Raw genomic sequence first — 72,089 nt, 5'->3', positions numbered from 1 at the left:
CTGCCCAATATATGAGATGGGCCGCCGAAGGGAAGATGTACAATACAAAAAAGATGCAACATCCATGGGATGGTGAAGCATGGAAGAAATTTGTTGAAATTCATAAGAAAACAGATGACTGGAAGAGTGTAGCTGTTCGGACAACAACCGACGGGTTCAATCCATATGGTTTGATGGCTGCTATATACAGTTGTTGGCCAGTATATGTTATCCCCCTGAATCTGCCCCCTGGCGTTTGCATGCAACGACATCACATGTTCCCGACGTTGATAATTCCAGGTCCTAACTATCCCGGGAAGCATATGAGTGTGTACATGGAGCCATTGGTGGACGACTTACTTGTTGCTTGGAACAATGGGGTCCGGACATACGATGCCGTTTCAAAGAAGCACTTAAATATGCATATCTGGTACCACACATCGCTACATGACCTACCGGCACGTGTGATATTTTGTGGTTGGTGTGTAAAGGGGAAGTGGCCTTGCCCAGTGTGTCGACAGCGTGTGACTTTCATTTGGCTGGCTAAGGGTCACAAGTATGTATGCTTTGACCAACATCGGCACTTCCTTCGTCTTGATCACCCATACAGACAAGACATTGTGCACTTCAAAAAGGTGTTATTGTTGATGACCCGCCACCACCTATTATCACCGGTGCCCAGCTTAAGGATGAGTTAGATGCTCTCGAGGAAAAGCTCAATGGGAAAGGTTTTGTGGGATATGGAGAGACACACAAGTGGACTCACATTCCAACCTTATGGAGGCTCCCTTACTTTAAAGATCTTCTACTTCCATAGAACATTGATGTAATGCACACTGAAAAAATATTGCGGAGGCCTTACTCGGCACGCTCCTCGACACCGAGAAGTCAAAGGATAACATTCAGGCTAGGATCGATCAAGCCCAGCTATGCAACAGGCCAAAATTAAATTTGGTGCCTCATGCAAAAGGTAATTCTTGGAAGAAGCCACAAGCCCCTTTCACCCCTTCAATGCCCCAAAGGAAGGAAATTCTCCAATGGATTGTGAACAACTTGTACTTCCCTAATGGATATGAAGCTAATGTCATGATGGGAGTGAATATGGCTACAAAGCGAATAGGAGGCCTCAAGAGACATGACTACCATGTATGGCTTGAGCGGATAATGCCTGTGATGATTCGAGGGTATGTCAGAGAGGATATTTGGCGAGTGCTAACGGAGTTGAGCTACTTCGTCCGTCAGCTTTGTGCCAAAGAACTAGATTATGAAGTGGTTGCAAAGTTGGAGGAACAAGCACCTGAGTTGCTATGCAAGTTAGAGAGGATATTTCCGCCAAGTTTCTTTAATCCGATGCAACATATGATCTTACATCTCGCGTATGAGGCTAGAATGGGAGGACCTGTGCAGTTCTGATGGCAGTATGCACCTGAACGGGAGTTCAAGCATCTTCATGGCAAATGTAAGAATAAAGCCCGCATTGAAGCCTCCATAGCCGAGGCATACCTGAACGAGGAGGTGGCCACGACCACGATAAAGTACTATCATGACATCAGACTAGGTTAAATCTAGCTCCTCGTTACAATGAAGAACCCACTAGTAATGTTTCCGACCTTAACCTCTTCGAAGGCCAAGGTGGCAAAGCAAGTGGATCAAAGCGCAATAACTTTTCACCTACTGAGTGGTCGACTATTACGATCTATGTCTTGACCAACATGGAAGAAGTGCAACCGTACATAAAGTAAGTGTAGAACACCTTTATTGACAACTACTCACTAGTCTTGAGTTCTAACTCGAATTCTTCCCATCGCTAGGGAATTCCAGAACGATTTCTGGAAGCTACCACGGCCCCCTAGCGATGAAGAATCAGCAAACCTTCTTGAAGATACCAATGCTGATGGCGGTTTCATTTCTTGGTTCTGAAGAAAAGTAAATTTTCTAACTTTATGTTACTTCAAGTTGATCTTACTTGCCGGTAATGCTTCCACTAATGAACCAGACAATCTCCTATTAATCTTGTAGGCATATCAGGAGGTTGATATGGACGCCAAAGTGAGAGAAGTAGCCAAAGGTTTTGAATACGAGGCCAGGTCATTTAAGGCTTACGACATGAATGGGTATCGCTTCCACACTGATAAACACACGCGTGAGAGGCCCAACCGAAGGTCAATAAATAATGCGGTCTATTTTCTAGGGACAGATGGACGTCACTACTATGGAACCATTGAAGAATTTATGAGCTGCAGTATTGTGGTTTACAAGGAGTGAAGCCCATCGTATTCAGATGCAGCTGGCTCAATCCTGAGAAAGTGAGATGAACCCCTAGTATTGGCTTGGTCGAAGTTGAACGAGCATCAAAATATGCAGGAAATGATGTCTATATTATGGCTCAACAGGCTACACAAGTGTTTTTTCTCCCATACGCGTGCACATCTACGGAATATATCGATCTCTTGAAGTGGGATGTCGTGTACAAGGTACCCCCGCTTATCAAGATACCTACCCCAAACAAGGACGATTACCATATAAACCCTAACACATACGAGGGAGAGTTCTTTCAAGAAGCAGACACTCACGAAGACGAAGATGATGCAGAGGAAGATGATGGCGTGCATCACGAAGATGATGCTATGGAACATGAGGCCATGGATGACATGGAAGTAGATAATGCAGAGGACGAATACGAGGATGTTTCTGACCCTCGAGATTTGGCATTACTTATGCGATGGCACATGGGGCTAGATGAGGATGAGGGCCCCCCTGAAGACTTCGAGGATGAATGTATGAACGGGCGTGATAGCGATGATGAAAGCCCTGATCCAAATGTTGCACCTAATATTGACCCTTATTTCTAACAACTCCATGTAATCGTGTGAGAACTCTATGTATGTGTGTCACAACTCTATGTATTCGTGTGTGTAACAACTCTATGTATTCGTGTGTGCAACAACTCTATGTATTCATGTGTGCAACAACTCTATGTATTTGTGTGTGTAACAACTATATGTATTATTGTGACAATTCCATTTATTCTTCATATGTGATATATTTATTGTATTTATATCAAGTTGTATCATCTGTACTAATTGGTTTGTTCTTCTTTGTATCAGGTGATTGAAACATGACAGGTAGCAACAAGAATCCAAAGGAAAGTTTGAAAAAAGTGACAGCTCTGTACAATGATCAACTTGCTCGACCGTTAAAATGGTGGCCGCTCCTTCATCGGTTGCCACAACCGCCAAGAAGGCCAAAGGATTGGCGGGTCTAGACACCCGTCCAAAAAAACGTGCGAAACAAGGTCGAGTACCACGCAGGGGAGGAGTAGGAGACGGACGAGGTGGAGGCGGACAAGGAGGGGGAGTAGGTGAGGCAGGAGGAGGAGGCGGACGAGGAGGGGGAGGAGGAGGGGGTAGGTGAGGAAGGAGGAGGAGGCGGACGAGGAGGGGGAGTAGGTGAGGCAGGAGGAGGAGGCGGACGAGGAGGGGGAGTAGGTGAGGCAGGAGGAGGAGGCGGACGAGGAGGGGGACGAGGAGGGGGAGTAGGAGGGGGAGTAGGGGGACGAGGAGGGGGAGTAGGTGAGGCAGGAGGAGGAGGCGGACGAGGAGTACGTAAAGCAGCCCGGAGTAGAGCACCTCTTTCTTCTCCTGGACCCTCTGATGCAGTGCTTCGCCGTTCTCAGGAGGAGGAAACAGAGGATGGGGATGAGGCGAGTGAGGAGGAGGACGAGGAGGATTTTGCGAAGGAGGTGGTGGAGGATGAGGAGGAGGAGGTGGTGGTGGACAACGCCGCTGAGAGGAGGCTGGTTGTTCGTCGGGTTTCTGAGGGTGGGGATGGACCCTCACGGGTGACAGAGCACCACGAGGTGAGCGGCTCGCAACCGAGCGGTTCGACTATCAGCACTACTTCCAGAGGGAAAGTGTGGCTGCGTGGTCCTTCAAAGCTTCCAAGACGTCCATATGTGCATAGAGATGTGTTGATTAAACCAATGGGAGAGAAGTAAGTGGTTATCTCGACTCATCCCATATAAATTGTACCTTTTGTCATTTCCTCACATATAATATGACTTCACTCTTCGTAATGCAGAAGCTTAGTAAAAGGTGGTGAGAGGCGTCTGCCACGGTCGCTGAGTGGCATCATTGGGGGTCTTTGTAGGTTAAATTATCCTGGACTGGTCACTTTGTGCCGAACGGTATCATTGAGCCAGCTTGGTCATGGGATCACTACAAACTCGCACCGGATTTCCTGGATATGCGTCAGAGGGTTTATGATAATAGAGCCTTGCGAGTGGTCAACGATTTCTGGGTAAGTCCTTTCAAACACCTAAATGTCAATACCAAAAGGTTTAAATTTGCCATAGTCATGATTTTACCCTTCTCACATGTATGCATGTTTGTAGGATTTCTATACATGCGTTGAGGGTCAGAAGGATCATGCAAATGTGGTGGTTGAGAATATTGCCAAGAACTTAGTCCACGACATGCACTATGAGGAGCGCGTCCGGTTAGTGGTCAAGTATCACGCGGACTATCTCAACCAGAAGATTTCCAAACAGGAGGCTCGAGGGAAGCATCTTTCATGGGACAAATACTTCAAGGCAAGTGATGATGGATGCTTGCTATTCCCTGCATTACCGCAAAATTAGAATCCTTACTAAGATGTATTTGTTTAATTTACAGGTGATTCCTCGGTGGTGTGCTGACAAACGTCCGTGCTGGGAGAAGATCGTCGAATGGTGGACAGATCCAGGGTGGCAGGATGAACACAAAGCAATATCTGAACGTAAGTTGATGGGTTGTCCAGGACACCATCAAGGCAACCTCACCATCCCAGGTGTCGTCTCAAAACATGTAGGCAACCACATCCTTTCTTTTCATCATGTTCTCTTTCATTTGTGAGCATTCCCTTGATTGTTTGGATCGCTTTATTTTGCAGAAAGAAGACACTGGCAAGGATATCACTTACTTCGAGGCATGGACCATCAAACATACCAAAGACGACAAGGACAGGGACCCTCTCCGTCCGGAGAGGGACTAGATCAGCTCTAAAGCCCAGTCAGATGGAGAGAACTACACCAAAAAATTAAAGGAGATGTATGGGCAAGACGCTGATCCTCACGTGCTACCGTTTGACCCTCTTGTGGCCATTGCGCGGCAGGCGGTAGACCGAATGGCCGGATGGCGGTTCACCTTGATTCTGTCATAACCTCCTCCCTTCCGAGAGTCAACATGCTCCGTGCTATGAGTACTGGCTCTACTCCTACTGTAGAGCGTCACGTACCACATTCCGTGAGCATTATTGAGGATATCCAGGTCAGTGCTTCTTCATTGATCCTTCATGGTCCTGCATATTTGCATTTCAACATGAATGACATTTGCATTGCCATATTGTAGACTCGACTGATTGACACCGAGAAAGAACGAGATGAAAACCGGGCCAAGCTGAAGGCACAAGATGATCTAGTGAAGTCTTTACAACATATGGTGGCCAATCTTTATTCCATGCAAGGCCAACCAGTGCCAGAGATGCCACCGACGCCAGAGTGGAACATTGTGAGTTTCGTTCAAACTATTTCTATCACCATTTTCGGCATTACCATATGCATTCATCTCACTATTGGGTCAGTCCATCACAGCTCAACCCATCACAAGGGTCGAACAATGTTCCGGTAGTTCCACCTCAAGTTGGTGGAGTTGGGGCAGCAAACGGAATGACGCCTTCTAATGTTGATGTTATCACTCCGATCTCCAAAATCGCATGAACTTCATGTTATGTTCTGTTTGAAACTGTTCCTTGTATGTGCTTGAGAACTCTTGCATCTTGAGACTTGTAAACTTGTGATAGTCGAGTGTCTTGACTACTATTTCACCTTTTATGCACTATTGCTTTTATGTGGAATGTTTTTCAGAATCATTGCTTTTTTGTGTCAATGATGCCTATATGTGACATGTTCTATGTGTGATGAACTATATGCTGCTGTTGTATATGTTTCGCTGCAGGAAAGAAACAAAAATGAAAAAGGCTGCTGGGCACACCATTACCGACAGTGCCTCTCGGTAAAGACCATGAAACTGGACTAGCATGCACCCTTTACCGAGAGGAATCTCGGTAAAAGTGTACCAACCAGTAGAACCTGGCACTTTTACCGAGAGGCCTCTCGGTAAAGGATAATAACCTGTAGTGCTCCTGACAACTTTACCGAGAAGCCTCTTGGTAAAGGTAAAAGGATTGCCGACGGTGGCCCTCGGCAAAGTATGGGCACGGCTTTTAGGACAAGTGACGTGGCCCTCCCCTATTGGCTCAGTTTGCCGAGAGGAGCACTCGGCACAGATGGGGTTTGCCGACGGTGGCTCTCGGCAAAGTTGGCCCTCGGCCTGTTCTCGTGGTCCCACATGTTAGGAGATGACACGTGTCAGCCTCCTATTGGTTCCCTTTGCCGAGAGCAACTCTCGGCAAAGTTGGCACTCGGCCTGTTCTCATGGTCCCACATGTCAGGGGATGACACCTGTCAGCCTCCTAAAGGTTCTCTTTGCCGAGAGCCACTCTCGGCAAAGTTGGCCCTCGGCCTGTTCTCGTGGACCCACATGTTGGGGGATGACACGTGTCAACCTCCTACTGGTTCTCTTTGCCGAGAGCCACTCTCGGCAAAGTTGGCCCTCGGCCTGTTCTCGTGGTCCTACATGTCAGGTGATGACACGTGTCAGTCTCCTATTTGGTCTGTTTGCCGAGAGCCCCTCTCGGCAAAGTTGGCCCTCGGCCTATTCTCCTGGGCCCACATGTCGGGAGCTGACACGCGTCAACCTGCTAATGGCTCTCTTTGCCGAGAGGGGCTCTCGGCAAAGTTGGCCCTCGGCCTGTTCTCGTGGTCCCACATGTCAGGAGCTGACACGTGTTAGCCTCCTATTGGTTCCCTTTGCCGAGAGCACTCTCGGCAAAGTTGGCACGCGGCCTGTCCTCATGGTCCCACATGTCAGGGGATGACAAGTGTCAGCCTCCTACTGGTTCTCTTTGCCGAGAGCCACTCTCGGCAAAGTTGGCCCTCGGCCTATTCTCGTGGACCCACATGTCGGGGAATGACATGTGTCAGCCTCCTACTGGTTCTCTTTGCCGAGAGCCACTCTCGGCAAAGTTGGCCCTCAGCCTGTTCTCATGGTCCCACATGTCAGGAGATGACACGTGTCATCCTCCTATTCGGTCTGTTTGACGAGAGCCCCTCTCGGCAAAGTTGGCTCTCGGCCTGTTCTCCTGGGCCCACATGTCGGGAGCTGACACGCGTCGACCTGCTAATGGCTCTCTTTGCCGAGAGGGGCTCTCTGCAAAGTTGGCCCTCGGCCTGTTCTCCTGGTCCCACATGTCAGGAGCTGACAGGTGTCGACCTGCTACTGGCTCTCTTTGCCGAGTGGAGCTCTCGGCAAAGTTGACCAACGTGGTAACCGCCGTCCCCGTCTGTTATCTGTTAGCTACTTTATTTTGCCGAGCTGTACTGTTTAGCTCTCGGCAAAGACATTGCCGAGTGCCCGTGTTCTGGCTCTCGGCAAATTTCTGTTTGCTGGAGAGGTGTACGTCGGGTGGCTTTTGCCGAGGGGGACACTCGGCAAAGGCTTTGCCGACGGTTTTCGGCCCTTTGCCGAGTGTCCGTGGCACCCGGCGTACAACAGAATTCCAGTAGTGGATGTGTGTCCTGATGGAACGGTCCTTTTTTTGTTCTTTTGGTTAACCTGGCCGGTGCTCGCTACTCACTGTCCACTACGATGAGTTTGCACAGTAAAGTCAATGTTGCAAAAACTGCAGCAAGACCTTTGTTGCAGAAAAAATAAATTTGCAATGAGACCTCTATTGCAAAAAACACTAAATTGTAACAAGACCTCTGTTGTAAAAAAAACTGAAACAAGACCTCTATTGCAAAAGAAATATCTTGCACTGCAACATGACCCACGTTACAGAAATTTCCCGTAGCATGACATGTGTTGCAATTATAAAAGACGACGCTCGGTCGCTCAATTCATCATATCCGACGAAAGATCCGCCGGTCGACGCGTAGCAGCTCCCAAACCCAAAACCCAAGCCCGAACCCGGAGGTACCCATCTTGTTACAGATTGCCCGTACGCGGAATGATCGAAACGGATTTGGGCACATGGAGAAGTTACCGGCAGTAAGCAGCGGCGATTCGTTGGTGATGTTGTGTGCGCGAGTGGCTCTAGCCTCCAGGAGCGCCGGCGATAGATCCAAGCGCCTCTGCCATGGTACGAGGTGGCCATTGCGCGCACGGAAGCGGAGGCAAGGCCGGTGGTCAGAGTCGAGCGGAGGAGCCGGCAAGGCCGGTGGCCAGAACCGAACCAATACGGCGGGGGATCGGGCTAGGGTGAGGAGAGAGCGAAACAGAGGAGATTGGAGTTTTGCTACATCCACGAAAAGTTACGTGAGAGGTTCTGAGGCATACGGAGTGAGATGGCATTGTTTAATTGGGCTTAGTGGGGCGCGGGCCCTGCCCGAAAAATCAGGGGGGAGGTTTCATTATTGGATTGGAAAGTTAGTAAGATTACGTAGAAGGCCTTCGTAGGTGTATTGCCAACGGTAGTAACTGTTTGTGGAGCAGTGCTACACGCATGCGATGCTTTTATGTAAAAACTGATATGGAGGTGATTAACTGGGCCAGGATTAGCGGATGGGGCCCATCCCTTATGAGAATCAGAGGGGCCGAGAGGATTTGTTTGGAAGGTTACCTAGGTCTTCGTAGCTTATTCATAGATGTAGAATTGTTTTGTCTCCAAAAAAAGATGTCGAATTGTCATTGTTTGTGAGGGAATGTATCTGATACATCCAGACTAAAAAAATGTATACAATGCATCCATACTTAAAGGAGGACAACCCATGGACATAGATATTCGTGCTGTAGGGTAACGCAGCAGAAATCAAAAAAATTCTGACCTACGCACCAGCCCAGTACCACTATGGAGACTGCATACATGGTTTGATCTTTTTCGTTACCGACTCGTAGCGCAGCGGAAGTGGAGTCGATAACGAACGGCGGTGCAGATCCCCGCAGCTAGGATTTACAACCTCCCAACCACGAGGATGTATACCCTCATCCACCCCACGGACAGCCCTCCGGGAGGCGGTCGCACAGTCCCTCGGATGGTGTCGCGGACAGCCCTTCGGGAGGACCCTCAAAACTCAGACGGTCACTCGGACAGCCCTTCGGGAGGATTCACAGAACTCGGACCGTCACTTGGACAGCCCTTTGGGAGGCACTCTCAAAGCAGCCCCTCGGGCAAAAGGATCGAAACTACGACCTTTCTACGGGGTTGCACACATACGGTGTCATCTATCCGGCAGGGCTTCGCCGTCCAGAACTAGTTCCTGCCGGAACCCAGACAGCCTTTCGGCTCTACAAAACTATTTCGCTGGGAGGGAGAGAGAAGCCAGATCATGCATGGCACTTGTATGTGAGAAAGAGTGAGTGTGCAGGGCTGCCCCTCCACCTCTATTTATAGGAAATCCCAAGGGGTAGGGTAGTTTAACACAAAAACCCAAAATGCACATGAATGAAGTCCTTCCTCAAGGGCATAAGAGTGAAACCAAGGAACAAGTGTGGCCGGCCACACCCCTTGGGGGCCCCCATGAGGGCCTCCCAATCCATCCATGTCATCCCTAGATCTTTTGAGTAAAGCCTCAAAAGGTGGCTTTCCATAAAATATCCCAAAAAGCACTTTCACTATTCACGACGACATTTTTCAGCGTCCGTTCGAACTGAAAATATTTATGTGGGCTTAGAACATTTCCAATACCCACCATAATAATTTTCAACGCGTTCTGGAACAATTCCAGTTTAGTGATTTTCATCTGCGAAAAGCATCTGAACTGGTTCCTGCAGCTCCGGAACATTTCCGGTTTTTATTTCTAAAAATTCCAAAAAGTTTCCAGAATGATTCTGGCACCCTCCAAGAATTATCAGGCATGTGCCAAAACCATTTTGACTTAATGGCATACCCCGAAACAACTTTTTCGGTTTCACCGAAACTCATCCGGTGACCTCTCTCTGCGGAACTTTTCCGCTGTCCGAAACTTTTCGGTGATTTTCTCTCAGACTCCCTGTCTAGTATTCAGCAGATAGATGACCCTTAAGCGTGTGACCCTATTGTTGGAAATATGCCCTAGAGGCAATAATAAATTGGTTATTATATATTTCCTTATTCATGATAATCGTTTATTATCCATGCTAGAATTGTATTGATAGGAAACTCAGATACATGTGTGGATACATAGACAACACCATGTCCCTAGTAAGCCTCTAGTTGACTAGCTCGTTGATCAATAGATGGTTACGGTTTCCTGACCATGGACATTGGATGTCGTTGATAACGGGATCACATCATTAGGAGAATGATGTGATGGACAAGACCCAATCCTAAGCATAGCATAAAAGATCGTGTAGTTTCGTTTGCTAGAGCTTTTCCAATGTCAAGTATCTTTTCCTTAGACCATGAGATCGTGCAACTCCCGGATACCGTAGGAGTGCTTTGGGTGTGCCAAACGTCACAACGTAACTGGGTGACTATAAAGGTGCATTACGGGTATCTCCGAAAGTGTCTGTTGGGTTGGCACGGATCAAGACTGGGATTTGTCACTCCGTGTGACGGAGAGGTATCTCTGGGCCCACTCGGTAATGCATCATCATAATGAGCTCAATATGACTAAGGCGTTAGTCACGGGATCATGCATTGCGGTACGAGTAAAGAGACTTGCCGGTAACGAGATTGAACAAGGTATTGGGATACCGACGATCGAATCTCGGGCAAGTAACATACCGTTTGACAAAGGGAATTGCATACGGATTGATTGAATCCTCGACACCGTGGTTCATCCGATGAGATCATCGTGGAACATGTGGGAGCCAACATGGGTATCCAGATCCCGCTGTTGGTTATTGACCGGAGAGGCATCTCGGTCATGTCTGCATGTCTCCCGAACCCGTAGGGTCTACACACTTAAGGTCCGGTGACGCTAGGGTTGTAGAGATATATGTATGCGGAAACCTGAAAGTTGTTCGGAGTCCCGGATGAGATCCCGGACGTCATGAGAGGTTCCGGAATGGTCCGGAGGTGAAGAATTATATATAGGAAGTCAAGTTTCGGCCACCGGGAAAGTTTCGGGGGTTACCGGTATTGTACCGGGACCACCGGAAGGGTCCCGGGGGTCCACCGGGTGGGGCCACTTATCCCGGAGGGCCCCGTGGGCTGAAAGTGGAAGGGAACCAGCCCTTAGTGGGCTGGGGCACCCCCCTTGGGCCTCCCCCATGCGCCTAGGGTTGGGAACCCTAGGGGGAGCTTCCCCCTTGCCTTGGGGGGCAAGGCACCCCTTCCCCCCCACTTGGCCGCCGCCCCCCTTGGAGATCTGATCTCCCAAGGGCTGGCGCCCCCCCCCCCCAGGGGTCCTATAAATAGTGGGGGGAGGGAGGGCAGCAAACTACAGCCTTGGGCGCCTCCCTCCTCCCCTGCAACACATCTCTCTCTCTCGCAGAAGCTTGGCGAAGCCCTGCTGGAGACCCGCTACATCCACCACCACGCCGTCGTGCTGCTGGATCTCCATCAACCTCTCCTTCCCCCTTGCTGGATCAAGAAGGAGGAGACGTCGCTGCACCGTACGTGTGTTGAACGCGGAGGTGCCGTCCGTTCGGCACTCGGTCATCGGTGATTTGGATCACGGCGAGTACGACTCCGTCATCCACGTTCATTGGAACGCTTCCGCTCGCGATCTACAAGGGTATGTAGATGCACTCCTTTCCCCTCGTTGCTAGTAGACTCCATAGATGCATCTTGGTGAGCGTAGGAAAATTTTAAATTATGCTACGATTCCCAACAGTGGTATCAGAGCCAGGTCTATGCGTAGTTACTATGCACGAGTAGAACACAAAGCAGTTGTGGGCGTTGAGTTTGCCAATTCTTCTTGCCGCTACTAGTCTTTTCTTGTTTCGGCGGCATTGTAGGATGAAGCGGCCCGGACCGACCTTACACGTACACTTACGTGAGACAGGTTCCACCGACCAACATGCACAAGTTGCATAAGGTGGCTAGCGGGTGTCTGTCTCTCCTACTTTAGTCGGAACGGATTCGATGAAAAGGGTCCTTATGAAGGGTAAATAGAAATTGGCAAATCACGTTGTGGTCATACGTAGGTAAGAAACGTTCTTGCTAGAAACCTACAAACCACGTAAGAACTTGCAACAACAATTAGAGGACGTCTAACTTGTTTTTGCAGCAAGTGCTATGTGATGTGATATGGCCAGAAGATGTGATGAATGATATATGTGATGTATGAGATTGATCATATTCTTGTAATAGGAATCACGACTTGCATGTCGATGAGTATGACAACCGGCAGGAGCCATAGGAGTTGTCTTTATTATTTTGCATGACCTGCGTGTCATTGAATAACGCCATGTAAATTACTTTACTTTGTTGCTAAACGCGTTAGCCATAGAAGTAGAAGTAATCGTTGGCGTGACGACTTCATGAAGACACAATGATGGAGATCATGATGATGGAGATCATGGTGTCATGCCGGTGACGAAGATGATCATGGTGCCCCGAAGATGGAGATCAAAGGAGCATGATGATATTGGCCATATCATGTCACTATTTGATTGCATGTGATGTTTATCATGTTTTTGCATCTTATTTGCATAGAACAACGGTAGTAAGTAAGATGATCCCTTATAATAATTTCAAGAAAGTGTTCACCCTAACTGTGCACCGTTGCGAAGGTTCGTTGTTTCGAAGCACCACGTGATGATCGGGTGTGATAGATTCTAACGTTCGAATACAACGGGTGTTGACGAGCCTAGCATGTACAGACATGGCCTCAGAACACACGCAATACACTTAGGTTGACTTGACGAGCCTAGCATGTACAGACATGGCCTCGGAACACGGAGGACCGAAAGGTCGAGCATGAGTCGTATAGAAGATACGATCAACATGGAGATGTTCGCCGATCTTGACTAGTCCGTCTCACGTGATGATCGGACACGGCCTAGTTAAACTCGGATCATGTTTCACTTAGATGACTAAAGGGATGTCTATCTGAGTGGGAGTTCATAATCAGATGAACTTCATTATCATGAACATAGTCAAATAGGTATTTGCAAATTATGTCATAGCTTGCGCTTTAGTTCTACTGGTTAAGATATGTTCCTAGAGAAAATTTAGTTGAAAGTTGGTAGTAGCAATTATGCGGACTGGGTCCGTAAACTGAGGATTGTCCTCATTGCTGCACAGAAGGCTTATGTCCTTAATGCACCGCTCGGTGTGCTGAACCTCAGCGTCGTCTGTAGATGTTACGAAACATCTGACATACACGTTTTGATGACTACGTGATAGTTCAGTGCGGTTTAGAATTGAGGCACCAAAGACGTTTTTTGAAACGCCGCAGAACATGTGAGATGTTCCGAAGACTGAAATTGGGATTTCAGACCAGTGCCCACGTCAAGAGGTATGAGACCTCTGACAAGTTTCTTAAGCCTGCAAACTAAGGGAGGAAAGCTCAATCGTTGAGCGTGTGCTCAGATTGTCTGAGTGCCACAATCGCTTGAATCGAGTGGGAGTTAATCTCCCAGATGAGATAGTGATAGTTCTCCATAGTCACTGCCACCAAGCTAGTAGAGCTTCGTGATGAACTATAACATATCAAGGATAGTTATGATGATCCTTGAGCTATTCGCGATGTTTGACACCGCGAGAGTAGAAATCAAGAAGGAGCATCAATTGTTGATGGTTAGTAAAACCACTAGTTTAAGAAGGGCAAGGGCAAAAGGGATACTTCATGAAACAACAAGTCGTTTGCTGCTCTAGTGAAGAATCCCAAAGTTGAACCCAAACCCGAGACTAAGTGCTTCTGTAATGAGAGGAATGGTTACTGAAGCAGTACTACCCTAGATACTTGGTAGATGAGAAGGCAGGCAAGGTCGACAGAAGTATATTGGATATACGTTATATGAATGTGTACTTTACTAGTACTCCTAGCAGCACCAGGGTATTAGATACCGGTTCGGTTGCTAAGTGTTAGTAACTCGAAATAAAAGCTGCGGAATAAATGGAGACTAGCTAAAGGTGAGATGACGATATGTGTTGGAAGTGTTTCCAAGGTTGATGTGATCAAGCATCGCATGCTCCCTCTACCATCGAGATTTGGTGTTTGCGTTGAACATGATTGGATTATGTTTACCGCAAAACGGTTATTCATTTAAGGAGAATAATGGTTACTCTGTTTATTTGAATAATACCTTCAATGGTCTTGCACCTAAAATGAATCTCGATCGTAGTGATACACATGTTCATGCCAAAAGATATAAGATAGTAATGATAGTACCACATACTTGTGGCACTGCCACTTGAGTCATATTGGTGTAGAACGCATGAAGAAGCTCCATGTAGGTGGATCTTTGGACTCACTCGTTTTTGAAAAGATTGAGACATGCGAACCATGTCTATTGGTATATATGCATGAAGAAACTCCATACAGATGGATCGTTTGGACTCACTTGATTATGAATCACTTGAGACATGCAAATCATACCACATGGGCAAAATGACTGAAAGTCCTCGTTTTCAGTGAGATGGAACAAGAGAGCAACTTATTGGAAGTAATACATTTTGATGTACGCAGTCCAATGAGTGCTGAGGCATGCAGTGGATATCGTTATGTTCTTACTTCACAGATGATTTGAGTAGATGCTGAGTGTATTTACTTGATGAAACACTAGTCTGAATTATTGAAAGGTTCAAGTAATTTCAGAGTGAAGTTGAAGATTGTCGTGACAAGAGGATAAAATGTCTGTGATATGATCATAGAGATGAGTATCTGAGATACGAGTTTGGCACACAATTGAGACATTGTGGAAAGTGTTTCACAATTAATACCGCCTGGAACACCATAGTGTGATGGTGTGTCCGAACATCATAACTGCACCCTATTGGATATGGTGCATACCATGATGTTTCTTATCAAATTACCACTATCGTTTATGGGTTAGGCATTAGAGACAACCGCATTCACTTTAAAAGGGGCACCACGCAATTCCGTTGAGACGACACCGTTTATAGAAACCTAAGTTGTCGTTTCTTAAAAGTTTGGGGCTGCGATGCTTATGTGAAAAAGTTTCAGGCTGATAAGCTCGAACCCAAAGTGGATAAATGCATCTTCATAGAATACCCAAAACAGTTGGGTATACCTCCTATTTCAGATCTGGAAGCAAAAGTAATTGCTTCTAGAAACGAGTCCTTTCTCGAGGAAAAGTTTCTCTCGAAAGAATTGAGTGGGAGGATGGTGGAGACTTGATAAGGTTATTGAACCGTCGCTTCAACTAGTGTGTAGCAGGGCACAGGAAGTTGTTCCTGTGGCACCTACACCAATTGAAGTGGAAGCTTATGATAGTGATCATGAAACTTCGGATCAAGTCACTACCAAACCTCGTAGGACGACGAGGATGCGCACTACTTCAGAGTAATGCGTGATCCTATCTTGGAAGTCATGTTGCTAGACAACAATGAACCTACGAGCTATGGAGAAGCGATGGTAGCCCATATTCCGACGAATGGCTCGAGGCCATGAAATCCGAGATAGAATCCATGTATCAGAACAAAGCATGGACTTTGGTGAACTTGCCCGATGATCGGCAAGCCATTGAGATAAATGGATCTTTAAGAAGAAGACGGACATGGACGGTAATGTTACCGTCTATGAAGCTCGACTTGTGGCAAAGAGTATTTTCACAAGTTCAAGGAGTTGACTACGATGAGTTTTTCTCATCCGTAGCGATGCTTAGGTCCGTCGGAATCATGTTAGCATTAGCTACATTTATGAAATCTGGCAGATGGATGTCAAAACAAGTTTCCTTACCAGTTTTCGTAAGGAAAGGTTGTATGTGATACAATCAGAAAGGTTTTGTCGATCCTAAGGATGCTAAAAGGTATGCTAGCTCCAGCGATCCTTCCATGGATTAGAGCAAGCATCTCGGAGTCAGAATATACGCTTTGATGGAGGGATCAAAGTTTTTGGGTTTATACAAAGTTTGTTAGAAACTTGTATTTACAATAAAGTGAGTGGGAGCGCTACAACATTTCTGATAAGTATATGTGAATGACATATTGTTGATCCGAAATGATGTAAAATTTCTGGAAAGCATAAAGGGTTGTTTGAAAGGAGTTTTTCAAAGGAAGACCTGGATAAAGCTACTTACATATTGGGCATCAAGATCCATAGAGATAGATCAAGACGCCTGATGATACTTTCAAAAGACAGCACACCTTGACATGATTTTGAAAGAGTTCAAAATAGATCAGCAAAGAAGGAGTTCTTGGCTGTGTTACAAGGTGTGAGTATTGAGTGAGACTCAAGACCTGACCACAGCAGAAGATAGAGAAAGGACGAAGGTCGTCCCCTATGCTTTAGACGTAGGCTCTATAGTATGCTATGTTGTGTACCGCACATGTAGTGTGCCTTGCCATGAGTTGGTCAAGAGGGTACAATGGTGATCCGGGAAAGGATCTCATGACAGCGGTCGAACTTATCCTTAGTACCTAGTGGATTAAGGAATTTTCTCGATTATGGAGGTGGAAAGGAGTTCGTCGTAAAGGGTTACGTCGATACGAACTTTGACACTAATCCGGATGACTCTGAGTAGTAAACCGGATTCGTATAGTAGAGCAATTATTTGAAATGGCTCCAAATAGCGCGTGGTAGCATCCACAAAGATGACATAGATATTCGTAAAGCACACGGTTCTGAAAGGTTCAGACCCGTTGACTAATAACCTCTCTCACAAGCATAACATGACCAAACCAGAACACATTGAGTGATAATCACATAGTGATGTGAACTAGATTGTTGACTCTAGTAAACTCTTTAGATGTTGGTCACATGGTGATGTGACCAGTGAGTGTTAATCACATGGTGATGTGAACTAGATTATTGACTCTAGTGCAAGTGGGAGACTGTTGGAAATATGCCCTAGAGGCAATAATAAATTGGTTATTATTATATTTCCTTATTCATGATAATCATTTATTATCCATGCTAGAATTGTATTGATAGGAAACTCGGATACATGTGTGGATACATAGACAACACCATGTCCCTAGTAAGCCTCTAGTTGACTAGCTCATTGATCAATAGATGGTTACGGTTTCCTGACCATGGACATTGGATGTCGTTGATAACGGGATCACATCATTAGGAGAATGATGTGATGGACAAGACCCAATCCTAAGCATAGCATAAAAGATCGTGTAGTTTCGTTTGCTAGAGCTTTTCCAATGTCAAGTATCTTTTCCTTAGACCATGAGATCGTGCAACTCCCGGATACCGTAGGAGTGCTTTGGGTGTCCCAAACGTCACAACGTAACTGGGTGACTATAAAGGTGCATTACGGGTATCTCCGAAAGTGTCTGTTGGGTTGGCACGGATCAAGACTGGGATTTGTCACTCCGTGTGACGGAGAGGTATCTCTGGGCCCACTCGGTAATGCATCATCATAATGAGCTCAATAAGACTAAGGAGTTAGTCACGGGATCATGCATTGCGGTACGAGTAAAGAGACTTGCCGGTAACGAGATTGAACAAGGTATTGGGATACCGACGATCGAATCTCGGGCAAGTAACATACCGTTTGACAAAGGGAATTGCATACGGATTGATTGAATCCTCGACACCGTGGTTCATCCGATGAGATCATCGTGGAACATGTGGGAGCCAACATGGGTATCCAGATCCCGCTGTTGGTTATTGACCGGAGAGGCATCTCGGTCATGTCTGCATGTCTCCCGAACCCGTAGGGTCTACACACTTAAGGTCCGGTGACGCTAGGGTTGTAGAGATATATGTATGCGGAAACCTGAAAGTTGTTCGGAGTCCCGGATGAGATCCCGGACGTCACGAGAGGTTCCGGAATGGTCCGGAGGTGAAGAATTATATATAGGAAGTCAAGTTTCGGCCACCGGGAATGTTTCGGGGGTTACCGGTATTGTACCGGGACCACCGGAAGGGTCTCGGGGGTCCACCGGGTGGGGCCACCTATCCCGGAGGGCCCCGTGAGCTGAAAGTGGAAGGGAACCAGCCCTTAGTGGGCTGGGGCGCCCCCCTTGGGCCTCCCCCATGCGCCTAGGGTTGGGAACCCTAGGGGGAGCTTCCCCCTTGCCTTGGGGGGCAAGGCACCCCTTCCCCCCCACTTGGCCGCCGCCCCCCTTGGAGATCTGATCTCCCAAGGGCTGGCGCCCCCCCAGGGGTCCTATAAATAGTGGGGGGGAGGGAGGGCAGCAAACTACAGCCTTGGGCGCCTCCCTCCTCCCCTGCAACACCTCTCTCTCTCTCTCTCTCTCAGAAGCTTGGCGAAGCCCTGCCGGAGACCCGCTACATCCACCACCACGCCGTCGTGCTGCTGGATCTCCATCAACCTCTCCTTCCCCCTTGCTGGATCAAGAAGGAGGAGACGTCGCTGCACCGTACGTGTGTTGAACACGGAGGTGCCGTCCGTTCGGCACTCGGTCATCGGTGATTTGGATCACGGCGAGTACGACTCCGTCATCCACGTTCATTGGAACGCTTCCGCTCGCGATCTACAAGGGTATGTAGATGCACTCCTTTCCCCTCGTTGCTAGTAGACTCCATAGATGCATCTTGGTGAGCGTAGGAAAATTTTAAATTATGCCACGATTCCCAACACCTATAGGTTCGGTGAAGTATAGACATGACCCGGAACCCCTTCCGATCAATGATCAACATCAGAGCCGTGGACACCCATATTGACCCCTATACCCACACGAATAAATATTCGAGTGAACCTCCAGTTGCAGTGAGCTATTCATGTTGCTTCGCGATATGTCACAAACACCCGAGGTGAGATTTATTGCATCCCCATGGACGAACAATTTGTCCATCATGCAAGTTACCTCGTTATCGGTTTTGTTCTCTTTTCTCGTTTTCGTGTTCCGGCATCCCAGTGATCAAATCACAAGGTGTCTGGCCAGACGATTATGGATACCGTAACACCGAGAGGGCCCGAGAATATCTCTCCATCGTTGGAGGAGCAAATCCCAATCTTGAGCTATCAAGTTACTTGACATACCTTTCCATGAACCCGTAAGCCGCCGTAATAGCCACCCATTTACGGATGACGCTTAACAAACCCCAAAGTTCATGAAGCAAGCATGAAGAAACTCGATACTCTCACGGTCTAAGGAATCATGCAAACGTTAACCATCTCTGTGTTATGTACCATTAACTTGTGACGAATGAATCTCATAGCATAACATCAATCCGGGTCGATTCAACACAAATGTTCTCTTAACATTGTGCCCTCAAAGTTGCTGGCATTGACATGCCCATGATCAGGAAAACAGAACCATCATGCAACACTTGAGCTAGTCTTAGAGGCCAGACTAAGAATACTTATTACCGTTTATTATTCCACACGTGCATATGAGTCTTCCTCTGAGCCTCGTGTTATTGCAGACTCGAGAACCATAGCAGTTATAGCATGGAACATAAACATAATTATGAACTTGGAGATAAATAATATCATTTATTATTGCCTCTAGGGCATATCTCCTACAGACTCCCACTTGCACTAGAGTCAATAATCTAGTTAATGCTAATGCACTTCACACCTGTGGCACACCGGTGTAAATATGCTTCGCTTATGGCATAGCCTGATATCCAACGAATCTGACGACTTCAGCTCCATGTGTATCTTTGCATATCCTCACGTTTTTACGCTTTCACAAAATTCATATTTTGTGTGGACTTGGCTTGGTATGTATGCGAATCACAGGTCGAACCTGGATTCCTCAGACTGAGTTACGGAGCAACTACTTGCAGTAGTGTCCCATTGACAAAAGCCATTTTGGAACCACACTAAGTTCATGAATGAACTATATGATTCAACATCTTCTTTGTCTCTTTAAAAGCGGCAACATACTTTGCCTTTGTTATAGAATTCGCCACAGTAACTTGTTTGAACAAATTCCAACTAACTGTGCCACCATATTGTGTGTTACACAAAACCCTTAACTTAAATCGAAAATCGCATGGAGAAAAGATGAAGACTGTATCGATGTAACATTTTACAACGAACTCTTCATGATCTCCGCTTGCGAGAAAACATATAATCGGTACTTACTCTAGTACTCAATGACATCTTTCACTGTTGTCCATCGATCAGTACTTTGATCACTTTAGTATCCATACTCGCAACACCTTGGGAGTATCGGACATATCTGGTTGTTTTACATACCATGGAATACATGATTAATCCAAACACAAAAGTGTGTGGAATCTGCATCATGTATTTTGCTCATCAGTGTTTTGGGACACCGAGTCTTGCAAAAAACTCTTCCATGTGACTCTGGCAAGAATCACTCCTTGGTGGTTTTAAATGCTAAAAGGTTTTAGCACCTTGTCAATATGTATTCATTGCTTAGCCCTATTAGGTAAATCTATCTCCATAGATCATTATGCCTAATATTGAGGCTATTTAGCCTAAGCACTTCATCAAAAAACTATTTTCAAATGAAGTCCTAATTCGTGTCAAGAATTTATTTCCAATTAACAATGTGTCAAGCACACAAGGTTTTTAGAAATATTATTACGCTCCCACTTACTTTCTTGAATTACAAGCATCTTTGTTACCCATTGATGAAGTCAAACCCCTTTGACCATTTCATCAAAGCACGAAGATTCCAACTCCATTTTGCTCTCTTCTGTCCATCGCTGGAACTCTGAAGTTTGCACCCTTACTAGCATCCTCTGGATAGACAAAATGCCTTGGACTGTAACACATGTAAGTCCTTGGTTTCATTTCCATCAGATGGAAATCCTATTGTCATCCATGTTTCATATCTCATGATTGAAATATGTATTAATTGCTAGTTCAACCCGAACCGACTTTAAGCATCGCTACGATGAAAACAACCTCATCGTAGTCAACTCTTGAACTTGTCATTTCAACAAGTCGAGCTTTATGGATAAAACATTTTTATCCGTATCAGTTTTAAGTTCCATAAATATTCGTTAGACTCTAAGTCTTCCGAAAGGTGTATCAAGGTTTTAATCTTGAATCACTTATATGGAAACTAACTCGGGTTGTATTGGCATTTAGCCAATTCCGGAGTCAGGGCCCATCAACGCTTCCTTGTGTATCGTAGGTATAATGTTGTCTAACAACAATATCTCGTTTGCGCACCTGAGAGGTTTGCACGAGCCTTGCCTACGTGGTTCAGCTGCAAGTTCGACCGAAGTTCATACATTTTATTGTAGAGACTTCCGTATCAGTCGCAGTAGGAAACTCTGGAATTACTTCCAAGGTCTCTTTCCTTTGATCTGATGACGAAGATACTGTTTATCTCGTCGAGTTGCACTATTCTCCCACTCACCTTTTTGAAAGAACCATTCTCTTTAAAAGCACACCGTTTCGCGGCAAAACTATTTGCCTCGGTATAGTGAGGGAGGAATACCCAACATTTTGGTATAACCTACAAAGTAGCACTTGTCTGATTTGGAATAGGTTTGTAACCTTTTACACAAGCCCCACATTCCAAATGTTAAGAAAAGATATAACATGGTTGGGCGTACCATACCATGGCTTCATTTCAACAGACCCGATGTAGCTCTTTTCAGTGTAAAAGCCGCAGTCTCTAAAGCATCACTTTAAAAGGGATAATGGCAAATTTATTTATGTCATCTTTGACCTTACCATGTCATAAATGGTTAGATTACATCTCCACGGACTTTCCACTTGCAGTGGTGTTCCGGGAGGTGCAAGTTATGAAACCCGTTTCACAACTCATCAGACATTCGCTAAACATGTAACTCAAATATTCCTTTGTGCAATCAAATTGCAGAAACATAATTTTCTTGTTACAATAACTTCTACTTCATTTTTGAAAACCTTTCGAATGATTTCAAAAGATCCAGACTTACGTCTCATCAAGTAAATATCCATATATCTACTTGAGTCATTTCTGAAGATAAATAAATCCACCACTAACAACACTTATCGGACTACACACATCAAATGTATGATCACTAATAAGTTTGTTGTTCGTTCCTTATGGCCTGTGAACGGTATTTTAGTCACTTCACTTTTCGGAGGAAAGTTGCAAGTGTCAGATGATTCAAAATCAAAAAGACTTCAAAATCCATCATAATGGAATTTTCCATGCGGGTTTCTCCAATGTGACCAAATGTAGTGCCACACTTGTGTGGTATTCTTTTAGTCTTGCGACATTTAGCGTCAGTGTTATGGATGTATCATATTACCATCAATATTCATAACATACATCCCATCTTGGATGGAAGCATGGCCCTTCATGTTATTCATAATACTTAACAACAATTGTTGTTTTTATGAACAACTCTTTTGCAACAAACATTGTGCAATGGGCTAGAGTGTATGAAACTCTAAAATGAATTATGAAAGTAAACCCAGAGGTATTGTATTATTATCAATATTCATAACATACATCTCATTCATAATGAAAGTATGGCCCTTGTGTTATTCATAACATCGAACATAAAAAGTTCTCTTATGAACAACCTTCTTGCAAGATACCTTATGCAATGGGCTAGAGTTTGTAAAACTCTAAATGAATTATGAAAATAAATACAGACGGCAATACACCGATGGAAGGTATAGTAACATTTACTATGTTCCCTGTGTATACCTTAACCTCATTTCTGGCTAGTCTTTTTAGGCCATAGTAGCTCTTACATTGATTCGCAACAGAATGCAATCGAGCGGGTATCTTTGTGATTAACTCACAATACCCAAGAATTAGTGATTAACATGTTTAACCATAATTCCCAAGAACTATATCTTTGACCAGCCTACTATACATCAAAAACTTGTATGACATTCATACATGAGCTGGATATTCCAGTCATCTTTCTTTCTGCCTTTATACTTCTAACAGTTTAACTTTTAGTATTTCTCCTACTCGCAAAAGAAGCACCCAACTTAAGAGTGGCGTTAGCCCCGGACTTCCTAGGCGTGTAAGTCATACTAACACCCTTTGGACACTTCCTTTCTCTTTAAGTTGTTGTTTTATTCACCTTTCATTATATGACAGGCGTTCTTCTGGATCCCTTTCCCAACAGTCAAATGCATAGTAAACACTTTTACTAATACTTGCAAACAAACATTGCTTTGTTTGTATCTGAAAATAATTTTCAGTTCCATGAATATCATATAACTATCCCAACTTTCGAAGTTTGGGTTTCATGGAAGCAAACATATTCCACTTGACCGTAACAGAATTCTAGCTTTTGGATCGAAGGACGAGAGTCACATGATCCATAGCATTAGCGGGAGGATACGGAAAGCATGCGATAGGACAAAGTCCTTCTCGGCACTTTTGAGGACAATCCTCACATTACGTTACCAATCGTAAAGTTTTAACCAGATATTTAACAGCTATTCAATTTTAACAGGGAAGGTGGAAACGCGAGCCATTATTCTACAACTATTTTGCAAGAAACACTTAGACAGTGTTCATAATTAATTGCACTGAGAATTAAACATGTTAATTCAACAGTGCGCTCCCACTCAAATCAATATCTCTCATAATTGATTTAGAGTGATTCAAGATCCATATTTCTATTCGATGCCATTGACGGGTTCATCACTGATGACACGAATTTCAATCGGTAGGCCAACTTGCCGATCACATCTCTATGTGATTCTTGTTCATCTTTCGATGGGCGTGTTCCGAGCTCAGGACTCTCCTGCCTGAACGTCAAAGACAACCAAGTGATCTTGCTGCGAGGTCTGACCTCACCCGCCTCATTCCTCTCGATTCGTTCGTGCTCATGTGTACATGGCGCACCCCGAAAAGATACGAATTTCAGACGGTGCTACACTTGGGTGAACACTAACTACTTTGATATTTTAAGTGAGAGATCACCCTAATAAAAAGCGACTACCGCGCAATCAAGAAGGGTGCATCATAAGGGATAACATCTCAGGCAATTCATAATAGCATGATATGGTATAGCCCTTTCTGACGGAGAAGTCTTTCATTTCTTCGTCTTCGGCATTCGCGTCGGTGTTCACCTTCGCGAAGATGGCCACCACCTTGTTGATGCACCAGATAATATTGCTATCTCTATAGCTAATAAAATAAGTGCATTACTTAAGGTTGGCACGCAGGTCATTAAAGTGCAATCATATGGCTCCAGCCATCATGCCGAATCATGACACGCAGGTCATGTTAATCAATTTACATCATATAGTCATCTCATACATAATCAAATTATTATGAGCATTGCTATACCACATCACATGCACATGCAAACCCTCCTGCAAAACCAAGTTAGACGTTTCTAATCGGTTCATGCAAAAACTGGTTTTTCGTGGCTTCTAAGGTTTCGTAACAAACCGAAGCTACCAACGTCCATCATCAAGTATGATAATTCAAGCGCTAGATTAACTTATCAGGGTGTATGAAACACGAGATAATAAAATCTCGAGCCCCACACTGAACTTCGTCATACGCATGACCCCCGTGCAGATCATATCTGCATTGCCCTTTAGTCTGCGAAACATCCATCTTTCTTAGACTAAAGTGGAACCCAAAGAACTGTTAGCACTTCGTTGATCTGTCAATTAGCATGCTCAGGAGCAGCATGAAAGGATCGTGGATTGCCAAAACTTTTTCAGATTCCACAATGCTGTCAAGATCAGGACTACGCAAATTTAAGGGAAGCAACAAGAACATCGGGTAACAGATTTCATATGCTACCCGCACAAATAATTTTCAGTAATAGAACTCATCTACTACCTAATTATATTGTGCAACACCCATACATCTCCATGTATTCTAGATCGCAACCTGCATCTACGCATAGCACGGCTCATGATGCCACTGTAGGGTAACGCAGCAGAAATCAAAAAAATTCCGACCTACGCACCAGCCCAGGACCACTATGGAGACTGCATACAGGGTTTGATCTTTTTCGTTACCGACTCGTAGCGCAGCGGAAGTAGAGTCGATGACGAACGGCGGTGCAGATCCTCGCAGCTAGGATTTACAACCTCCCAACCACGAGGATGTATACCATCATCCACCCCACGGACAGCCCTCCGGGAGGCGGTCGAACAGTCCCTCGGACGGTGTCGCGGACAGCCCTTCGGGAGGACCCTCAAAACTCGGACGGTCACTCGGACAGCCCTTCGGGAGGATTCACAGAACTCGGACCGTCACTTGGACAGCCCTTCGGGAGGCACTCTCAAAGCAGCCCCTCGGGCAAAAGGATCGAAACTACGACCTCTCTACGGGGTTGCACACATACGGTGTCATCTATCCGGCAGGGCTTCGCCGTCCAGAACTAGTTCCTGCCGGAACCCAGACAGCCTTTCGGCTCTACAAAACTATTTCGCTGGGAGGGAGAGAGAAGCCAGATCATGCATGGCACTTGTATGTGAGAAAGAGTGAGTGTGCAGGGCTGCCCCTCCACCTCTATTTATAGGAAATCCCAAGGGGTAGGGTAGTTTAACACAAAAACCCAAAATGCACATGAATGAAGTCCTTCCTCAAGGGCATAAGAGTGAAACCAAGGAACAAGTGTGGCCGGCCACACCCCTTGGGGGGCCCCCATGAGGGCCTCCCAATCCATCCATGTCATCCCTAGATCTTTTGAGTAAAGCCTCAAAAGGTGGCTTTCCATAAAATATCCCAAAAAGCACTTTCACTATTCACGACGACATTTTTCAGCGTCCGTTCGAACTGAAAATATTTATGTGGGCTTAGAACATTTCCAGTACCCACCATAATAATTTTCAACGCGTTCTGGAACAATTCCAGTTTAGTGATTTTCATCTGCGAAAAGCATCTGAACTGGTTCCTACAGCTCCGGAACATTTCCGGTTTTTATTTCTGAAAATTCCAAAAAGTTTCCAGAATGATTCTGGCACCCTCCAAGAATTATCACGCATGTGCCGAAACCATTTTGACTTAATGGCATACCCCGAAACAACTTTTTCGGTTTCACCGAAACTCATCCGGTGACCTCTCTCTGCGGAACTTTTCCGCTGTCCGAAACTTTTCGGTGATTTTCTCTCAGACTCCCTGTCTAGTATTCAGCAGATAGATGACCCTTAAGCGTGTGACCCTATAGGTTCGGTGAAGTATAGACATGACCCGGAACCCCTTCCGATCAATGATCAACATCGGAGCCGTGGACACCCATATTGACCCCTATACCCACACGAATAATATTCGAGTGAACCTCCAGTTGCAGTGAGCTATTCCTGTTGCTTCGCGATATGTCACAAACACCCGAGGTGAGATTTATTGCATCCCCATGGATGAACAATTTTTCCATCATGCAAGTTACCTCGTTACCGGTTTTGTTCTCTTTTCTCGTTTCCGTGTTCCGGCATCCAAGTGATCAAATCACAAGGTGTCTGGCCAGACGATTATGGATACCGTAACACCGAGAGGGCCCGAGAATATCTCTCCATCGTCGGAGGAGCAAATCCCAATCTTGAGCTATCAAGTTACTTGACATACTTTTCCATGAACCCGTAAGCCGCCGTAATAGCCACCCATTTACGGATGACGTTTAACAAACCCCAAAGTTCATGAAGCAAGCATGAAGAAACTCGATACTCTCACGGTCTAAGGAATCATGCAAACGTTAACCATCTCTGTGTTATGTACCATTAACTTGTGACGAATGAATCTCATAGCATAACATCAATCCGGGTCGATTCAACACAAATGTTCTCTTAACATTGTGCCCTCAAAATTGCTGGCATAGACATGCCCATGATCAGGAAAACAGAACCATCATGCAACACTTGAGCTAGTCTTAGAGGCCAGACTAGGAATACTTCTTACCGCTTATTATTCCACACGTGCATATGAGTCTTCCTCCGAGCCTCGTGTTATTGCAGACTCGAGAACCATAGCAGTTATAGCATGGAACATAAACATAATTATGAACTTGGAGATAAATAATATCATTTATTATTGCCTCTAGGGCATATCTCCTACACGTGCATACCCGACCCGCATGGGTAAAGTATGGACACATTTTCATGCTAAGCTCGAACCTTACCCCATTATTTTGTGCCCAGAGGTATACCTAGACCCTATCCTATTATCATATTTGTGGGTAACATGTGTTATAAATTCTAAGCTGCTTAGTCTTTATATGTAAGCTTCGTGCCGCATCTCCATCCTTCTCCCGATAACCGATTTCCCAATCATAAAAATCTCTTGATGGTTGGCTCCATTACAACACATGGAGTTAGCACTCACATCACCATCTTTCAGTTTTGTGTTGATCTGCCCGATGGGTAGCCATCGAGCATGGGCGTGGGAATGGATATGTATCCGACAGATAGGGTATGAGTATGATTTTACGGTCATGAGAAACATGTATGGGTATAGGATTAATGTACCTACACCATACCCTCCACATTGCCACCACACTTGGTGCTACCGGTGCATCGGATGCCGTAGAACATTTTTTAAAATCTGAAAAAATATGTAGCACGTTGACACAACATCAATATACGTCACCACAAAATTTTCAGTATGGGAATCACCTTTTGCATTTTATATTGGATATGTATGAAATAAGTGTTGTTCACTAAATGTTAAATGAAAAAATGTTCAGTACTTAATATAAAATGGTCATATGAATAAAACATGTTAAATAAATGTGGTGTCAACAAATGGATAAAACAAAAAAATGCACAAAATGAAAACAAAGAGTACATAATTTTATAAAACTATTTTTTTGTGCATGTTCTTGTTAGTGTAACAAGCGTATTTGACACTTTCATGTGAAACGGGATAGCAATGCTTTGTCTGTGAAAAAACAAAATTAAGTGTGACATTTGAAGGTAATATTTGGTGTTTGACTTTTTTTTGCACGGGTCAAAATACCTAAGCTTTTCCCCTAAAAGGTTACTGTCATTTTTGGGTGTGACAATGAACACATCTAATTGTTTTTCCAATTTTTTAGACAATTGCCAAAAACATTTTCGGTGTGCATGAGCATATGCTCCCAAGAGCTTAATTGGATTTTCGATTAGCCTCATGCTTTTTCCAACTCTCCCTCTTTATTTGTCTTCGTATTTTTATTACATTTGAGTGGGAGAACACATAGAGCAAGGGTCTTACATGAGATCTCACTCCCCTCTTTTTTCGATATCTATCTCCTTCATATAGGCAAAAAAAAAGTCATGTAAACAGGGCTATCGATCGAAGGGCCATTGGCCAAATTTTATTAGATAGGATAAGAGAGTACATCCGAGATACATTCTAAGAGGGCTAGTGCTGCAACCCTGACCTTACACCTACAATGCGAAGGATCGCACTGCACATACAAATGAAATACAGAAGGGACCAGGTTAAGGCGCCAAGTCGTTGATACAGCCGGCCGATCTCCACACGTCTATATCTTCCAAGATCAGGTCCCGAACCTTGTCAGGGGAGCTTGCCACATTGTCGAATATCCTCGCATTTCTTTTCTTCCAGATCCTCCAATGAAGAAGGATGGCAATTGTATCAAAATTGCGCCTCATTTGCTTGGGGATCACCGCCCTAGCCTTCAACCACCAGTCTTCCGTGGTGCTGAAGGTGTTATCTGGAATCTGAAAATCAGCTCGTGCCCACGCCTTGAACCTCGCCCAAACCTGATTACTGAAACTGCAGTGCACAAATAAGCGAGAGCAGGTTTCAGGCTCAGCGGAACACATGGGGCAAACTCCGTTGGATGGCCAGTTCCTTCTTTCCAGATTATTAGCCGTCAGACACCTTCTATGAACAGCAAGCCACATAAACCCCTTGTCAGGCCTTGTTTCACAGGCGGCTATTAGCAAATTTCTAAGCGTTTATTCACTCAGGCCTAAGATCTCTAATAATCCCAGATGGTCTACTTTGTACACAAGGATTGTACCGGGTCAACCCTAATTTTTCCATGTGAACCCATTGAAACTCCGCGAAAATGAATCCACGAGCCGATGGGTCATGGATTTATGCTCGCCACCTCAAGATGAAGGCTGCCGAGACTCTTCCTCTTCCCTCCTCCTCCACCCCCCCCCCCCCCCTCACGCAGACGCCACGGTTGCCTCTAGCGAATGCCCTAGCATCAAGGCCTTCTCTCCCCTGCGTACAAAATAATATTGTTTTTACATAAAAAGGATTATGGATGGGAGAAGATTAGGGATGAGAGAAGAAAGTTGGGGATATGGTAAAGGGCAGGGATTCACCAAATCCCCTAGAAGAGAATCAACCCTTGATTTGATGTCGCGTTTGACACTCTTTATGTCTTATTATGATGGGAAAATTCCGCAAGTTCGTCAAAAATGCAAAAAAGTCAATAGATTTTGGTGAGAGAGATAAAGGTGGCTAGACAACTTATAAAAGAAAAGGAAAAAGTTCGTGCTAGTTTTTTGTATGAAATTCGGGTTAGGTGAACGCATTTAATAATCCAAAAAGTTTGAATCAAAATACCATTCTTAAATGGTTGATATTGTCTCCATAATAAGAATTATAAAATTCCTAGTATGATCCAAATAGGCACTTGTTTGTTTTTCTTTTTCAAAATCAACTTGGTTTTACTTTGGTTGTGCGGAACTTGGTTCACCCGCCCCACCCCGGTCGGTCGTTGTGCCCTCTGCTCTGGTTGGACCCGAGCCCGGCGTGCTCACCCGTCTTCTCCCAGCCGCCCAGCAACATCGACTCCCCTCGGCGACCCCAACTCCGGCGGCGGCGCTGCAGGTCGAAGCGGGGGTAAGTCGCATCTCGACGTCCACGGACCAATCCCTCCATTATCTGGACATCGCGCTGCTGTGCACCTGCTATGCTGCCCACGTGCCCTTACGCGCGCCTCTTCTCCCGATCCCCAAATCCCCCAATCCTCTTTTGGCAGCAGGAGGCGGCGCGTCTGAGCAGCCGGCGGCCAGCGGAGGAGGAGGGGTCCATAAGGCGGCGTCACGGTAACCGGTCCGGCGAGTGGCGAACGGACGAAGATGGCCGGAAGAGGGGGCGCCGGAGCGATGTCGAAGCGGTTGATGGAGCGGATGCTGGGGATGTTCCGGTCGCGGACGCAGGTGGGCGTCGACAGGGCCGGCAACCACTACTTCTCCCGCGTCGAGGAGGTCGACGGCGCCAGTACGTGTCCCCGCGTCCGTCTCTCCCCACACACCTCTGTTGTCCATGTGTCCCTCTTCTCCACTTGCAACAAGAACCTGCGCTCTCCTCTATGAAAATGATCCTGATGTGACCGTGTTTCCGCTTCGTGATGCATTACACAGTGAAAGAGAAGCGGTGGATTGAGTTCAAGGGCGACCGGGACCCGACCACTGTTCCAGGTTACGCCTCCTATCGCTTGTTAGGCCTGTGAGAATCTCTAGTTCTCCGATTTGGCTGGTACCAACAAATGTTTTTGCAGGCATGTATGGTTTATGGCCTTCATTCTGAGCCAATATAGTCGGATTTTTCAGTGGGTAGAAAGCATCTGATAGTTGCGTCGTGCTTGTAGTTGAGTGGATTTGCTGGTTGAATGGACAAAGAAAGAAAGCTCCTACGCCAGAGGTAAGGAGTGAGACCGTGCCACTCACATGGTTCTCTGAAAATTGCGCATTGATTGTTTACTTCTCCTTACTTAGTAAGGGAAGCAGCGTGTTCACTGCATCTGATACTGATGTGATGTATTGCTGCACTGTGACAGGAATTAGCTGAACTGGAGGCGAGGCGTGAACGCGTGAAGCAAAATGTTGAACGTATGTATCTGCTGATTCCAACTTGTAATCTCTCTTTTGCTTTTGTTCTTAAGCTTCACTCGCTCCCCATTATGTGTATTGCTCGTTGATAATGTTGTTCTAACTATGTCATGGAGCAGTGCACATGTTTATTACTTGTGATTTTTACGTTTTGCATCATTGTTCATTAATCTTATGTCATCATTGTAATGTGTAGATATGCTACGGAAAGGCACATCAAATGTGTGTGTTAGAGTGAATCAAAGATGTTTGATGACTCTGAAATGCTATGCAGAACTTATTTGCTTATGCTGCTCATGAGTAATGCCGATTGTTTGTTGGGGTCACACTCGTAGGAATGCATTAGCTATTGTTGTTGTTGTCTGCCTTATGGTTGTTACTATATGCGTTGTATGCTAATACGGTAATTCCCATTACTTTCACTAGATAGAAAAATGGGAGAATGATGCTCATTGTCAGAGATGTGTGTTATCCTCTTTGATGATAAACCTTTTATTTGTGACTGCTAAATTTGAACTGTTTAATATTTTTTTTACAATAGCTGGTCTATTATTTCTTGCATGTATTTACACAACCGAGCCATTCAAATAACAACCGGCTTTTGCTAACACATGGGCACAACCATTAGCCTCTCTACGACACCATACAACCCGGAATTCAGAAAAGGAAGAGCACCTAACTATTAGGTCTTCAATCAGGGAACCATATATTGATTTATCGATAGCAGCGTTCTTCAGTTTTCTCACTGTTTCCAGGCTGTCCATCTCCAGCATTATCTTATGTAGTCCCTGTTGATTCGCCAACATAACTCCTCCTTTAGCGCCAACAGCTCTGCAAACGCTGGATCGCGCACATCAGGGAGCCTGGAGCTTTTCCCTGCAACAAAGGAGCCGTCAATCCTCCTGATCATTACTCCTGCTCCCCCAGCTCCACCCCAACATCAAGCCCTCCGCCCACATTTACCTTCACCCAGCCGTGTGGCGGAGGAAGCCATCTCTCAATAGCACGTACACTGGAGGAAGCTGGTACCGATTTAAACTTATTCCATTCACCAGCAAGGGCACAAACACTTTTGGCCACTCACTTAGGATTTTGCACAGGTTCACCTCTTGAGGCAGCATTCCTCTCCTGCCACAAATCATATAACATTCTAATGTATAAAGAGAGGTCATCCTTTGGTAAAACCTGAAATAGGGATAGCATCCAGCTCGTCAGGTCTCGGCCTTCTCTGCTCTTTCCCAAGAGTTGTGGCCATTTCTTGTTGCACAGATGCTCCAGTTCCAGCCAAGCTTCCCTCACATAACAGCAGCCCAAAAGCAGTGTATTAAGGATTCCTCTCTGTAGCAATAGGGGCATGTAACATTGAGCTTGATATTCCTCCTAGCCAATTTGGCTCCGACAGCCATACTTCAGAGGGCAACACGCCATGCATGGATCTTCATTTTACATGGGACATCACAGCTCCATAACTTAAGCCATCCCTTGTGAACATCGGAAGAAGATGATGAAGATCCACCCTTCCTGTCCCATTGAACAATAAAATCATTAAATCTCCTGGCTTTGTATGCGGATTTGACAGAGAAATACAAACTAATGTGTAGTTCCACGCCAGGTAGTCGTCTCCTTCCCAATTCCCAATTTGTATCTGCACAATGTCATTCACATCTATGTCTGGGGCCAAGAGTCTATTAAAACTTGAGGGAATGTGGGATGAAGCAAAATCATTTAAAAAAAATATCGCGACAAGCAGCCCACCAGTTAGTTGGAATCCCGATGCAGACATTTCAGTTTCTTCAATGTTACATTGATTGCAAACAGGAATACTATGCACTTGAAACTTAGTTTATTGTGGTTATAAACAAGCTTTAGTTTAAGCCAGCTTCATTTTGTTATGTCCTTGGTATTGGCATAAAGACTTCCTCCTCAAGTACAAGATATTGCGAACACGTGTAGAAATTGGGGACCAGAGAAAAATAACAGAAACGAGATTGGAGATGGAACCTTTCAGTTTTACTTCTGTAAGTTCTGTGTTATTCTTCTCACCGACACTCCTACCACACCATACAACCAGTTCATCTTCAATACACTCCAGGTCTCCAACCCAAGCACACATTTATGGCCCCTGATCCTGATGGCATCTTCCTTATCCCCACCTTATCTTTCTTGCTCTGTTTACACGCTGTCAGTTGCATGGATGTCATTCCAGGTGTGAAACATATCTGTAGATTCACCCAGTTATATATTACCTCCGTCCCAAACTTGTCTTAGATTTGTCTAGATACGGATGTATCGAAAACTAAAAAAAAAAAAATCTAAGACAGTAATTCGGGACGGAGGGAGTAGAAAACATGTTGGAGTGATGACCAACCGGTGTGTAATCTGACTTCCTGTTTGTATTTTTTTAAACTGTTTGCAAATGTATGCTTACCTACCATTGTCCCAGATGCCTTCTGCCCACTGTGAAGCTTTTATTCTAGTTGCATTGCAATAGAAGATCTTATTCATAAGTTCTGTCTCATCAAGGTCCTCTTATATATATTATATAATTCTACATATGTGTCGCTTCATGTATTTGCTCCACTGATACATATTTAATCTATGTTCAATCAAGTTCTTAAAAAGAAAGAAGAAGAGGAAAGAAGAGCTGGTGTCCGACCAGTCAAGACAATCGGTATGTTCTTTATGTTACTCCTTAGTTTCCATTATTTTGTATTATCAGTTGTATATCCCTTTGGAGTTCCTTCTATTGACTGTTTAGTATGTGACAACTCTGATTACTATTCGTCCTGTTCCACCAAAACCTTTCAGACTTATGCTGTGGTTATTTGTGCTGCCTAGTTTCCAGACGTGTTTCTTAGAAACTAGACGGCTGGGAAACTAGTACCTGATGTTTTGTTACTGTCAAAGCTTGTATGCAATTAGCAAAATGTTATACGTTTGTACTACTATTGTGTTACTAAAGGAGAAAAATAAGTACTATCATATTGCATTTTCTTTGAAGGGGAGCCTTGGCGCAGTGGTAAAGCTGCTGCCTTGTGACCATGGGGTCACGGGTTCAAGTCCTGGAAACAGCCTCTTGCAGAAATGTAGGGAAAGGCTGCGTACAATAGACCCAAAATGGTCGGACCCTTCCCCAGACCCTGCGCAAGCGGGAGCTACATGCACTGGGGCTGCCCTTTTTATATTGCATTTTCTTTCCTTTTGATTGTTTGCTATTGATGTTCTTTCAAATATAGGGAAAACAGATACTCCAAATCTGAGAAGTTTTACACAGCAGTTCCCTGGTACATCTGAAGATAAAAAGAAAGGTAACATAGACTTATTTGCTAGTATCTGTTATAACTGTGATGTAGTGCAGCTCAAATATGCGCCGTAACATTTCTGTCGCACTGTTTAGGACTTGAGAAGGTGTCTAAGCCTAGTGGAGCGACTGATGCAGAAGATGCCACAACAGATAATGACAGGTGTGTTCGAATACAGAAGTTTTTCTCTAAGTGTTGTAATTTGTGTTGAGATATTATTCATTCAGTAGCTATTTTCTTCAAGTCTATAATGCCAGTCACTGTCTAGCATATGCTATTGTGCCGTTTCTTCATAGACCTGCCTTTTGTTGTATTGTATCTGCCTCCAATAATTCAGTGCGACTCTGCAATAGAATTGTTCAAGTGTATGTAAAATGGAATTGATCTATCTGGTTTGAGGACAGAAATGGAGTGCGACATTCTAAGAATCACAAACAAGAATTCGCTAATATCTTTGTATTTCTTAGTGAGCCCAGCAATATCTTCTGGGCTTTTAAGTGCAAACTATCCCCAGCTTCTTTTAGGCATTGGAGAAGTATAGAAAGCTCGTCCGTTCATACAGCAAGTCTAGCTAATCTGGGAACTAAAAAGAAGGCAACACGCTGCTATTATCTTCATTTAAGTCTGTTGATTTGAATTAATCCATGTTCATTTTGTTTCAGGTCTTCCGAACCAACTGGAACTGGTGCCAGCTTTAAACCAGGGACTTGGCTGCCGCCATCATGAATGCCGACCTATAATTCCAGCAGACGAAGGATCTCTGCTTGAGCATTTTTGTGAGGCCTACCTGCTGACAACATATTTGCTGATGGGCAACAATGTATGCCTGTCAATTGTTAAAGTTAAGTGAGGTCTCACCCTCACTAAGCAACATAGGCACCCTCTCTTTTGATTTTTGCCGAGTTCTTCGGTGCTAGTTTTGATAGCAAAACGTTGGGAAACAACTAATCAGACCTTTTTTTTATGAAGTTAAGAGGCCTGTTTTTGGTTTGCACGATGTAACAGCTGGAATTGGTTTATCGGGCATAAATAAGCATGATGTGAGTTTCATACGTATAACACAGGCTCCTTTTTATAGTGATAAGATGATTACATATATGATTGAAATCTGGTCATATGCATTATCGATCATAAATAGTAAACCAAACATCTGCACAAGAAAGGTACTATTTCTTGATTACTTTTTTTAGGTGCCACAAGTACAATACAATGCTCCGGTAGTTATTGCTGCTAGATTATGGCCTAGCACTGCCCTGGTCGACAGCAGATAATCCATATCGCCCACTTTTAGATCAGGACCCCTATCTAGTGTGACTCGAGATGGTGCAACATAAGCCTGCCTCGTGAGTCCCCGAAGGCTGGAACCGATGCTGCGTAGTGAACTGATGTGCTCTTCTGCAGTTAGAACAGATGTACGCCTACCAGGTTCTGAAGCTTTCTTATGCAGGGAAAGGGAGCTGATTGGCGGCAACTCAACTGTACCTGGTTAGCTTCGGCATCCAGACTAGTGCTGAAACCATTCCCCTGTTCTAAGCTTGTAGCATGACTGGCATCTGCAGGAAATCTTCTGCTTATCATTTCCTTCTGCTTGTCTTTAGGTGCCGGTGTTTTGCGTGTCGGCTGTGTTACCACTGTTCTGCCTCAAGACCACGCACGCACACTACTAGGAAATGCACCTGCTAGCTAGCCGCCAGCAATTTCAGGGTAAAGCTTAGCAATGATTTCTTCCAAGTATGGATATAGACCGCGGAAATGTGGAATAGAGGGAGGCAAGAATGAGATATGTAGGTAGTTAAGCCACCCGGCCGTGGTCTGGTTGAGGACCAACTGCCAAGCCAGGCAGGTGATGGCATTCTCAGGCCTGCTGAGCACTGAACACTTGTTGTGTTGATAACAGCAAATGAGATCATGTCATGGGTTTTGCGACCATTTACTTCTGAGCACACAGTCGATGTTCATGACGTCGCAGTTGCCCGCGGATCCCAAGGCCTAAATTTGCTGGCTGGGATCTTGCCATCTTGGTGCTTGGATACACATGCGTACACATACAGACAGACAGACAGAGATATAGTACATTAGAGAAGATGCAGACAATGCATATCTTTCATCACTAGGGGAGTAGGGGTGGTAGCTTGACAGGGACCCGGCCCTCCGCAAGGCCACAACGCACAGGATAAGAGAGGACATGTGCTGTTCATCCAGCTACAGGATATGCAGTCCGGGGTCTGTTGGAGTGATGGCCTTGGCATCCTATGCTTGTCCCCTACGGCCCTACGCCCCCTCAGCTCTGCTCAAAAGGCCTAGCTAGCAAGTGGTCAAAAGCCTCAAAAAGGGAACAGTTGCTTGCACCTCAAGGTTCGAACTTGTCATCATCAATTCACCTGTTCATTCCTATATGTATATACAGGAAATGATTCATGTAAAAAAAACATCACAGTCAATCCGATCTATGATGATGATGACGATATTCGGTATATCATCTCCGTGCTGTAAGAGCAACTCCAACGCGCCGACCCATTTAGTCCGCGCGTGTCCGTTTGGGTCGGTGCGAACAGAAAAGTCGGCCCAACACGTCGATCCAAACAGACGCGCGTCCACTTCTCGTCCGCCTGCTGACCCATTCCTGCCCCAATTTTGAGCCTCATTTGCGTCGACGCGGACGCACACCTACTCCTCCCTCTGGCCCGCTAGTCGGTGGCACATTGGCCATCCTTTCCCACCCCATATCGACAGCAAACCCGCGCCCGTCCCCGCCCCGTCGCCGCCACCGCCCATTTTCCGGTGCCAACACACCTCCCGCAACGTCGCCACCTCGCACGTCGTCGCCACCACCGCTGCCTTGCCGCCGGGGCACCAAAGCTTCCCCCCCCCCCAACGCCGCCACGAGCAGGAAGCCACCTTCCCGCCTCGGCCAGCTCCTTCGTTCGACAACGCCCGCTGCCTCCCCGCCCCGTCGCCGCCACCACCAATTTCCGGTGCCAACACATCTCCTGCAACGCCGCCACCTCGCACGTCGTCGCCACCACCGCTGCCTTGCCGTCGGGGCACTAAAGCTCCCCCCCCCCCCCCCGACGACGCCACGAGCAGGAAGCCACCTTCCCGCCTCGGCCAGCTCCTTCGTTCGACAACGCCCGCTGCCTCCCCGCCCAGGCACACTCGTCAGACGCTGCCAGGCAAGCCACCTGGTCCAAGGGAGGCGCGCGTCTCTTCACTGGCCAGCTTCTTCGTCGACACCCGCAAGCTGTTCGACAGTTTGCCAAGGTACAAAATGGACTCTGCCGATGAGTTCTTTTTCCATAATTTCATTTGCGGCTCCGACGATCCCTCGTCCAATGATGAGGAGGAGATCTTGGCTGTCGTGTTGGTCCATGACCACCTTAATAGGCAGCGGCCGTTGTTCCGTGGCTCGATCCCGGGGCACCTTTCGGCGTTGAATCGCAACCGAGAGAGCGGCAATTTCCTTCTTTGGAAGGACTACTTTGACACAACCAACCCGTTGTTCAAACATTAGAAATTCCGGCGGCGTTTTCGTATGGATAGGCATCTTTTCAACCATATCAAAGAGGGGGTGGTCGGATACGATAATTATTTCGAGTGCAAAGATGATGCCCTTGGAAAGATTGGCTTCTCATCTTATCAAAAATGCACTGCAGCCATCCGGATGCTTGCATACGGAGTGCCCGATGATCTTATTGATGAGTACTAGATGCCTAGATTCCATGTACAAGTTCTGCAAGGCTGTGATTGCTGTGTTGGGCCCTGAGTACTTGAGAGAGTCGACTGCTCAAGATACAACCCGCTTGGTTGCGATGAATGTCAGCAGGGGCTTCCCAGGGATGCTTGGCAGCATAGACTGCATGCACTGGGAGTGGAAGAACTGCCCTTCTGCTTGGTAAGGGCAGTATAAGGGCCATATCAGGGCTTGCACTGTCATACTTGAGGCCATGACCTCACAAGATCTTTGGATCTGACACTCTTTCTCCGGCATGGCCGGATCGCACAATGATATCAACGTGCTTCAACGCTCACCGGTGTTTGCAAGGCTTGTCGAAGTCAACAACCTGACGGTGAATGTTACCATCAACGGCCACAACTACGACAAATGATACTACCTAGGTGACGGTATCTATCCTTAGTGGACCACTATTGTGAAGACAATCCCCAACTCTCGGAGAGAAGAGGAGAAGATTTGCCCAAGAGCAAGAGAGTGCTAGGAAGGACGTCGAGCGTGCCTTTGATGTTCTGCAATCTCGATGTGGCATCGTTCGGTATCCTACTAGGACTTTGAGCACCAAGAAGTTGTGGGAGGTGATGACTGCTTGTGTGATCATGCACAATATGATCGTAGAGGGTGAACGCGGAACGTATGTATGATCAAGAGTTTCAGTTTCAGGGTGAGAATGTTGTGCCTAAGCATGGAGGAGCGATAACATTTGCACAGTTCACCCCATTTCATCATGAAATGCGTGATTGAGAAACTCACATGCAGCTGCAAAATGATTTGGTTGAGCATATGTGGGCTCATGTTGGCAAGCAATAGATGTATCTTTTTTTCACATTTATTTGAGACAACTTAATTTTTATTCGGCTTGTAAAACTATGCTAAATTTATTTGGTTGTGAAACTATCCTATTTTTGTTTGCTTGTGAAACTATGTAAAATGTGTGCATATTTGTTGAAAACGGCGGCCACGCCGGCAAATATGGGTCGGCGCGTTGGACGCACTGCCGACCCAGAAAATAAACAGGGCGGACGCCGAGCGGGCAGCCGACCCAAACGGACAAAATCCCCGTCCATTTGGGTCGACGCGTTGGAGTTGCTCTAATTCCAGTGTTTTATATACCAAGCCAAGTTACTGCTATCTAACTTTTTCCAAAAAATAAAAAAAAAGGATTCTATGAAGCAACTTTGCGTGCAGGGGCCTGCAATGTGTGCCTCCTTAATTTCTGATCACCAAACCCTGACGGTTTCATCTCTGCTTCAGCCTTGCGGTATGCTGCTGGTATATCTGAGTGAAACGGAAGCCTGTGAAATGGGGGCCCAGAAAGCAACTGCACCATACTCTTGTGCCATTTGGAAGTCCATTTGTCTCTGAAAAACAGAAACGGCAGTGGCAGGGTTTGCCACTTGGAGCCTTCACGGATACGGCATAGGTAGGTAGTCTACAAGATAGGTAAAGGAATTATCATGGAAAGGAAGTTCCCAAGAACTGAACAATAACTTGCATTCAGAAGAAAAGGAAAAAATACATAGCAACAGAAGAAGAAAGATAGAAACCGTGCAGCTAATCAAGGGGAGATGCCCTTGGCTGCCAGCTGATGGCTGGCTTATCTTGCAAGGAAGGTGGTTGGTCACTGTAGCAAAGCTTAAAGCGGCCGGTGACGGTGGGTGAGTTCAGTCGCAGCTAGCGGTACTGGGCTGCCCGAGTAAAGCGGCCACGTCTGGATCTACCATGGCTAGCTGCCTAATTAACCCAGTGTTTATTATTGTGTCTAGTCATGTCGATTTACTGCTCAATCCCTCCCTGCTGTGTTTACAAATAGCCTGCCCTAGAGGTAAAAGCCATATAGCTAGCTTCTCTATGAGCATGAACCAACGCACACTGTGCTCGGATTCCACCGGACGAAGGTGAAAAATGTTGCCACTGTTACCCACTGCCCTTTTATATGTTTGCCGGTACTATATTTGGTGGGGGGGATCAGCCCGTATGTAGAGTATAATAAACTAGGCAGAGCCGCTGATGACAGGCTGCATATCTTATACTGCTACTACAGAACTGGTTTGGGGTTCAGAATTAGACAGGTCCTGACATATGCGTAGCTGAACAATTAATACAGAGGATCGGAGTTGGTTTCAGTCTTTCAGAGACTGAGCAGCGATTATATTTGTCACCCTGTTCCTGACATTATCTCCCAAGAATCGCAGTAAAAAAATAAGTTAGTCATGTACTGTACGTCACACAACATGCCTCTTGGTGCAGGCAGCGGCTGCCTGCCTCTGACATTCATTCACACTTAAAGCAAAATCCGTCGCATGTAGCTGCCACGAACCACACTTTATAGCAGTGAAAAAGGTCAAAACGCAACCGCGGAGCAGTTTAAAGTATACCACGGGGGATCGATCGGCCGATCCATGAGTTCAGTTTTATTATATAAGCTGGGTGGCGACGAGCAGCCGCTGTGCTGCCGCGCGTATTTTATAGTGCCGCTTCTTCTCCGTTGGGCTCGATCGGTCGACGTCGTCCTCACACAGCCGTCTGCAACTCCTTTCTTTTTTACTAAGATTAGTAATCCGGACGGTTAGTTTCTTCAGAATTATGTTATAGCCATTACAGTCTTGCGCACACTGATTGCCGGACCGGAGAATCTTAGTTGAAAAGCTGCCTGCATCGTGCACACAACATGCCTCCTGATGCAGGCAGCCACACCGGACCTGACACGCGGGCGCCATCGATAAGAACTGAAGAAACATACTACTGACAAATGTGCTGTTAATTACCACGATCGCACAGCGTTTGCCCGGCCATGCACGAGCTGTCTTTTAATTACCACAGGAAACGTAGTACTAGGTAGATAGAGATCCAGCCAAAGCTGCGTTTAATTACTCCCTCTGTTCTCAAATATAAGTCTTTATAAAGATTTCAACAAATGACTACATACGAAGTAAAATGAGTGAAACTACGCTATAAAATATATTTACATACATTCATATGTTGTTGTCCATTTGAAGTGACTAAAAAGACTTATATTTAAGAACGGAGGGAGTACTACTACAACCGCGATCACAGAGCATTTGCCTGTGCCTGGCCATGCATGGTGCCTCTTAATTACCGCAAGAAACTGCTGGAGGTCCAGGCAACGGCCGGAGGAAGAATTTCCTATTTTTTACCGTTGGAAAGTCTCGACGGAAAACGTTCTACCCACCCCCAGGATCCGAAGAATCTCGCGTGTCCTTGGGCCCCCATTTGACTCCGCCAATGCGAGTTTACTTTTTATCAACCTCCCTTCCTTCCTAACCGATTCTAAAATCATCTTAAAATAAAAAATGATCCTGAAAATCCACTGTGTCTCCGACGTGCCGTCACGACATACCTGCTGACCATTACTTTACTGTTTACCACCGGTATACCGGCATATCATATCGTCAACTGGTGACACCGCCGACAGTAAAAAAAGAAGTGAGGAGATTCCACGGACGAGTAGAAAAAGGCCGGAAAACTATGTAAAGAAAGGTAGATTCGGGGGGCGCATGATCTGATCTGCCGGCTGCCGGCGGCGTCAGCTCACCGGCTGCTCCTAGGAGCAGGACTGACTGATAAAAGCGCACCGAGGCCTGTTCCTCGGGGCAACAGCACCGCCGGTAACTGCAACTGCAAGTAACGAACAACCCATGTGACGCGGGCACCAACTTTAGCCCATCTCATCACTCATCACCGTGTGCCCGCCTTCTCCCAGAGGCAAGCCCATGTTTTGGGTCTGGGTTGGGTGAAGTGAAAGAAAATTATGTGTGCGGCTGCTACCAACAACTGAACTGAAGAAAAAAATCACTCGGTATGTATCAAGTTCTTGGACCTTGGTTTTCATGGCACTCAAGGCACCTAGTACTGACTATACGGTGTGGCAGACAGGTGGCCACATGTGGTGTGTGTTACTGCCGGCCAGTTACGGCTTGCAGTAAGGCCAGAAGCCGTGGTGACCAAATGCAGCACCGGACAAAAAGCCCCTGAGGGCAGACTCTGGACGATGGCCCTGTATACGTCGCCTGCATGCCGTCTGTTCCTACGACTGGAAGCTCTGGATTTATTTCACTTGTCATATACTCCACCGGCAACTTCAGAGAACCAGAGACTAACAACTGAATGGATGTTTTTCATCTGTGCGTGTGGATGAACATGGACAGAGGGGTTAACCAGCTACACAGTAGGTAGAATTTGCAGTACACTACATCATGCACACTGTTACGGTAGGGACAAATTAAGACTGCCGGATTTTGGAGGCGCGCACTGCGCAGTACGTGCAGGCTGTTACGGTAGAGACAAACCAAGATCTTCAGAAGAGAAAATAATTCACCACTGGACCGGCCGGAGAAGAGAAAAGGAGAGAGGGGGAAGGAAGCTGTGTCATGTCCCGATTAGCATGGAAGATTCTCCGTGTCTGTTCTCTCTCGGCATCGGGCCGGACAGCGGCGCCACCAGAAAGCACACCCGCCACACCCAAATCTCCATGGATTACCGGACATGGCATCCGAATTAATTTGCGAGAAACGGTGGATCTATCCACCCGAATTGATTAGTCGCCTCGTCTCGCCCTTCACGCAGCAGCAGCAGCAGACAGCCGGCCGCGCGCATCCGCCATGGATGTTCTGGGCGGCGATCGATTAGCAACAAGAGGATTCTGGCTGAATTGGAACACAGAGGAACTGAAGATAATTGCACAATTCTGGTACTGGCTATCATAATTAATTAATTAATTTACCAGGATCTCTCTGAATTTTCTTACAACCTTCTTCCGCCCTTAACCACTTCCGCCCAGTAATTAACAACCTACCTTATTATACAGCTTGCATGAGAATTTCACAGAGCCATGGCAGAAGGAAGCACGCATACTACTACAAAGAACAACACCTTATTTATGTATATGATGAGACTGACTCATAATTTACCATGGCCACGAACCCAGGAGAGGAGAGGAGAAGAGGAAGAAGCAAGCGGACTGGGAGAATTCTCCAGGAGATCAATCGGCCGAACCGGGACGGGCATGGGCGTCGACCAGATCGCAGCATCACCATCACGACGCCCGGATCCGCTTCTCGGCGGTCACGGGCATGGGCATCGACCGGAACACGGTGGAGAGGTCCCGCGGGACGGCGAGGCACACCCGCGCCGTCGTCGTCGCCGTCAGCGTCGGCCGCGACTTCCGCTTCAGCGCCGGAAGCCGGGGCACCGGCGGCTTGCGCGGCGCCGCTGGGCACTCCTCGGGCAGCAGGATCCTGCACTCCTTCGACGTCGGCGTCGACGGGTCCTTCTCCTCCGCCGCCGCTGTGGCCTCCGTCTTGCCCTCCGCTGCCGCCGACTCCTGCGTGGACGACGCCGGCGACGGCGAGGCCGAGGCAGCGTCGGAGGGGGCCAAAGGCGCCGTCTTGATCGGCGGCAGCGACGGCAGGGACTCGTCGGCGGAGGAGGCCATTGCTGTCGGCCGGATCGGCGGTGAAATTCGCGGCGCGAGTGGGTGTGGAAGGAATGGGATCGAATTCTTGTTCTCTGGTGGGTGCAGGAGGTGGGTCAAAAAAAGAAGCGAGGAAAGAGAGAGGTTGGGGCTGTAGGCCTGTAGCGCCAAGGGGTTAAATAGTAGCGGCACCGAATAGGGGAGGGAGACAGGGAGGCGAAAGAAAATAAAGGCATTTATGAAGGGTGTAATTGCAAACTTTGTGGGGGGTTTAGTTTGCCATGAGTTATGTCCTTATTCACTGCTGACAGCGAGTGGTGCTGTTTATTACAAGGAGTGAATTTTACTTAAGTACTAGGAGGAGGCAAGACTTTTGTGCATTTTACAAATGGGTCCTCAAATTCTCGGGACCTATTTGGTTTGCAATGTCACATATCACACTTGAATCATGCAATTTGTATCATATTCGTTTGATCGCATCACAAGAAAAAATAAAGAATTCTTTCTAAAAACATATGAATCAATAGGAATTCTGCGGGTGTCGTAAAATAGAGCACAACCTCGGTTACTTCCTGCCATCTCAATAGCAATATATATATATATATATATATATATATATATATATATATATATATATATATATATATATATATATATATATATCTGTATAATGCACCCCCAACTATTACTAGCATGACACAACATCCACACATTTGATATACATGTATGAACCTCCAATGAATCCAAGTAAGTATCCCCCCCCCCCCCCCGCGACACTATTTTTGATAGTGTTTTAGCGCACATAAAAAGCAACCATAAATTTCTAGTAATGCCCAACGAAACTGGATGAGCCATATCCTATCTAGCCTGTACTGAATTTTGCGTCTAGCTCCTAGATATATGCGGTGGAAAAACTATTAATATTGGGAGAACATTGCAATTCTTTTTTGGAAGTTGAAAGGTTAGAGCAGCATGTACATTTGGTGTGACAAACTAGGGTGGCCTCACTGGCAGGGATTAATAGCTATGTTCTGAATCGTTCTTAACGGGCAGTGACAACCAGTACTTATCATGAAAAAGGTCGGAGGTAGAAAAATGGCATGCAGCTTATGCATTGTTATGAGGAACTTAGAGTGTGGGGTGGCCTGGCATGCATATTAATAGTTGTGTTCTAAATTGTTCTTAACTGGTGGTGATAATAGTAATATTTATTACTATATAAGTAAATTTCACTCAAGTTTAGCTACAAAGGTGACACAAATATATAAACCCCAACTTTTCTTTTCATCTCAAGATCACGAAATAAATGTTTGTAAATATCCATATACTCACGCACAAACCCCGACTTTTCTTTTCATCTCAAGATCACGGAATAAATGTCTGTATATATATCCAAATAACTCAAGCCAACTTTTAATAGCATTACACACCATCCGCATTGTCGGTATATCTATATCCATCTCCAACGAATCCAATACTTACTCCCTTCGTTTTCACGGACTGTTGCTCACCACGTATAACAAGTAGCCAGAATATTCATGTCACGTCTCGCCAAAACGGATGACAGTGTATCCGATCTAGCATGCATTAAATTCCGCGCATGTCCCATAGATACGTGCCGCGGACAAAACTAATATTGTGAGAGCCTTTGCATTTTTGTTTGGAAGTTGAAAAGGTGGTAGGTAGCAAAATGGCATGTAGCATGTACATTGTTGTGATGAGCTAGAGCATGGGGCTGGGCTGGCAGTTGGGTATTAATAGTGGTGTTTTGAATTGTTCTAAAGTGATGGTCACAACTAGTAATGTTTTTACCACATGAGAAATTTTCACTTAAGTTCGTCTACGAAGGTGACACAAATACAAAAACCTATCCCGTTAAAACAATCGAAATCTATATACTTATTTCCATATAATACCATGGAATAAATGTATGTACATATCCCTACAATTGACCCCCCCCCCCCCCCCCGAACTTTTAATAGCACTACTTACCTTCCATATTGTCGGTATGTTTATATCCAGCTCTAATAAATCCTATAATTTGCCCCCTTCATATCACAAACAATTTGTCGACGTGTGTAACAACTGGGAAGAAAACTCATGGAACGTCCCACCAAAACGGATGACGACTTATCCTATCTAGCGTGCACTAAAATTTGACGCCTAGCCCATAGATATGCTTGACGAAAAAAATTAATATTGTGACAACATTTGCATTTTTCTTTCAAAGTCAAAAAGGTTGTAGGTAGCCAAATGGCATGTAGCATATGCATTGTTGCAAGGAACTAGAGTTTTGGGGTGGCCTGGCGGGGGGGGGGGGGGCGATTATGGTTGTTTTCTGAATTAAATTTAACTTAAGTTCAGCTCCATCCGTTTCACAGACCGTTTGTCAACAAGTATAACAAGTAGCCAGAATGTTCATGCAATGTCCCGCCATACGGATGACACCTTATCCTATCTAGCATGCATTAAATTTCACGCGTGGTGGACAAAATTAATATTGCGAGAACATTTGCATTTTTCTTTGGAAGTCGAAAAGGTAGTAGGTAGCAAAATGACATGCATCATGTACATTGTTGCGATGAATTAGAGCGTGGGGGTGGCTTGCCGTCGGCGATTAATAGCGATGTTCTGGATTGTCCTCAAGTACTGGTGACAACTAGTAATATATTTACTACATGAGGAAATTTCCCTTAAGCTCATCTACGGAAGTGACACGAATACACAAACCTAATTCGCTAAAACAATTCAAACGATGTACTTATCTCCTTCTCACTAACACAAAATAAATGTTTTATACATCCGTACAATTCACCCAAACTTGTAATAGCATTACGCACTATCCGCATTGTCGGTATTATCAATATCCGTCTCTAACGAATCCTATAGTTACCCCTTCATTTCAAAGACAATTTGTCGGCAAGTGTAACAACTGGCAAGAAAGTTCATGTACCGTCCCGCCAAAACAGATGACATCTTATCAGATGGTGACAACCAACACGTAATATCATGAAATTTTTTCACTTAAGTTCAGCTACTAAGGTGACACAAATAAACTAACTCGCTAAAATAACCGAAATCGATATACTTCTTTCCTTCCAATACCACGGAATAAATGTCTCTACATATCCGTACAATTGACCCCAACTTTTTATACCATTACTTACCATACATATTGTCGGTATGTCTATATCTAGCTCTAACGAATTCTATAATTGTCCCCTTGCTTTCACAGACAGTTTGACGGCAAGTGTAACAAATGGGAAGAAAATTCATGCAAGGTCCCACCAAAATGGATGACACTTTATCCTATCTAGCATGCATTAAATTTCGCGTGTAGCCCCTAGATACGCGCCATGGACAAAATTAAGCGTGGGGTGGACTAGCAGGCAGTGATTAATAGTTGTGTTCTACATTGTTCTTAACTAGTGGTGACAATTCACTTAAGTTCACATACGAAGGGGACACAAATACATAAACCTAATTCGCTAAAACAATTGAAATTGATATTTTTTCATCTCACTATCACAAAAAATGTCTGCACATATCCATATAATTCACCCACTTGTAATTGCATTGCACACCATCAGCATTATTGTCAGTGTATCCCCATCGATATCTAACGAATCCAATACTTACTCCTTCCGTTTCATAAACAGTTTGTCAGCAAGTGTAACAAGTAGCCAGCGTATTCATGTAGCGTCCCGCCAAAACGGATGGCATCTTATCCTATCTAGCATGCATCAAATTATGTGGATGGCCCATAGATACGCTTGGTGAACAAAATTAATATTAAGAGAACATTTGCACCTTTTTTTCTTTGGAAGTCGAAAAGGTGGTTGGTAGCAAAATGGCATCTAGCATGTACATTGTCGCGAGGAACTAGAGTGTGAGGGTGGACACGCTGACGGGGATTAATAGTGGTGTTTTGATCTGTTCTGAAGTGATGGTGACAACAAGTAATATTTTTCACTACATGAGTAAATTTCACTTAAGTTCAACTACGAAAGTGACTCGAATTCGCAAACCTAATTCGCTAAAACATTGAAGTTGGTAATACTTCTTTTCATCTCAATACCACCATAATAAATGTTTGTATATATCCATATAATTCACCCCAACTTTTAATAGCATTATACACCATCTGCATTGTCGGTATATCTATATCCAGCTCTAACGAATCCAATACTTACTCCCTCTATTCCACAAATTGTCTGCCAGCAGGGTGCAACCAATAGCCAAGGAATTCATGTAAGGCCCGCCAAAATGGATGACGCCTTATCCTATCTAGCGTGCATTATGTTCAGCGCCAACTCCTAGATACACATGCTAGACAAAATTAACAGTGTAAGAACATTGCATCCTTTATGTCTGGAAAGGAGGAAGGTAGAAATATGGCATGTAGCATGTGCATTGTTGTGAGGAACTAGAGTGTGGTGAGGCGCCCTGAAGAGCGGGGATTAATAATTGAGTTTTGAATTATTCTTTACCAATGGTGTCATTTTTGTTACAAATTTACTCATGTTGATTATTGCATGAGTGAATTTCACTTACGTAGGTGGCAATTTATTTTGTATTGTACAAACGAATCTTTGCATTCTCAACCAGATAGTTTCCATGAACTGGCTATGAAGCACAAATTACGGCAAATATCTTATTGCTAGTCCACCACATCGATTAAAATACCCATAGTGTACGTATGAGAGAAAGGCTAGGCAAGTGCCATCTTTGCCTCTCTCATGATAAGGAGTTTCCCTCACTCCACCTACTCATCATCGACGAGTCAGTGGGTCCCTGCCTCTTCTGTCGATCGGCCAGGCGATTGGAGGGGATGTGGGCCCTGGATCTGCCTTTGGCATTATAGATAGGTCGTCTAGGGTTAGGCTAGGCTTCTTCGGTAGCGGCACGGTGGGGGCAACGATGTCATCGAGTGGAATAAGTCCCCCCCCATCTCTTTTGTCCATCGCGTCGGTGGTGATTTTGTCGATGGCATGGAGGAGGGCGGAGCGTGCTTTGGTCGCCATCATGCAGGGGCGGTGGATTTGGTGGTTCCAGATGTCAGCGTCAAGGCGGGGGATGGCGCTTGTACAATGGAGTTTTGTTCCGTTGCCCCTTCCTCGTCGCAGCAACACTCTTCTGTCGTTGCGGAACTCCTAGGGGTCTTGTGCACGTGGCGCTGCTGTGTTGGATCGGCCAGTGCATCTGTTTCGGGTGGCGACGACTTCGCTTCAAGGGCGTTGGTCCTCCAGGGCCTAGGTACGACGGCTTCCCATGTGCCACATTATTCGAGGCGCGCCACCGGCCTGCTCGGGAGGCTGGAGTTGGCCGGTTCCTTTGCAAGGGTTTTTGTAATTTCCATTTTTGATCAAAGTTTTTTTTACCACTACACTAGATAGTTTAATAGATTGAGGGGTTCCTTTGCAAAAAAGGGAGGGCGAATCCCAAATTCACAATGAGGCACCTAACAAAAGCCCGTATAATTAATTGCCCGCCTCCATCTCACGGACGGATTCTCATCACCTATGGAAGCCCAATGACGCCACCACATGCTTATCCTCTCTAAGCTTTGAATCAAATTCGGCGTCCCGCTAATAATACAGCTACTGTACGCCAATACACGGACAAAATACTGGCTAATTCCTTTTTTTTTCTTGAATATGCACGAGCGTGTATATCATATATTAAAGAAGAAAGGCAAAGGTTGCCTCCACCATGTTTTACAAAGCTTCCGTTACAATTACCCTTCCCTACGCGCCCACCTCTCTAAGCTATCAAAGAAGGGTCCAATGTCCCCCTTAAACTTGCCGGCTAGCGACCATATCTTATTCCTCAAGAGCGTTTCTTGGATCCTCTTCTCTTTCGGTGGAAAAGTGGCCGGGGATGGTCGTCTGTCTAGGCGCGAATTGAATTCGGTGTACGTATGTATGTCCAGCTAATACAGTAGTGTTGTATCCCCGCAAAAAAAAAATACAGTAGTGTTGTACACCGATACTACACGCGCGGCGGACAAAATGCTTACTGGCTAATTCCGCCATGACCAGTTTTGGACCCTCTCCTAGTGCTTTCGGTGGAAAAGGAGAGCGCGTACTACACAGCTAGCGAGACGGCACGTAGCAGCGGCGCCGCGTGTGTGTGTGTGCACTGGCCGTTGATGTGAGGGCCGGCGGTTTCCGTTACTAGTAGGGGTGTCTGTCTCGTCCCCGGTTGCGGCCTGGCCTGGCCGGGATTAATGTGCCGCGGTGGGCGGTGGTACGCAACAAAAAGTGGGTGGCGATGAGGCGGTGGAAAAGGCAACGCACAGTGGGGGGTTTGGCCTTGGCTCGGGCTGGCGCCACGCCGCGCTGCAGCGGAGGCAGCAGCAATTGGAAGGTAGCGGCGGGGGCTGCTGGCGGTAGGCCGCATGGGACGAGCTAGGAGGAAACGGACAAGGAACGGGGGGAAGGAAAGGGAAGAAGAGCGGTGCGGGGACGGCGCTTTCTTCTGCGGTCGCAGCTTCTTCAGAGCGGCCGCCACCTTCCCCGGTCGGTCATGCCCTCGGGCCCCGGCGTCGGTCAGGGGTGGGGGGCGGCCGTGCACGGTCCCGACCGGGATGGGATTGCGTGGTGGACGGACGGACCAGCGCCGGCTGCGTGCCGCGTACGTCTGCTGAGCGGCAGCCGGCATCCTGCATGGGATGGGGCCGGGGGGTTGTTTCCCCTCGTGGGTTTGTTTCAGTGAGTGATTGCTTGGAGGTGTGACAATTGGTGCCTAGACAGCCGGCCAGGGTCGGATTGGTGGCGGGATCTCCAGTTCAAGTTTCTAGCTTCCAAGGGAAGCCAACTGAAAAAACACTTCCAACGGAAGCAATGTTTTATTCTAGTGATTAGTAAATAGTTAACTAATCAACAAATTAACCTGTTTATTAGAGGAATTTCGTAAGGGCTTCTCCTGCCATTGCACCTTAAACGGCCACTCTGAAATCGGACGGAGGCCTTTCAAGGCTATCTCTCAAGTTTTCCACAACTCAATAGTTCAAACTCGTAAATTTGACGAAATTTAGATTAGTTTGTTATAGTACATGCAATTTTGATGAATTTAACCAGTTCAATATATATTACATCCAAACTACTCGAAATTAACCTAAAATAGAGAGCGGGTGGTGACCTCATAGACATGGCCTCTGAGGCCGTCGGGACTACCATCGTTGTCGTCGTCGTGGCAGTTGCGAAAGCCGTCCCAACCGCCGCAGCATATGCTCCCGGTCATGGCATCGTGCTAGAATTGTAGTCATCGTGCATTAGCCTCCTCCTTGTGTCGCGCCTTCTCCTCCTTTTGGCGTAGCTCGCATTCTGACTCGGTCACCCCGAGCTGGAGGAGGTCTTGGCTTATCCAGCTCCTCAAAGCCTACTCCAGCGTCATCTTCTTCTTTCCCATCGCGGCGGACCAATGACCGAAAGCGGTTTGGTCGACGACGGCTAGGGTTTTGGGAGGGGAGTGGTGAAATGAGGGGCGTGGTCCGGTTAAAAGAGGTGGGGGATCGACGGCGGCTAGGATTTTGGGAGGGGAGTGGTGACAGTGAGTGCGGGGTCCGGTTAAAAAGAGGCAGAGGATCGGCTCCGGCTAGGATTTTGGGAGGGGAGTGGTCACAGTGCGTGCGGGGTCCGGTTAAAAAGAGGCAGAGGATCGGCTGCGGCTAGGATTTTAGGAGGGGAGTGGTGACAGTGAGTGCGGGGTCCAGTTAAAAAGAAGCGGGGGATCGGCTGCGGCTAGGATTTTGGGAGGGGAGTGGTGACATTGAGGGGCGGGGTCCAGTTAAAAAGAAGCGGGGGATTGGCTGTCGGGGCGATGTGGTGGATGTCCGGACTTGCCTAAACCGTCCCTCGAGTTGGGGACGGACTACAGAATTTGGACGTCCGCTCGCGTCTGATCCATTATAAGTGTATGCCTTGGAGGCCTAAAAGTATCTATACCGTCCGATTCAAACTTGTACGGGAGAAACGAGTATCCGCGTTGAAGTTGCCCTAAGGTCTCTCCTAATCAAGGGCCAACATCTCCTACCGTCTTAGGCACGCACGTGCTGGGAAGAAGTTCGAGCACCAACTGACCAAATGATATGTGATATCAGATGTATGAGAAAAATTGAGAAATCATCATTCAACAAGAGGATGTGTGCTGTAAAATGCACTATCGAGATAGATGTGATAACAACGGAAGAAATTAGATCATGACATTTAATTTTGTAACATGCTTTGACACGAAGCGTGCCTCATTCCACACCGAAATAAAATATGCATACTCGACTTAATTATGCCTCTTTCCCTTTGATTCACAGGAAAACATGAGGAAAAAGTAGGGAAAAAATATCTTCATTGGCACTATTTATCTCTGCTTTCCATGAAAAGTAAAATAATAGGATTTTCCCCCATTTTATCCAGCGTTGAGCAAAAAAATGTGAACTCTCTGACATACTTGCAAAATTTCTATTCATGAAGAATGAGGTGAAGACCTTGATAAGCAATGTAAATGAAGGATATAGAAATACAAGGGAGAGAACCAACATGTGGTTCGATGGTTCAGGGGTTGATTATACAATCAAACAGCCACAGACCAAAGCACAGGTTTGGCGATCTATAAGTCTCATTGTGGCGAAATATTCACGACCCCTGCCTTGAGTAGGCGTTGTGTGAATGTGTGACAGTAAGAAAGGTGGCCTGCTTGTATGTCTACATTATACTTAGTGTCTCTTAGAGAAAGAGGAATACCTTCCTAAAAAAACAGACACTCCACTAAAAGCATTGGAAAATTACTGATATAATTTCCAACCGCTTTTATCCGGAAATGATCAACCGAATCAGACATAGGTGACTCAGGACCAACCATCTCAAATTAAACACCACCTACAAGGATGGAATGCTTTTCATCCATTCGCACCGATGGTGACTGCCGTGAGTGGGCGCCACAATGGATTGCCTTTTAAGCTAAGCTTTTCTTCTTTTTGGTGCTAGCTGCTGCTGGTACGGACTAAACTCGGTTTGCGGTGCACGGGAATGGGAATGGGAAATAGTGGGCTGAATAATTAAGCTTTTGATCCCTTGCTTTGGCACTCTAGGCCTCTTCTAGGTAGGGGGGAATGGGAAAAGGAGAGGCCGTGAGATTCGGATTAAACCCACAAAACATGCCTACAAATAAAAAGCAAAGCCTACCACATTTCGAATTAAAGGTCGTACAGTAATAGTGAAGCATATATACACTCTTTTCATTTCTCCATCCCAATCAATCAAGCATGGGAATGGGATGAAATTCCCTAGTCTAGTCTAGTCTCGAGTCCCAACCCAACCCAGCCCATACATACTACTCCCATTCCAAGCGTGCGTCCGGACTCCGGACCCCAGAAGGCACCGAAACTACCTACCTAGCCGACGGTGGGAGCGAGAGAAGGGCTGAATTGTGAGAGAACTACGCAGAGTGCCACTGGCTTGCGGTGGAAGGGAAGGGAAGGGAAGGGAAGGAAGAGCGGCGGCAGATCTGGTAGGTGGCGAGGCTATCTCCCGAGCTCGGAAGCTGATGATTCCGTCACATGGGCCATGCTGGGTTGGAAGGGTCCGTGCTGAGACAATTTTTGCTGTTCCCAATCTTGGATGGACTACATCGCGTCCTCATCCATGCAACGCAACCGACGGGACAAGATTGTCCGAAGCAATTCATTTCACGCCGTGTGATCATTCATGGAAGGAGAAGCTGGCGGGCGGGCGCTCACAAGTCGCCGCAGTGATAAACTCCATGCACGAACGCGGCAGTAAAACTGTGCGTGCAGCAGTGTACCGTGTTGATGTATCACCCATGCATGTGGAGTGTGTGCACAGTGGTAACAAATGTACTAGTACTACTGTATTGCCACTGGCTAGATACGGGCGGATCATGTGGATCCGCAAGCCGCACCCTGCGCAGAGTTTAATACGCGGGTTTGGAAGGCGGATCGATGCCGCTTCCGTCTTGTAGGCATGCATGCATGCATTCTCTCGAGACACCTCATGCACCGGCACCAATCATGTGGGCCATGTGGCGTGCACGATCCCATGCATGCACATGCGAGTTCGTGCGCCTTCGCGTGCCCATCCTCGATGGAAGGATCCGATGGACCATGCATGTGGATAAGCGATTTGTTTAAGCGGCTAAACAAGCCGCCTAACGTGCCATGGTACGTACGTACGTGAACAGGTATGCTCCGCCCATAGAAAAATATATATACGACGATTGAACTCTTGGCAATGGCCCCTCCACCGATCCTCTGTCGTGCAGGGGGCTGCGCAGCGGATCGTGGCCTGCATGTGCTCGCCGCTTAACTGGCCGCAACAGGGTGAAAGACATTCCTGTTAAAAGAATCTGTAACCATGGTGGAGTCAAACTCTTATCCAGCCTATGCCCAAACTGCCCTCTGCATCCGGGCAAATAATAAGCACAGCTTCGCTGACGAGTATTCTGTCGGCGAAGGTTTTTGCTGACAGAACACGGCTAGCCCTAATTAGTATTGCCGACAAATGGCACTTCTTCGCCGACATTTCATTTGTCGGCACTTCTTGATGTTTAATTTGGAAGACCAAAATAAAATCGAATGCTTTTTGTAAGGGATTGCCAAGAGGGTAAACCTGATATTTTTTATCCATCGATAGTTTTTCTCTAACGGGGTATATACACCCACGAGTCACAAGAACACTATGGTGGCGTTGGGTCCTAGCTTTACCTTATCCCAGCCAGCTACTTGCTAACATATCACGCGGATTGGCGTTTTCGACCCATCATTGATAACTCGCCGATAGTTCGAATCTCTGCAACTGTATTATTGATGTCGTTCCGCATAGCTACCAGATAAAACACCCTTATATTATGGGACGGAGGGAGTACATGGCAATTTTCTGCAGAGAACTTTTACCCTAATAAAGAATCATTGCCGACAGAAAGTTTGTACCATTACCAATCTTATTCTCACGTGTAAACAGTCAGGAAATTGTGACTTTCACATGACAGAATAGCATGTTGCATTTGGCATATATTTTTTGGACAAACATCATTTGGCATACTACTACACAGCTGACCGATTCTTTTGAATTTTGCAGCTGGGATATCATCACCGGCTACTAGGAAAGTACGTAGGTGCATGCGTCGTCAATGCGTGTATGGTCTACCAGCCCATGTCAGGACATCAGAATATCAGATACATTCAAAAGGACCTGAATGATTGCAGATTGACTTGTATTTGGTTGGCAATAGGGAAAGCAAGACTTGTTGTATTAGTTAATTTGAACGTGCCATACTTGTGCACACGTCTCCTTATTGCACTTAATTTAGTTGACCATTAGATGACCTGAAAAGTATCGCAGTATTGAAGGAAATGGAAATGGATCTGGGTGTAGTATCACCAACCTTTAGGACTGGACTGAAGGAAGACATGGTCCGGGAGAGCTCCAACTCCATCTAATTTCAGCTCTGCTCCCAACCTCACCGGTGGAGCCACTCTAGCTGCAAACTCCAGAGTTCTATAAAAACAGTGTGGGCGAAAAACCAGCTCCAGATTCTGGTTTCTTATTGAAAATTCTTACTGAGACGACAAGACTGCCTTGTTGAATAGACAATGCTTGCAAAGCAAATGCACAAATTCTTCTTTTTTTAATGATAACTTGTAACAAATAATTCCGTTTCTTATGTACACCTATGTTCGAAGTGAAAACATAAACTTACATGAATGCATGTTATTTGAGGATCGGGAGGAAACAAATAGACAACACAAGCTGGTTGAGAGTAGATACTAGATACGTGGACACATATTTGTAACACCTGGAACGCTCCATACCACATTGATGCCAACTACTATAAGCACCTATCAGTTCATTTCTCAGAAGAATGTCATACAAAATGTCAGTTTTCTCTAAAATTCAATACACCCATACATGATGGAACGTCGTCGCCAAGAAAGCGAGGTAGCAATTGCACCACGGTAGAGAGGATTTGGGAACAGGAGCTGTACGTGTGTGGAGCAGGGCTACGATCGATCCGCAGGGCATCTTCCTCGCGTGATGCTAGAGAACTTGAGCACTTCAGTTGTATGCTACTGGACAAGTTTGTTGCCGGAGGTATCATCAATAAGCTTCCTCCTTCATGGAGGAACTTTGCTACCTTATTGAAGCATAAGAGGCAAGAGTGTTCCGTTCCGGATCTCATTGGCACTCTTGATGTGGAAGAAAAGACGAGAGCAAAGGACACACGTGCTCGAGGTATTGAGGGAGGATCTAGTGCCAATCTGGTACAGAAGAAGAACTTCCAGCCCCACAAGTTCAAGAACAAGGTCAAGTTTGATGGTAAAGCAAAGTTTGATGGGAAGAACAAGGCTGTGCAACACACGAACTTCAAGAAGAAGAATGACAAGAAGAAAGGTGCTTGTCATGTGTGTGGGGATCCTGATCATTGGGCTCCTAGTTGCCCTAATCGCTATGACAAGCGTCATCCTGGGAAAGGCGGCAAAACCGCTAATGTTGTCATTGGAGACACTGACATAAAGGATGCTGGGTATGGTATATTTCCCACTATTCTTTTAGTATGTCATTCTCCTGATTGGTTGATTGACACGGGTGCTAATGTGCATGTATGCGGTGATATTTCCATGTTTTCATCTTATCAGACCGCAGAGACTTCAACCGTGCTAATGGGCAACGGTTCAAGTGCTTCTGTTCGTGGTGTTGGCACGGTCGATCTGAAGTTTACTTCGGGGAAGATCGTGCGGCTGAAGAACGTGCATTATGTCCCCTCCATCAATAAAAATCTTGTTAGCGGATCTCTTCTGTGTAGAGATGGCTACAAGCTTGTCTTTGAGTCGAATAAATTTGTAATATCCAAGTATGGAACCTTCGTTGGTAAAGGCTATGAGTCAGGAGGCCTGTTTCGTTTATCCTTATTAGACGTTTGCAATAAAGTTGTTAATCATATTTGCAACAATAGTGAATCAAATGTGTGGCATTCACGTCATTGTCATGTTAACTTTGGTTGCATGTCGCGACTAGCGAAGTTGAACTTAATCCCTAGTTTCACCACTGTCACACGACTGCGGAAACGAGAAATCTTGCACCACTCAAGCTCATACATTCAGATCTATGTGAAATGAATGGTGTTTTGACAAAAGGTGGAAAGAAATATTTCATGACATTAATTGACGACTCCACTAGATACTGCCGTGTGTATCTTCTGAAATCTAAGGATGAGGCTTTGAACTTTTTCAAGATCTATAAAGCTGAAGTGGAAAACCAACTTGATCGAAAAATCAAGAGGCTTAGGTCCGACCGTGGTGGAGAGTATTTTTCCAATGAATTTGATGCTTTTTGTGTGGAACATGGTATAATCCATGAGAGGACGCCTCCCTACTCACCTCAGTCAAATGGGGTGGCCGAAAGAAAGAACCGTACTCTAACTGATTTGGTTAACGCCGTGTTAGACACATCGGGTCTCTCCAAGGCATGGTGGGGGGAGGCGATATTGACGGCATGTCATGTCCTAAACCGAGTCCCCACAAAGAACAAAGAGATAACTCCATTCGAGGAATGGGAGAAGAAAAGGTTAAAACTCTCTTATCTGCGAACATGGGGTTGTTTGGCAAAAGTCAATGTTCCAATTTCAAAGAAGCGGAAGCTTGGACCAAAGACTGTGGATTGTGTTTTCCTGGGATATGCATTTCATAGCATTGGCTATAGATTCTTGGTTGTAAAATCTGAGGTACCTGACATGCATGTCGGTACGATCATGGAGTCGAATGATGCGACTTTCTTTGAAGATATCTTTCCCATGAAGGATATGTCTACCTCGTCTAATCAGGAGATGCCTAGTTCATCGAATCAGAAACTAGTTACAATTACCGAACCTGCCATTTCGATGGAACACTTTGAAAATTCTGTGGAGGAGAACAATGAAGTTCCTACTAGGAGCAAGAGACAGAGGATTGCAAAGTCCTTTGGTGATGATTTTCTTGTGTATCTCATAGATGACACTCCCAGTTCTATTTCAGAGGCCTATGCATCTGAAGATGCTGACTACTGGAAGGAAGCGGTTCATAGCGAGATGGATTCCATCTTGGCGAATGAAACTTGGGGGATAACTGATCGTCCTTATGGGTGCAAACCTTATGGGTCCATCCTTATGGGGGATAACTGATCGTCCCTTCCCACTTCAGCCCACGGGGCCCTCCGGGATAGGTGGCCCCACCCGGTGGACCCCCGGGACCCTTCCGGTGGTCCCGGTACAATACCAGTAACCCCCGAAACTTTCCCGGTGGCCGAAACTTGACTTCCTAGATATAATTCTTCACCTCCGGACCATTCCGGAACTCCTCGTGACGTCCGGGATCTCATCCGGGACTCCGAACAACTTTCAGGTTTCCGCATACACATATCTCTACAACCCTAGCGTCACCGAACCTTAAGTGTGTAGACCCTACGGGTTCGGGAGACATGCAGACATGACCGAGACGCCTCTCCGGTCAATAACCAACAGCGGGATCTGGATACCCATGTTGGCTCCCACATGTTCCACGATGATCTCATCGGATGAACCACGATGTCGAGGATTCAATCAATCCCATATACAATTCCCTTTGTTAATCGGTATGTTACTTGCCCGAGATTCGATCGTCGGTATCCCAATACCTTGTTCAATCTCGTTACCGGCAAGTCTCTTTACTCGTACTATAATGCATGATCCCGTGACTAACGCCTTAGTCACATTGAGCTCATTATGATGATGCATTACCGAGTGGGCCCAGAGATACCTCTCCGTCACACGGAGTGACAAATCCCAGTCTCGATCTGTGCCAACCCAACAGACACTTTCGGAGATACCCGTAGTGCACCTTTATAGTCACCCAGTTACGTTGTGACGTTTGGCACACCCAAAGCACTCCTACGGTATCCGGGAGTTGCACGATCTCATGGTCCAAGGAAAAGATACTTGACATTGGAAAAGCTCTAGCAAACGAAACTACACGATCTTTTATGCTATGCTTAGGATTGGGTCTTGTCCATCACATCATTCTCCTAATGATGTGATCTCGTTATCAATGACATCCAATGTCCATAGTCAGGAAACCGTGACTATCTGTTGATCAACGAGCTAGTCAACTAGAGGCTTACTAGGGACACGTTGTGGTCTATGTATTCACACATGTATTGTGATTTCCGGACAATACAATTATAGCATGAACAATAGACGATTATCATGAACAAAGAAATATAATAATAACCATTTATTATTGCCTCTAGGGCATATTTCCAACAGTCTCCCACTTGCACTAGAGTCAATAATCTAGTTACATTGTGATGAATTGAACACCCATTGCGTCCTGGTGTTGATCATGTTTTGCTCTAGGGAGAGGTTTAGTCAACGGATCTGCTACATTCAGGTCCGTATGTACTTTACAAATATCTATGTCTCCATTTTGAACACTTTCACGAATGGAGTTGAAGCGACGCTTGATATGCCTGGTCTTCCTGTGAAACCTGGGCTCCTTTGCAAGGGCAATAGCTCCAGTGTTGTCACAGAAGAGAGTCATCGGGCCCGACGCATTGGGAATCACCCCTAGGTCGGTAATGAACTCCTTCATCCAGACTGCTTCCTGTGCTGCCTCCGAGGCTGCCATGTACTCCGCTTCACATGTAGATCCCGCCACGACGCTTTGCTTGCAACTGCACCAGCTTACTGCTCCTCCATTCAAAATATACACGTATCCGGTTTGTGACTTTGAGTCATCCAGATCTGTGTCGAAGCTAGCGTCGACGTAACCCTTTACGACGAGCTCTTCGTCACCTCCATAAACGAGAAACATATCCTTAGTCCTTTTCAGGTACTTCAGGATATTCTTGACCGCTGTCCAGTGTTCCATGCCGGGATTACTTTGGTACCTTCCTACCAAACTTACGGCAAGGTTTACATCAGGTCTGGTACACAGCATGGCATACATAATAGACCCTATGGCCGAGGCATAGGGGATGACACTCATCTTTTCTATATCTTCTGCCGTGGTCGGGCATTAAGCCGTGCTCAATTGCACACCTTGCAATACAGGCAAGAACCCCTTCTTGGACTGATCCATATTGAACTTCTTCAATATCTTGTCAAGGTATGTACGCTGCGAAAGACCAATGAGGCGTCTTGATCTATCTCTATAGATCTTGATGCCTAATATATAAGCAGCTTCTCCAAGGTCCTTCATTGAAAAACACTTGTTCAAATAGGCCTTTATACTTTCCAAGAATTCTATATCATTTCCCATCAATAGTATGTCATCCACATATAATATGAGAAATGCTACAGAGCTCCCACTCACTTTCTTGTAAACACAGGCTTCTCCATAAGTCTGTGTAAACCCAAACGCTTTGATCATCTCATCAAAGCGAATGTTCCAACTCCGAGATGCTTGCACCAGCCCATAGATTGAGCGCTGGAGCTTGCATACTTTGTTAGCATTCTTAGGATCGACAAAACTTTCCGGCTGCATCATATACAACTCTTCCTTAAGGAAGCCGTTAAGGAATGCCGTTTTGACGTCCATCTGCCATATCTCATAATCATAGTATGCGGCAATCGCTAACATGATTCGGACGGACTTCAGCTTCGCTACGGGTGAGAAAGTCTCATCGTAGTCAACCCCTTGAACTTGTCGATAACCCTTAGCGACAAGTCGAGCTTTGTAGATGGTCACATTACCATCCGCGTCCGTCTTCTTCTTAAAGATCCATTTGTTTTCTATGGCTCGCCGATCATCGGGCAAGTCAGTCAAAGTCCATACTTCGTTTTCATACATGGATCCTATCTCGGATTTCATGGCTTCTAGCCATTTGTCGGAATCCGGGCCCGCCATCGCTTCTTCATAGTTCGAAGGTTCACCGTTGTCTAACAACATAATTTCCAGGACAGGGTTGCCATACCACTCTGGTGCGGAACGTGTCCTTGTGGACCTATGAAGTTCAGTAGTAACTTGATCCGAAGCTTCATGATCATCATCATTAACTTCCTCCCCAGTCGGTGTAGGCACCACAGGAACATCTTCCCGCGCTGCGCTACTTTCCGGTTCGGAAGGGGTGACTATCACCTCATCAAGTTCCACTTTCCTCCCACTCAATTCTTTCGAGAGAAACTCCTTCTCCAGAAAGGACCCGTTCTTGGCAACGAAGATCTTGCCTTCGGATCTGAGGTAGAAGGTGTACCCAATAGTTTCCTTAGGGTATCCTATGAAGACGCATTTCTCCGACTTGGGTTCGAGCTTTTCAGGTTGAAGTTTCTTGACATAAGCATCGCATCCCCAAACTTTTAGAAACGACAGCTTTGGTTTCTTCCCAAACCATAATTCATACGGTGTCGTCTCAACGGATTTCGACGGAGCCCTATTTAAAGTGAATGCGGCAGTCTCTAAAGCATAGCCCCAAAATGAAAGCGGTAAATCGGTAAGAGACATCATAGATCGCACCATATCCAATAGAGTGCGATTACGACGTTCGGACACACCGTTTCTCTGAGGTGTTCCAGGCGGCGTGAGTTGTGAAACTATTCCACATTTCCTTAAGTGTGTACCAAATTCGTGACTTAAATATTCTCCACCACGATCTGATCGTAAGAATTTTATTTTCCTGTCACGTTGATTCTCAACTTCACTCTGAAATTCCTAGAACTTTTCAAAGGTTTCAGACTTGTGTTTCATTAGGTAGACATACCCATATCTACTTAAATCATCAGTGAGAGTGATAACATAACGATAGCCTCCGCGAGCCTCAACACTCATTGGACCGCACACATCGGTATGTATGATTTCCAATAAGTTGGTTGCTCGCTCCATTGTTTCGGAGAACGGAGTCTTTGTCATCTTACCCATGAGGCATGGTTCGCACATGTCAAATGATTCGTAATCAAGAGACTCCAAAAGTCCATCTGCATGGAGCTTCTTCATGCGCTTGACACCAATGTGACCAAGGCGGCAGTGCCACAGATATGTGGGACTATCGTTATCAACTTTACATCTTTTGGTATTCACACTATGAACATGTGTAACATCACGTTCGAGATTCATCAAGAATAAACCATTGACCAGCGGGGCATGACCATAAAACATATCTCTCAAATAAATAGAACAACCATTATTCTCGGATTTAAATGAGTAGCCATCTCGAATTAAACGAGATCCAGATACAATGTTCATGCTCAAAGCTGGCACTAAATAATAATTATTGAGGTTTAAAACTAATCCCGTAGGGAGATGCAGAGGTAGCATGCCGACGGCGATCACATCGACCTTGGAACCATTCCCGACACGCATCGTCACCTCGTCCTTTGCCAGTCTCCGTTTATTCCGCAGTTCCTGTTTTGAGTTACAAATATGAGCAACCGCACCGGTATCAAATACCCAGGAGCTACTACGAGTACTGGTAAGGTACACATCAATTACATGTATATCACATATACCTTTTGTGTTGCCGGCCTTCTTGTCCGCTAAGTATTTGGGGCAGTTCCGCTTCCAGTGACCACTTCCCTTGCAATAAAAGCACTCAGTCTCAGGCTTGGGTCCCGTCTTTGACTTCTTCCCGGCAACTGGCTTACCGGGCGCGGCAACTCCCTTGCCGTCCTTCTTGAAGTTCTTCTTACCCTTGCCCTTCTTGAACTTAGTGGTTTTATTCACCATCAACACTTGATGTTCTTTTCTGATCTCCACCTCCGCTGATTTCAGCATTGAATATACCTCGGGAATGGTCTTTTCCATCCCCTGCATATTGAAGTTCATCACAAAGCTCTTGTAGCTTGGTGGAAGCGACTGAAGGATTCTGTCAATGACCGCGTCATCCGGAAGATTAACTCCCAGCTGGGATAAGCGGTTGTGTAACCCAGACATTCTGAGTATGTGCTCACTAACAGAACTGTTCTCCTCCATTTTACAGCTGAAGAACTTGTCGGAGACTTCATATCTCTCGACCCGGGCATGAGCTTGGAAAACTAATTTCAGCTCCTCGAACATCTCATATGCTCCATGTTTCTCAAAACGCTTTTGGAGACCCGGTTCTAGGCTGTAAAGCATGCTGCACTGAACGAGGGAGTAATCATCAGCACGCTGCTGCCAAGCGTTCATAATGTCTTGGTTCTGTGGGATTGGTGCATCACCTAGCGGTGCTTCTAAGACATAATCTTTCTTGGCTACTATGAGGATGATCCTCAGGTTCCGGACCCAGTCCGTATAGTTGCTGCCATCATCTTTCAGCTTGGTTTTCTCTAGGAACGCGTTGAAATTGAGGACAACGTCGACCATTTGATCTACAAGACATAGTGTAAAGATTTTAGACTAAATTCATGATAATTAAGTTCATATAATCAAATTATTCAATGAACTCCCACTCAGATAGACATCCCTCTAGTAATCTAAGTGAAAACATGATCCGAGTTTAACTAGGCCGTGTCCGATCATCACGTGAGACGGACTAGTCAATATCGGTGAACATCTCCATGTTGATCGTATCTTCTATACGACTCATGCTCGACCTTTCGGTCCTCCGTGTTCCGAGGCCACGTCTGTACATGCTAGGCTCGTCAAGTTAACCTAAGTGTATTGCGTGAGTTCCGAGGCCATGTCTGTACGTGCCAGGCTCGTCAACACCCGTTGTATGCGAACGTTAGAATCTATCACACCCGATCATCACGTGGTGCTTCGAAACAACGATCCTTCGCAACGGTGCACAGTTAGGGGGAACACTTTCTTGAAATTATCATAAGCGATCATCTTACTTACTACCGTCGTTCTAAGCAAATAAGATGCAAAAACATGATAAACATCACATGCAATCAAATAGTGACATGATATGGCCAATATCATTATGCTCCTTTGATCTCCATCTTCGGGGCACCATGATCATCTTCGTCACCGGCATGACACCATGATCTCCATCATTGTGTCTTCATGAAGTCGTCACGCCAACGATTACTTCTACTTCTATGGATAACGCGTTTAGCAACAAAGTAAAGTAATTTACATGGCGTTATTCAATGACACGCAGGTCATACAAAATAATAAAGACAACTCCTATGGCTCCTGCCGGTTGTCATACTCATCGACATGCAAGTCGTGATTCCTATTACAAGAATACGATCAATCTCATACATCACATATATCATTCATCACATCTTCTGGCCATATCACATCACATAACACATGCTGCAAAAACAAGTTAGACGTCCTCTAATTGTTGTTGCAAGTTTTTACGTGGTTTGTAGGTTTCTAGCAAGAACGTTTCTTACCTACGTATGACCACAACGTGATTTGCCAATTTCTATTTACCCTTCATAAGGACCCTTTTCATCGAATCCGTTCCGACTAAAGTAGGAGAGACAGACACCTGCTAGCCACCTTATGCAACTAGTGCATGTCAGTCGGTGGAACCTATCTCACGTAAGCGTACGTGTAAGGTCGGTCCGGGCCGCTTCATCCCACAATGCCACCGAAACAAGATAAGACTAGTAGCGGCAAGAAGAATTGGCAACATCAACGCCCACAACTACTTTGTGTTCTACTCGTGCATAGTAAACTACGCATAGGCATGGCTCATGATGCCACTGTTGGGAATCGTAGCATAATTTTAAAATTTTCCTACGCTCACCAAGATGCATCTATGGAGTATACTAGCAACGAGGGGAAAGGAGTGCATCTACATACCCTTGTAGATCGCGAGCGGAAGCGTTCCAATGAACGTGGATGACGGAGTCGTACTCGCCGTGATCCAAATCACCGATGACCGAGTGCCGAACGGACGGCACCTCCGCGTTCAACACACGTACGGTGCTGCGACGTCTCCTCCTTCTTGATCCAGCAAGGGGAAAGGAGAGGTTGATGGAGATCCAGCAGCACGACGGCGTGGTGGTGGATGTAGCGGGTCTTGGCAGGGCTTCGCCGAGCTTCTGCGAGAGGGAGAGGTGTAGCAGGGGAGGAGGGAGGCGCCCAAGGCTGTGATGTTGCTGCCCTCCCTCCCCCCCTTTATATAGGCCCCCTGGGAGGGGGGGGGGGCGCCGGCCAAGTCCCATCTAGGGTGGGGGCGGCGGCCAAGGGGGTGCCTTGCCCCCCAAGGCAAGTGGGAAGCCCCCCCACCCTATGGTTTCCAACCCTAGGCGCATGGGTGGAGGCCCATGGGGGGGCGCCCAGCCCACTAGGGGCTGGTTCCCTTCCCACTTCAGCCCACGGGGCCCTCCGGGATAGGTGGCCCCACCCGGTGGACCCCCGGGACCCTTCCGGTGGTCCCGGTACAATACCAGTAACCCCCGAAACTTTCCCGGTGGCCGAAACTTGACTTCCTAGATATAATTCTTCACCTCCGGACCATTCCGGAACTCCTCGTGACGTCCGGGATCTCATCCGGGACTCCGAACAACTTTCGGGTTTCCGCATACACATATCTCTACAACCCTAGCGTCACCGAACCTTAAGTGTGTAGACCCTACGGGTTCGGGAGACATGCAGACATGACCGAGACGCCTCTCCGGTCAATAACCAACAGCGGGATCTGGATACCCATGTTGGCTCCCACATGTTCCACGATGATCTCATCGGATGAACCACGATGTCGAGGATTCAATCAATCCCATATACAATTCCCTTTGTTAATCGGTATGTTACTTGCCCGAGATTCGATCGTCGGTATCCCAATACCTTGTTCAATCTCGTTACCGGCAAGTCTCTTTACTCGTACTGTAATGCATGATCCCGTGACTAACGCCTTAGTCACATTGAGCTCATTATGATGACGCATTACCGAGTGGGCCCAAAGATACCTCTCCGTCACACGGAGTGACAAATCCCAGTCTCGATCCGTGCCAACCCAACAGACACTTTCGAAGATACCCGTAGTGCACCTTTATAGTCACCCAGTTACGTTGTGACGTTTGGCACACCCAAAGCACTCCTACGGTATCCGGGAGTTGCACGATCTCATGGTCTAAGGAAAAGATACTTGACATTGGAAAAGCTCTAGCAAACGAAACTACACGATCTTTTATGCTATGCTTAGGATTGGGTCTTGTCCATCACATCATTCTCCTAATGATGTGATCCCGTTATCAATGACATCCAATGTCCATAGTCAGGAAACCGTGACTATCTGTTGATCAATGAGCTAGTCAACTAGAGGCTTACTAGGGACACGTTGTGGTCTATGTATTCACACATATATTGCGATTTCCGGACAATACAATTATAGCATGAACAATAGACGATTATCATGAACAAAGAAATATAATAATAACCATTTATTATTGCCTCTAGGGCATATTTCCAACATATTGAGAAAGAAGCTTAGGCCTGATGGTACTATTGAAAAGTACAAGGCTCGGCTCGTGGCTAAGGGTTATACACAAAAGGAAGGTGAAGACTTCTTTGATACTTACTCACCTGTGGCTCGACTGACCACTATTCGAGTTCTACTTTCACTAGCTGCCTCACATGGTCTTCTCGTTCATCAAATGGATGTTAAGACTGCTTTCCTAAATGGAGAGTTGGACGAGGAAATTTATATGGAACAACCAGATGGGTTTGTACTAGATGGTCAGGAAGGAAAAGTGTGCAAGTTGCTGAAGTCTTTGTATGGACTCAAGCAAGCACCCAAACGGTGGCATGAGAAGTTTGAAAGAACTTTAACCGCTGCAGGCTTCGTTGTAAACGAAGCTGATAAATGTGTGTACTATCGCCATGGTGGGGGCAAAGGAGTTATTCTTTGCTTGTATGTTGATGACATACTGATTTTCGGAACAAATCTGAATGTTATTAAGGAGGTCAAGGATTTCCTATCTCGTTGTTTTGAGATGAAGGATTTAGGAGTGGCTGATGTCATTTTGAACATCAAGTTGTTGAGAGACGATGACGGTGGGATTACATTGCTTCAATCTCACTATGTGAAAAAGATCTTGAGTCGCTTTGGCTATAGTGACTGCAAGCCCTCTCCAACACCATATGATTTTCTCAGATTATTGGCTCGCTTATGTACTTAGCCAGTGCTACAAGACCTGACATCTCTTTTGCTGTTAGCAAACTGAGTCGGTTTGTCTCAAAACCAGGAGATGTGCATTGGAAAGCCCTAGAGAGAGTTTTGCGTTATTTGAAAGGCACTGCGAATTATGGAATTCACTACACTGGGCACCCAAAGGTGCTTGAAGGGTATAGTGACTCAAACTGGATCTCAGATGCTGATGAGATAAAGGCCACGAGCGGTTATGTATTCACTCATGGAGGTGGCGCTGTTTCTTGGAAGTCTTGCAAGCAGACCATCTTAACGAGGTCAACAATGAAAGCAGAACTCACATCACTAGATACAGCTACGGTCGAAGCAGATTGGCTTCGCCGGCTCTTGAATGACTTGCCGGTTGTTCAGAAACCTGTACCGGGTATCCTTATGAACTGCGACAATCAAACTGTGATCACGAAAGTGAGCAGCTCAAAGGATAACATGAAGTCATCAAGACACGTTCAGAGAAGGTTAAAGTCTGTCAGGAAAATGAGAAACTCTGGATTTATTGCATTGGATTATATCCAAACCTCTAAAAATCTGGCAGATCCTTTTACTAAGGGTCTATCACGTAATGTGATAGGTAATGCATCGAGGGAGATGGGTATGAGACCCACAATATGAGTTGTTCACAGTGGTAACCTATTCTTTGTGATCGGAGATCCCGCGAATTAGATGTGGAAGACAAGCTGTTGATCAACTGAGAGGAGAGTATCCTCACTATTAACAATACCACTCCATGAAGATGCAATACTCTTCTAAAACTGTATGGCAGGTTGATGTATATCTTAATGTGTTCTAAGTGGCTCATTTAAGCAGAGATGTTGTCCTGCAGAACATCTTTTGAAGAACACACCTATATGAGTCTGATTGTTAAACGTCGCAATCTATGAGAGTAGGGTTCTCTCTAGTAAACTCATGAAAGGTCTCGGAGTATGACGCATAAGCTCCACCCGTGGGGAAGACCCACGGTAGCCACGTATCGGTCAAGGCTTTATGCGAAGCTAGATTCGCAGAAAACTTGCAGTTCAAGGCCCAGTCCACTGTTCAAGTTGCTTACTAGTGTAGCATAGAGTTCTAGGTGGAAGTTCAACTTAACAGTCTCAACTGCAGTACCGGTATATAAAACAGTGTTTTGGAATTAAAGGCAAATTCTATGTGGCTCTAGGATCTGGTGGGGGATTGCTGGAATTTTATCTATTTACGGGCCTAGCCCAATAACAATTTTAGAAATTCCTAATAAATCCTAGAGGCTCACTTAGCCCATTCGTGCAAGGCAAGAGACACTACTAAAGTTTAGTCCCACATTGCTGTTTAGAGGGAGTTGGACCTCTTTATAAGGGAGGTTCTTTCCCCATATGTATGAGCATGAGAACAAGAGGGACATCCACGCGCGCTCCTCCTCCGCCGCCCGCCGCGGGACTCCGACAACTACTTCCCCGACGTCGACAACCTCCTCCACGACATGGCTACCGAGGACACCGACCCCAAGTCCAGTGCTACTGTTGCAGTTGCTGTCCCGTACGTGTTCTTGCTTTTCCTGTTAGAGATTCTGCCACAGTTTCTTGTTCTAGTCCTTGCCTTACACATTTTATCTCTGCTACTTTAATCATGCTTTATCTAGTATTTCCGTTAATAAAATTATATGATAAATTGCTCATATTTCCAACACCAGGCCCCTTCAATTTAGTTTCGTGCCCACCATGTCATCCATGCATGATGGATGCATCACATATCATTCACCGCCCTACAGCCGCTAAAGCTATCTATAGCCATGCCGTGGTGATCCCCCACAAATGATCGAACATACGGCCGGGACATGGTGTCGACGATCCAACGTGCCCGCCGTACGCACGGGGCCGGCGCCGACCGATGCGTGTGGGCTGGCCCCGCCGGCCTGCAGCGCCGGCTGTCCGGCCGTCTGTCAGACGGATCATCAGAGGATGATTGCTACGTCGTCGACGAACGATCGATCCATGCATGCATGCATGGATGGATGGGGAGACGACAACGCCGACGAGGACCACCTGAGGAAAGGAAAAGGCGATGTTTGCAGGCATCTCCTCCGCCCTTTTCCCCGGCGCCAACAGTAGTGTAGTACTGCCGCCGCGTGTTCTTGAGTCACTCACTCCTCCCGTCCACACTCCATGCATGTGCTGCGCCTATGCATGCTGCTGCTGCTGTTCTTTTCGATTGTCGACCGCTGCTATGCAACCATCCTGCTGTTCTTCTGAACGCCAGCGTCGAACTGCCGATCCCTCTGAAGTGATTGAGGACCTCCTCTCGGTTCAATTCGTTAGGTTTCGTTTGTCTGATGGACGTGCAGTACAGATCGACCGGTTTCATCAGTGATCAGTCTTGCAGTGGAGAGGATCCATATCGCTTGCTCGTCTTCTGCTTGGGTCTGCTACGGCCTGCTCTCAGGTGCCTCCATCAATTTGATCAGCGGCAGCCGCGCCATCAGGTCGGCAGGCGTCAGTAATTGTTGCGGCTGAAGCCTGGAATGATGGAATTGCAGCTTGGTGTTTGTAAGCTTGGGAAAGCTGCGAATCTAGGCTGGCATGATCTGACATGATGGTCGCTCGCTTCAGTTAACCAACCATTTGCCGCTTAAAGCACAACATAGTTACTCTCATTTTGTTTTTGTAAATTCCAGTTTTTACCACCTAAGGTGAAGTTTGTGACAACGTTTACCCCATTTAATGGAAATTCAAAAAAAAAACCTTGTTTAGCAAAGGTTCTTCCACGTCCTTCCTTTTTAAACATTTGACCTTTTTTATCGCAAACTTTACCTAGGAAGGTTAAAATTAGAGTCTACTCACTTCTTTCTGAAGCGCCAGAAGAGCAAGATGCAGGGCATGCAGTCAACAGTCAACAGCCGCACGGCACAAACAAAATTCACCGGGTCGTCATTCAGAGGGATCAGAGGATGATTGTTCTTGAGAGGGACGTGGTCGACGATCCATGCACGGATGGATGCAGGGACGAGTAGGCGACAGTGTGCGGAGGACCACCTGACGAAAAGGCGATGCATGTCTCCCGCCCATGCATGCACACCAGCCAGCACGTACGAACAGCACAGTGCCGCTGCAGCGACGAGAGGGAGGAAAAATGCATGATTCGATCCGGGTCGATCGATCGCCCGCCATGTGCTGCGAGATTTCTGCCCGGTGCCGGCCACGCCAACCTGCAAGCTAAAGGCTGCGCGTGCGCAGGCAGGTGTTCCTTTCGTTTGTCTGGCAGAACTCGTTAAAATCTTCTCCCTTGCGCTGCTACGATTGGCTTCCAATTGTCGATCCAAATTTCTATATCTCATGGATCCATTCGCTGTCTGAATGGACACTGGTCGACTAGTTTTGTGCTGCACTGAACGTCCCATGCATGACTTTTACTGACCTTTTGCTCGGTCTGGCACGCTGCTTCGTCAGGTCAGGTGGCCTGATTGCTCACTGCTGCGGTAAGGCAAAGAGTAACTTCGGTAGGCGCGGTGCGCGTCAGTGACTCCAGTGTGCGGTTGAAGTTGGAAATGAATCAGTCTGGACACCAGGGTCGATCGCTTTTACCCGTGCACTGCTTAAGCATATGGACAGAGCCGCAGGAGCAGGGCACTCGGCATCTGCAGGCTGCTGCCAATGGACACCACAAAATTCAGCAGTTTTTGTTGTTGTTGAGAAATGCAAAATTCAGCAGAGCAGGTTGTCGTTCTGGTGTGCACTGACCCGTTTGGCCCGTATGACTGGGGCTGTAACCCAAACAATTCAAATGGTCCCTGGTCGATCATGCGCGGCCCAGATAGCACAGTCAGCAAGAGAAGGCCTCTCAGGTTCTCATCTCTTTTTTTTTTCCTCCATAGGGCGTCTCTCAACTTCTCGAGAACTGCAAGAGTGAAAATACGGACGTACGGACTAGTACTTGGGACCGTGAGATGACTGCATAACCGGCTGTTGGCCTGAGGCTGATTGCTTCGGTCCACAAATACAAACTCAACTCTTCATTTGAACACGCGAGGATTTGTCGAATCATGGCGATCCAAGAGCTCACGGCATCAATCTTCGACGCGCTGCTAGGCAAAAATCATACAAGCAGATGCACTGGTGAATTTCCAAGCTAGGCATGCACGCACTAGTAAAAAACAGGGCATCGGTCCCGGTTCTAGAAAGCCTTTAATCCCGATTCAGCAACTGGGACAAAACGATCGAAACTAATGTCCATCACTTTTAGTCCCGGTTGGCTTATGAACAGGAACTAAAGAAGCTTCACGTGGCCGCTATGGGGCGCCCGGACAGGAGGACCTTTAGTCCTGATTGGTAACACCAAACGGGACTAAAAGGCAGTCACGCGTCAGCAGCTGCCAGGCGCTGGCGTTTTTTCTAAGGAGGGGTTTAGGGGTTTGGAGGGTTTAGGGTTTTCATATTGTGTTTTCCTTTTTTTTCTGTTTACCCTCCAATTCCTTTACATTTAGGGTTTCATTTTTATTTAATGTTTTTCATTCAACTCGACACTAACTATTACATATAGCAATGAAGGAACCATTACACAAGATCGTCGTGAACATATATAGAGAGAGAAGTCACCTCTTTCTCCGCATTTGTCCTACGTATATCTATCGGACGCTACTACATATATACAATATAACATCTCTTACGATCCCTGACATCATTCACCAAAATCCATTTGCAATTCCTGATGGTATTCTCCGTCTTTAGGTAGGACGTGGTCAATAAAAAATCCCGCCAATTCCTATTGAGTTGCTCTTATGCGATCATTTGCTAAGAGTTCGTTCCGCTTCTCCCAGATCTAATTTAAAGAAGGGGTCAAAACATATATATGAATGAAACTCAACACAATTGATGGTAATAAAATAAAATTATGAATATTGTTGACATACTTCAAATTGTTGGTCAGTTAAGCCCCGCTCAGAGGTCGAGAACTGGAAGAGTGAAAGTACGGACATACGGACTACGAACTAGTACTTGAGATCGTGAGACGACTGCATAACCGGCTGTTGGTCTCATTACTTGGGTCAAGAAATACAGACTCAACTCTTCTCTTGACCACGCGAGGATTCCTCGAATCATGGCGATCCAAGAGCTCACGGCATCAATCTTCGACGCGTCGCTAGGCAAAAATCATACAAGCAGATGCACTGGTGAATTTCCAAGCTAGGCATGCACGCACTAGTAGAAAACAGGGCATGAGTCCCAATTCCAGAGGGCCTTTAATCCCGATTCTGCAAATGTGACAAAACGATTGGGACTAATGCCCACCACTTTTAGTCCCGGTTGGCTTACGAACATGAACTAAAGGAGCTCCACATGGCCGCTATCGGTCGCCCAGACAGGAGGACCTTTAGTCTTGGTTGGTAACACCAACCGGGACTAAAAGACAGTCACGCGTCAACAGCTGCCAGGTGCTGGGGTTTTTGTTTTTTTAAGGAGGGGTTTAGGGGTTTGGAGGGTTTAGGGGTTTGGAGGGTTTAGGGTTTTCATATTGTGTTTCCCCCTTTTATTTTTGTGTTTACCCTTCAATTTTTTTACATTTAGGGCTTCATTTTTATTTAATGTTTTCCATTCAACTTGACGCTAACTACTACATATAGCAATGAAGGAACCATTACACAAGATCGTCATGAACATATATAGAGAGAAGTGATCTCTCTTTCTCCGCACTTGTCCTTCGCATATCTATCCGACACTACTACCTATATACAATATAGCATCTCTTACGATCCCTGACATCATCCACAAAAATCCATTTGCAATTCCTGATGGTATTCTTCTTCTTTAGGTAGGACGTGGTCAACAAATAATCCCGCCAATTCCT

At 46.0% G+C, this 72,089-nt stretch overlaps 2 protein-coding genes across 3 annotated transcripts; one reads left to right on the top strand and one right to left on the bottom strand.

The window, feature by feature from the left end:
• The first annotated feature begins 29,623 nt into the window (after positions 1 to 29,623).
• LOC123122019 (NADH dehydrogenase [ubiquinone] 1 alpha subcomplex assembly factor 2) lies at positions 29,624 to 35,122 on the top strand. 2 transcript variants are annotated; one of them, XM_044542142.1, is made up of 9 exons: positions 29,624 to 29,772; positions 29,912 to 30,153; positions 30,297 to 30,353; positions 30,524 to 30,576; positions 30,713 to 30,764; positions 33,376 to 33,435; positions 34,001 to 34,072; positions 34,162 to 34,228; positions 34,729 to 35,122. In XM_044542142.1, the coding sequence occupies exons 2-9, from the start codon at positions 30,012 to 30,014 to the stop codon at positions 34,790 to 34,792; spliced, it is 567 nt and encodes a 188-aa protein (XP_044398077.1). In that variant the 5' UTR covers positions 29,624 to 29,772; positions 29,912 to 30,011; the 3' UTR covers positions 34,793 to 35,122. The 2 variants fall into 2 exon arrangements, with proteins under 2 accessions (XP_044398077.1, XP_044398076.1); XM_044542141.1 differs by having other exon boundaries at positions 29,632 to 29,772; positions 29,915 to 30,153.
• A 7,386-nt stretch (positions 35,123 to 42,508) lies between these two features.
• On the bottom strand, positions 42,509 to 43,373 carry LOC123125054 (cyclin-dependent protein kinase inhibitor SMR6). The gene has a single exon (XM_044545587.1). It carries the CDS (start codon positions 43,249 to 43,251, stop codon positions 42,853 to 42,855), a length of 399 nt encoding a protein of 132 aa, XP_044401522.1. The 5' UTR covers positions 43,252 to 43,373; the 3' UTR covers positions 42,509 to 42,852.
• Positions 43,374 to 72,089: the final 28,716 nt, after the last annotated feature.

The sequence above is a fragment of the Triticum aestivum genome, chromosome 5D (assembly GCF_018294505.1).
Source record: "Triticum aestivum cultivar Chinese Spring chromosome 5D, IWGSC CS RefSeq v2.1, whole genome shotgun sequence".
In the NCBI taxonomy this organism is placed as follows: domain Eukaryota; kingdom Viridiplantae; phylum Streptophyta; class Magnoliopsida; order Poales; family Poaceae; genus Triticum; species Triticum aestivum.
The sequence above is the reverse complement of the archived record's forward strand: the minus strand, read 5'-3'. Positions and strand labels throughout refer to the sequence as shown.

Coding starts and splice junctions, on each gene's coding strand:
- LOC123122019 (XM_044542142.1), top strand. CDS start 30,012: ATGGCCGGAAGAGGGGGCGCCGGAGCGATGTCGAAGCGGTTGATGGAG. Junction 34,073..34,161: donor ATCTGAAGATAAAAAGAAAG/GTAACATAGACT, acceptor CGCACTGTTTAG/GACTTGAGAAGGTGTCTAAG. Junction 34,229..34,728: donor GCCACAACAGATAATGACAG/GTGTGTTCGAAT, acceptor ATTTTGTTTCAG/GTCTTCCGAACCAACTGGAA.
- LOC123125054 (XM_044545587.1), bottom strand. CDS start 43,251: ATGGCCTCCTCCGCCGACGAGTCCCTGCCGTCGCTGCCGCCGATCAAG.